This window comes from Trichomycterus rosablanca, chromosome 20 (assembly GCF_030014385.1).
Source record: "Trichomycterus rosablanca isolate fTriRos1 chromosome 20, fTriRos1.hap1, whole genome shotgun sequence".
Classification (NCBI taxonomy): Eukaryota; Metazoa; Chordata; class Actinopteri; order Siluriformes; family Trichomycteridae; genus Trichomycterus; species Trichomycterus rosablanca.
In genome coordinates, this window is record NC_086007.1 from 10,891,725 (window position 1) to 10,963,813 (window position 72,089).

A 72,089-nucleotide genomic window follows, 5' to 3' on the forward strand; every position below is an offset into this window, starting at 1 on the left:
TTCTTTCTAATCTAGTCATATCCAATCACCCTGATTGCATTACCCTTGCCCTCTACCGATCTTACCCTCCACTGCTGACTGAAGAGCATCGCAACTGACACGCCCCCTCCGACACGTGTGCAGTACCGACTGCATCTTTTCACCTGCATGAGGCGAGTTCATATGCGGATCGGTTTTGTGCACGGAGAGCCACACCGACTTGAAAGACTCCCGATTACAAGAGATCCAGTCGTGTAGTGTGAACTGTACAGCGACCCGACGACTTTGAAAGTCGTGTAGTGTGAACTTGGCATAAGTGTTCTTATAGTTGCTCGGTCTGCTGGAAAATTACAATTGTAAAACCCACTCAACAAATGCCCCACATTTAATCTGTGATTCGTTTATGCATTTTCTGCCGTTTTTCTCCCGACTTTAGCGTATCCAGTTACCCAATTGCATTATGCTTCCTCTCTACTGATGTTGATCTCCACTCTGGCTGAGGAGAGCCGTGACCATCACACGCCCCCTACAACACGTGCGCAGTAGCCGGCTGCATCTTTTCACCTGCACGAGGCGAGTTCATATTTCATATGCGGATGAGCTACGTGTACGGAGAGCCACACCCTGATCACGCATTATCCCTCGTCTCTGTGCAGGCGCCATCAATCAGCCAGCAGAGGTCGTAATTACAGAGTTATACAGAATCCAATCGTTGTTCATATAGGCGCCCAGCCTCAAAACGACGAGTTCGAAATGTCAGCTCTGGTGTGCTAGTGTGTTTTACATCGAACCACTTTTTATAGTTGAAGGTAAAAGAGGAAGAGGACAGCGAGCAAGAAGATGGATGGATACAATTAGAGGAACAATGAACAAGCCAGTAAAAAATCATGATGACATAATATTCTGGAGAAACACACAAAAATACATGTACTTGTACTCGGTTGGGAAAAAAAGGTATCGATGCATCCCTAGTTTATACTGTATAAGGCCGCTCTAAATTTAATAGCTGCAACAACTTACAAAAAAAGTTGGGACAGGCAGTGCTCATTTTATACACAATCATGACAGAATCACCTGCTTTAGATGTTTTCCCGGCCCCAATTTTTCTTCCTAATCTAGTCATATCCAATCACCCTGATTGCATTACCCTTCCCCTCTACCGATCTTACCCTCCACTGCTGACTGAGAAGCATCGCAACTGACACGCCCCCTCCGACACGTGTGCAGTACCGACTGCCCTTTTCACCTGCATGAGGCGAGTTCATATGCGGATCAGTTTTGTGCACGGAGAACGATGTGTTCTAGATTTTAGCTCTGGTGTGCTAGCGTGTTTTACCACTGCGCCACCTGAGCACTCCCTTTAGATGTTTAACATTTTCGATTATTTCTGGTCTTTATTTGCCTTTGTCCCAACTTTTTTGTGTGTGTGCAGGTACTTTATTTGGCACTTTACCAGGCAAGTTAGGAAGTTAGTGTTGATTTACAACCACAAATAAAATGGTAAAATATTATCTCTTCTTGTCTTGACAGTTTTCAAATCAGTGCTTTCTGTTTCTATTCACATTTTGGAGTTGGCTTTGTTTAGTAGAGACTGATTGTTGGGATTGATAATCATATAGTTTTATTTTCCTTGATATGTGAACGTTTTAATGTGAAATGTATTACACCTTTTGTAGTCTGGCTCTTTGTGACAGCTTGATTAATTAGATTGGTTAAAGTATGTCAAGTACAGCCAATGAAGTAAAATATTCTGCTTAATCCAGGTCAGTCTGGGACAGATTTCGAAATCCACTGTGGCCAAACAAATGTGAATTTTAAAGCCTGAAAGCTTTTGAGTGAACAGTAATAATAATCATTTAATGTTTTACCACCACTTAATCCTGGTCAGGGTCGCGGTAAGTGCAATGCAGCAACACACCCGGACACCCGGGCCTCGACCATTCCCCCAGACATAGCCAATCATTTCTGTATAGACTTCTGACCGGCCAGTAGCACTGCTGGGAATTTGAACCCTGAACCCTGCACTGGACATATCTGGTAAAAATGTTCTGAATTAATGTTTCTTTTAATGATTGCAAGCAATACAGCAGCAAACCATGATGCTACCTTCATCATGCTTTACAGTTGGGATATGTGTCCTCCTTTTGCCAACTGAGAGCTGTAGCAATGTTTTTTTATTTTTTATGTGTGGCCACTTACCTAACATGGTATCAACCTGGGAGTTCAGAGTCTCGGCGCTGATGTGCTAGCGACTTATTGCACTGCACCATCTGAGCGCGTAAAATGCACCCCCCCCCCCCCCCTTTTTTTTTTCCCAATTTAGCACATCCAATTTCTGCCCGTCAATCATCTTATCACTAATGCTGGTCCCTGCTCCTGATTAGGGAGGACGAGGCTGCTCCACGCCCCCTCCGACACGTGCAAAGCAATCGAACATCTTATCACCTACACTTGACGAGTGCAGTGCAGTACAGCGCTGTGTACGGAGAGCCACGTCCTTTACCGCACTCCTTTCCCATCTCCGTGCAGGCACCACCAACCAGCCAGCAGAGGTCGTAATCGCACTAGTCTGAGAGAGTCTCCATCCGGCTAAACCCCGCCCCTATCTGAACAACAGGCCAATCGTTGTTCATGTGGCCGCTCAGCCTCAGCCGGCAGGCAGAGCCGGGATTCGATACGATATATTCGAGATCTTAGCTCTGGTGAACAGCGTGTGTTTTGACACCTGAGCGGCTGTAATATGCATTTTTAATATAATTTATTTTAGTTTATTTTACACAATAGGCCTTGCCATATCCTTTCTTGGGGTGGTGGTAATGATTTGATTGATTAGTGTAATTTACATTTACAGCATTTAGCAGACACTTTTATCCAAAGCGACTTACAGTATACAGTCTAAGCAACTGAGGGTTAAGGTCCTTGCTCAGGGGCCCAACAGTGCCAACTTGGCAGTGGTGGGGTTTGAACCAGCGACCTTCTGCTTACTAGTCCAGTACCTTAACCACTAGGCTACAACTGCTCTCATTTACAGTTTAAGTGTTTTGATTTTCATTTTGCCAGTTTATCTGTTATTACAATAGGACCCCATTTCACTTACACTGATGTAGAAATGAGTCTAGGTGATTTCACAGGGTTGCCAAATGTTTTTTCTTTGCTGTACTTAATGATGAAATGTTGAAAAATGCAACTCTTGTCTCTGGTGACTCTGCACACATGTTTTTAATCACTTATGTAGTTCTCATGTGTAGGAATTTATGAAACGTGATACAGGTTGTTGAGCTTATGTTTGCAAAACTTATTAGAACCAGACAGATTTTATGCAGATTTTGGTTTCAAGCGCTCCCAGAGGATCTACACCCTACCACCTGTAATAATATCAAATACTGAGAAAAGCACACAAACCACGTGGTGGATGCTGGGTTTTGTGTCATTCTAAGCTCTCTCTCTCCTTTTGAAATTCAGTGTTAAATAGCTTGAAGCAAAAGCACTATATTTAATGCTCGTTTATTTCATGTTGTGGTTGTCCTAGTATATCAGGGTCCAGTTTTGTTTCAGGATAGTCTATAATACACACAATTGGATCAGAAATAGTCTCAGCTGGTTTACTGTGTCACTGAATCTAATGTTCTTCTCTAATCTCATGTCCAGGCTTAAGTGAGATCTGACACAACAACTTCCTAAGAACACAGTGACACAATCAAGTGTTAGCAAGTTATATTGTTAATACTGTTAATCATAAAGTAAACAGAAAAAAAAGTTATATAGCCAAAAGTATGTAGACAGCTGGACATAAGATGGAAGATGGACATCCCAACAAATTTTTACAAATTGAAGTGTGTCTGTAAACATCTGTGCTCAGTCAGCCAAAAGAGCATTTGTAAGATAATACACTGATGTTAAATGTGAAGACTTGGCTTACTTGGCGATCCGCTTTCATCCCAAAGGTGTTCAGCGGGGTTGAGGTCAGGGCTCAGTGCTGGCCAAGTTATTTAACACCAGATCCATTAAACCGAAGGGCTCTACTTTATTGCCACAATGTTGTAATTGCTGCCACAAAGTTTATTTAATATAACTGAAGAGCCATAAGAAGAGGAATGAATTCACACCAGAGCTGGGATTTCGAATACATTGTATCGAATCTCAGCTCTGCCATCCGGATGGGCTGGGCGCCTACATGAACCGGACTGGGTTCCTCATAACTGGTGCAATTACGACCTCTGCTGGCTGATTGATGGCGCCTGCACAGGGTTGAGGAATAATGCTGATCAGGGTGTGGCTGTCCGTGCACAAAGCTGATCCGCATATAAACTCGTCTCGTGCAGGTGAAAAGTCGGTACTGCACACGTGTCGGAGGGGGTGTGCGTCAGTTGCAAGGCTCCTCAGTCAGCAGAGGAGGGTTGTATCGGTAGAGGTGAAGCATAACGCAATCAGGGTAATTGGGATACCACTAGATTAGGGGAGAAAATGAGGGGAAAATTTTAAAGGAAAAAAAAAAAAGAGGAGAGTATACTTCATTGTATACAGGCGCTTATGGCACAGTGGTAAAGTAGTCTGGGAACCAGGGTTCCAAAAAAAATTTTACACTGCGCTCAGTGATTAAGGGGAAACTGGACCCACCACAACCTTGTCCAGAATAAAGCGGTGGTAAAACATGAAAATGAAATAACAAAAAATTGTACCTAAACACCTGAATAATAAGAAAAAGTGACCACATACTTATCCACATACTTACCTTATTTTGTGCCATTGTCATATTGTCTTTAATACATTTCCGGCAATCACTTACCCTTTGTGTCTACCAGGGTTACCAAATCAAAATTGTCCCAGTGGCATTAGATAAGACCAAAAATAGCTTATTACCAAGCGTTTAGTCATCAGACAGCAGTGGCTAATTAAGCTGTTGGATGTTTAGACAGTATCTGCCAAGTGGGAACAAACGTTAGCTATCGGATTGAAAACACCCCCCTGCACAGCTTTTAAAAACGTCACCACAAGAGAATAGAATGCCTTTATTTGTCATATATACATATACATGTTTACAGTACAACGAAGTCTTTCTGTGCATATCCCAGCTTGTTTGGAAGTTGGGGTCAGAGCGCAGGGTCAGCCATTGTACGGCACCTCTGGAGCAGAGAGGGTAAAGAGCCTTGCTGAAAGGGCCCAACAGTGGCTGCATGGCAGAGCTGGGATTCGAACTCTCAACCTTTCAGTTGATAGCCCAAAGCTCTACCCACTACGCTACCACTATCCCACAAACTGTTCTAAACAAAAGTTGACACTTTTTATTTATTAAGACTAAAATTTAATTGTGTGCCACTATAATTTATTAAATCTCTTATCTGGTTACACATCTCATTAAGCTAGAACAATGATAACATAACGTTTTATCAGTAAATTGATTTTTAGGTTTATAAAGTCTAAACTATTACACTGCTTATTTATTGTGTCTGTACATTTTATGTTATTAGAACATGTCCAACCAGGACTCCAAACTCATGATTTATTTGTTGTGTTGCTTTCTGACTAGTTAGTGGCTTAATGGTTTGAAATGTCTTTTGAGGTTTTTGTTTAAAAAAACTCAAACACAGGAAACCAACAGCAAGTCTATATGGTGCTTTTTGATTTATTTATATATGCAAAATGGGTACTGCAATTAAACATGTGTCTGGGGGCCTGGGTTTGTGGCTAACTTCCTGTTCATGTCTGTTTGCATTTTTGCATGTTTGAAATGTGTTACTGTGTTACTGTTTGAAATGTGTTACTTCAGTTTCCTTCCACCCCTAAAAAAACATGCAGAAGGTGGACTGGCAGCTCTAAACTGCCTCTATGTGTGAGTGAATTAATGAGTGAATTAATGAGTAAGGCCCTGCAATGGACTTGCTCTGTCCTATATGTAGTCCAGGTTTTCCATGTAATGTCAGACCTAACGGCAACTTTGCTATTGTTGATACTATATTAAGAGTGATCTATTTTAAATCATCTGTACAGCATAAAAATCCCTGATCTCATTAACACACATTAAATCTATTTACGGACACTTTTGAATGAACACTGATGTTGCAATACAATGCAATACAGTTTATTTATTTGTTAGGATTTTAACGTCATGTTTTACACACTTTGGTTACATTCATGACAGGACAGGTAGTTACTGGTTACACAAGATTCATCAGTTAACAAGTTTAATGTCAAACACGGTCATGGACAATTTGTATCTTTAATTAAACTGTCTGCATGGTCTTTGGACTGTGGGAGGAAACCAGAGCTCCTGCAGAAAACCCACACAGACACGGGGAGAACATGCAAACTCCACACAGAAAGGACCCAGACCGCCCCATCTGAGGACTGAACCCAGGAACCTATTGCTGTGAGGTGACAGTGCTACCCACTGAGCCACTGTGCCACCCCAATGCAATACAGACTTCTATGAGACACAGACTGTCATGGTTGTTGGTGACAATGCAAGCTTATACCAAACGGTGCACAAAAATAGCCAGTTCTAAATTTCATAAACTTGTTGTGTTTACTGTACTTCATTGCCATTACTAATCATGAAATCTAATTGAATGGATCACATTTGGAATGTAGTAGAGCAACAGATTTGCCATTGAATATGCAAATGTAGCAATTGTTGTTTGAGTCCATTTGTGCAACTAGACACATTGGGCAATAAACGTTTTCCATCGTTCTCAGTCCGCTGCGATGAGCTTGGCTTCCTCCCTTGTGATATTCAGCCACTTTAGAGCTTCTTTAAATGTAGCTCTCCAGGTTCTTACTGGTCTTCCACGTGTCCATTGTATTGCAGTAGATGCTGGTCTACTTAGATGTAGTGGTAGGATGTGACCAGCTAACTGGATGCGTTGCTGGGCCACCATGGTCTGTAGACTTGTAGAATTGCTTCACCATAAGACATCATTATTTGTAATGTGGACACGATAGCAATTATGTGATATAATACCAATGTGGACCAAACTTTAACATTTTGTTTTACCAATACCCTATAGAATCCATGCCACAAAGAATTGAGGCTGTATGAGAGCAAAGGTGGTTCCCATTCAGTATTAGTACAGTGTTCCTAATAAAGTGTCTAGTGAATGTATATCATATGAATATATTTATTACAATGCACACATTAATTTGAAAATGTCTGTATACAATCAAGTGTTGATGATTCCTGTTATAAAATATGATAAACAACAGTGTTTAAACAAGTATTGGTACTAGCAAGCAACATCATTTATCTTTTAAAACCTTTATTAAACAAACTTGGCAGACTGATTATACACGTTTAATTGGATTTTGGGAAATAGTCCAGTGTGTTCAGGAGTGTTCGATATCTTTGCTACAGTGATGCTGATTAGCCTCTGATCAATTTTAGGCTATTGTGTTTATTGATGCACAAAAGGTGAAGCTGGAATAGGTTCTTACGTGCTGTTTTACTGACACTCATTAATCTCCACACCCGACGTTTCATTTTATCACCTCGCTCTAGTGCACATAAGTCTGTGGGAGGATGATATAAACATCCAGTCATAAGCAAACAGAGAACTTGGTTTTACAGTATGTAGCTTTGTGACAAATCTGTACTTAAACAGCAACAGTACTTACAAAAAAATGTATTTGGTTATTCTGGGCTTTGCCCTGTGCTTTATAGTGTTAACACTGAAGATCGAAATTGTAAGAGAAAAAAGCTAGGCACTTTGCACTTTACAGGAAACTTCTATACCTTATAGAACTTTGTTACACATGCACAGGACAGTTAATCGCAGGGCCATTTCACTACACTTACTCACTTACACCAAGGGGTAATTTAGAACATCAAATTCAGATTCTGCACATTTGAAAGGTGTGCAAAACTGTAGTATGCAATAAAAATACTCCCCTTTTCCTAGATCTAGAACTATATACAATAGGCTGTTCATTTTATATCACACAAGGGTACTCGTGAATGTAGGAGGTCGCTGAAGGTGAGGCTGTGATGGCATCACCAGACGCTAAGAGTTAATACAGTATCAGCCGCAACAACAGGACTACAGTGGTACCTTGAAACTCACTGTCAGTTGGTTCTTGGAGTGGCGTTGAGTTTAAAAGGCGTTGAGTTTCAAGGTATTTTTTTCCCATAAGGATGTATGGAAAACCTGTTAATGTGCTCCATGGTCCTGTGGAACTGCATATATTTTTGGCTAATGTAAAATAATGGGGTCGTTTTTGACACTTATACACTGAAAATAACACAAATTTAATATAAAAAAACAAATACAATAGAAAACAGTTAAAAAATAAATAACTTGCACAAAGCTAAACGTGACTTATTGTACTAAAACGAGCGAGGAATTTCATTAATGGTGAGAACTTATGAGCAGTAATAATTAAGAGAGGTTTAGTGTTTCTATGTCATAATTTTAATACATTGAGTCACGTAAAGCTTTTTTTGATGATAAGCATTTTAGGCTCTCTCTCAAAAAAAAGCTGATTCTTACAATTTCTCAGAATGGCCACCATGCTGTAGCTCAGTTTCAGGGTGTTAGCAATCTTCTTATAGCCCAGGCCATCTTTGTGGAGAGCAACAATTCTATTTCTCACATCCTCAGAGAGTTCTTTGCCATGAGGTGCCATGTTGAATATCCAGTGGCCAGTATGAGAGAATTGTACCCAAAACACCAAATTTAACAGTCCTGCTCCCCATCGTTTACGAACAAGGGTGGGTCGAGGTTCAGCACTTAAAAACTGTGTAAATTGTCCAACAGTGTTTTTACCGTGAATAATATTAAATCAGAGAGTAAAAACATATAATATTCGATGTCTGTAATATTTGATCTATTAGACAACACTGCATAAAAAATCAACATGCTTCTGTTAAGAATAAAACCAAATGAGCTCTGGACTACTTCAGAACCCTTTGTCAGTAAACACGGTTTGTTGCTGCATTTACAAATGCAAGGAATGGCTCTGCTATTCAAAGTCGTAGCCTTGACTCAACAACATCCAGAAATGGTGCTGACTTTTCTGGGCTTAAGCTCATTTGAGATTGGTGCAAAGTGAATTGATGCTGTAGTCTGGTGAGTCCAACTTTTGAATAGATATTGTAAGTAATAATGGCATCTTGTGTTTCTACAAGCCAATAGGGAGAGAGTCACAGGTGTAACCGGCACAAAGTATAAAAGGCAGCGTCTGTCATGGTATGTGGGTGTGTTCGGCAAATGGCATATATGTGAACGCACCTTCATGCTGAGTGGGACAGTGGTAGCCTAGTGGGTAGAGCTTCGGGCTATCAACTGAAAGGTTGAGAGTTTTAATCCCAGCTCTGCCATACAGCCATTGTTGGGCCCTTGAGCAAGGTCCTTAACCCTCCCTGCTCCAGGGGCGCCATACAGTGGCTGACCCCTGCTTCCGATCTTGGACATTGCGAAGAAAGAATTTTGTTGTACTGTATGTCTGTATATGTACAAATAACAAATAAAGGCATTTTATTCTATTCTATACACATGCAATGATGAGTGCAGGCCACACCTTCAGCTGAAGAGAATTAAGAGTGATTGAGATTGTAAGGGAAGGGAGGGGAATGTTGGGAATGTTGGTCTGGAGTTTAGGGTGCTGGGCAGCCAAAATGTCAATTTTTGTGTATGTATTTAGAAAAATAAAAACATAAGAGCTGTGGAGAAAATGGGGAGGAGGTACGTGCGAGGATTCATGAAGAAGGGCAGAAGGGAATAATGGGTAAATAAATAGGTAGTCTATTAGGATTTAGAAGGAGTTTCAGCTATGTCCTTTTCTCCCTAATTTATTATAGAACTTTACTTTTGGAGCAGCTTATGTTATTATCTAGAGGACGACTTTATTTAGGGACATCCCTGCATGTTACAACAGTGTGGTCTTATTGTAGGAGTGCAGGTGCTAGACTCCACAGCTTGCAGCCTAGATCTTTCCCCCATGTGTTGCAGCCAGAATATTTAGAAAAAACACAAATGAGCCAAAACATTAGCAACACCAACCTAATATGCTGTCCAGCTCTGTCCAGAAAGCATTAACAACAGGGACAGTGGTCGTAAGTCTTTATGTCTGCCCATATCTGCTGCATTTAACAGGTATACTACAAATATCTACCATCAGCCCAACATTTAATATATCCCTGACATGCACATTTGTTAGGAAATAGCCATTGCCATACACATTTTTTGACTTTACATCTACAAGGTGGATCAACTAGGTAGGAGTGTCTAACAGAGTGGACAGTGAGTGGACACGGTATTTAAAAACTCCATCAGCGCTGCTGTGTCTGATCCACTCATACCAGCACAACACACACTAACACACCACCACCATGTCAGTGTCACTGCAGTGCTGAGAATGATCCACCACCCAAATGATACCTACTCTGTGGTGGTCCTGACCATTGAAGAACAGGGTGAAAGCAGGTTCAAAAGGTATGTAGAGAAACAGATGGACTACAGTCAGCAATTGTAGAACTTCAAAGTGCTTCTATATGATAAGTGGAGCTGATAAAATGGACAGTGAGTGTAGAAACAAGGAGGTGGTTTTAATGTTATGGCTGATCAGTGTGGCTAATTACTTGTCTGTTCTTATTTTTCTGCTGTCCCAAGTTTAAGAGTGTAAAACTTTTACATCAACTGTAAATGCTCTCACTGTGAAAATAAGGCAAAACATGAAAAGAGATTCTGGCAAGTCCTAATATTATCCAACAACTTTTGTTTTGCAGATGGACACAGCTGATGGGGCCAAAGAAAATAAATCACAGAGAAGTGTTTTCTAAAAGCAATGAAGGAACCCATGTTGTGAAGCCCAGCTGATCCACGAAAGGAGCAGGTTCTTCTCTTTTTAATCCACTAAGGCTCATTGCATGTTCTCGATGATGAGCAACACTTTCACTAGTGAGACTGTTGATTTTGTAAAAAATCATTTAGCGTTCGTCTCCTATGAAGGACCAGACATGCAGTGTGACAGAAATATGTGATGTCTTAAGCCCTCCATGCTTGTGCAGCATGGACATGGGCTATGTTTTATCTACTTAAAAACACCAACAGGACCAACAATCCATCCTGTAGAACTTCCTGGAGATATGGACTGTACAGTTTTTGGCAGATACAAGCAATTAAACATGCTGACTGACTTGGAACCTTAAAAGGCCAAGTTATTTCTTTATTTAATATAAGGTCCTAAAAGGTGAAAGGAGATCATGTGTAACATCACAGCTTCCTGTAATGTTGATTCAAACATTGACCAGTTTTTTCAGCCAGTGCTGTACATCATTGTCATCATCCTTGGCTTCCCTACAAACTGTATGGCCCTCTGGGCTGCCTATTTACAGGTGAGGCAAAAAAATGAGCTGGGTGTCTATTTAATCAACCTATCTGTGGCTGACCTTCTGTACATTGCTACGTTGCCCCTTTGGATTGATTATTTTCTTCAGCATGATAACTGGATCCATGGACCAGAGTCCTGCAAGCTGTTCGGATTCATCTTTTACACCAACATCTATGTCAGCATTGCCTTCCTCTGCTGTATTTCTGTGGACCGGTACTTAGCTGTGGCCTATCCGCTCAAGTTTGCCAAAGTACGTCGCGTCAAGACAGCCGTCTTGGTTAGCGTTGTAGTCTGGGTCATAGAAATTGTAGCTAACTCTGCTCCACTCTTCCACGATGAGCTGTTTGCAGATCGCTTTAACCACACCTTCTGCTTTGAAAAGTATCCAATGCAGGACTGGGTGGCGGGTATGAACCTGTACCGAATATTTCTGGGCTTTTTGACTCCTTGGTGCTGTATGTTAGCGGCATACAAGGGAATTCTAAAGGCCGTGCGTAGCAATGTCTCCACCGAGCAGCAGGAGAAAGCCAAGATCAAGAGACTAGCTCTGAGTCTAATCCTTATTGTGCTCTTGTGCTTTGCACCATACCATGTACTTCTGCTCTGGCGCAGTGCACTCTTTTTTAGCAACCCATGTGACTGTCGGGTAGAGGAAAACCTATTCGCTGCCTACCACGTTGCACTTGCACTAACCAGCCTCAACTGCGTGGCAGACCCAATACTGTACTGTTTCGTGAACGAAGGAGCCCGTAACGACGTGAGCCGTGCCCTGGCCACCTTGATCGCTGTCTTCCACAAGAAAAGAAACAAAGATTTCTTAATGGGGGGTTCAATTACAGTGGAGACGCCCCTGGCCAGCAAGAAGCCAGACAACTATGGAGAAGTCAGGACAGATTCCATTAAAGATGACTTAGAGATAATAAAAGATGAGTGCCTTCAGATGACCAAACTTAGTGTTAAAAATTGACACAACACTCTGCATACGCAGGGACAATTTGTCAAAGGAACTTCAGGGACTGTAAGCCTCCATTTTTTGCCATAAATTCTGTCCATAAATTCTGCCTTTGAATAAACTGTTGATGTAAATGCCAGCTCAATTTGAATGTTATGTCAGATGCCTTGTTTATTATCGTTTAGTATGAAGATGATCCAATTGTCTGTGGTAAATCATTTCTTGCTGTAAACATCTTTATTTATAGCTCAAGCCACCACAACGCTTAAAGCTTGGACCATCATGGTAGAACTGTACCCAAAATGTGTTGCAATGAATAAGAACTTTTTAAATGGGCAGTCACACATTTAAAACCATTTGTTACATTTTCTAGGTATTTTAAACTGCAAATACCATAATAAAAGCCATAGTTAAATTATCATTAAGATACACTTTTCGTAGGAACCATAACATTTTGTAATTATATGGTCAGATGACAAAGGAACTTCTGTAATTGTTTTTCTAAGATGTTCGGAAAGTGTCAGGTTAGTTTCAGTAGGCTGAATATTTTACTAAAGACTCTCTTCAAGTCCAAGGAACTTTTCTGGAAGGATACAAGATCAGTTCTCCAAAATAAATTCTCTTAAATGGTGTTTTGATGGTGGTGGTGCTGGAGAAGGCTGTTTGACCAAAATCTTCCATAGATGCTTCAATAGGTTGTGATCTGCTGATCAGTTACACCTCACGCTTTTTAAGGGACAGTATGACAAAGTAGTCATAACTTATTTGATTTTTGATTTGCACTTACACCGATCAGCCATAACATTAAAACCACCTCCTTGTTTCTACACTTACTGTCCATTTTATCAGCTCCACTTACCATATAAAAGCACTTTGTAGTTCTACAATTACTGACTGTAGTCCATCTGTTTCTCTGCATGCTTTGTTAGCCCCCTTTCATGCTGTTCTTCAATGGTCAGGTATTATTTGGGTGGTGGATCATTCTCAGTACTGCAGTGACACTGACATGGTGGTGGTGTGTTAGTGTGTGTTGTGCTGGTATGAGTGGATAAGACGCAGCAGCGCTGATGGAGTTTTTAAACACTTCACTGTCACTGCTGGACTGAGAATAGTCTATTATAATTATAATAATATTTCCAGCCAACAGCGCCCCGTGAGCAGCGTCCTGTGACCACTGATGAAGGTCTAGAAGATGACCAACTCAAACAGCAGCAATAGATGAGCGTCCGTCTCTGAATTTACATCTACAAGATCGGAGTGTCTAATAGACTGGACAGTGAGTGGACACGGTATTTAAAAACTCAAGCAGCGCTGCTGTGTCTGATCCACTCATACCAGCACACACTAACACACCACCACCATGTCAGTGTCACTGCAGTGCTGAGAATGATCCACCACCTAAATAATACCTACTCTGGTGGTCCTGTGGGGGTCCTGACCATTGAAGAACAGGGTGAAAGCAGTCTAAAAAGGTATGTAGAGAAACAGATGGACTACAGTCAGTAATTGTAAAACTAGTGCTTCTATATGGTAAGTGGAGCTGATAAAATGGACAGTGAGTGTAGAAACAAGGAGGTGGTTTTAATGTTATAGCTGATTAGTGTATACTTTCTTAAAGAGGACTAGTGCATCAGAACCAAGCCAGCAAAATGCCCCTAATAGCATAACATAACTGCCTGACTACCTTGTTGGGGTCAAGCATTTAGGGCTGTATCTTATGATCTAGGCAACAAAGTTTGCATATACCAAAGCACTTTTTTTTTTTTTTATGCATTCATCTGTGGCTCATTGTTGCAGTTTAAAATACATTATGACCAAAAGTATGTGGACTTATTTATTAAGTTTACATGTTTTGCCACACCCATTGCTAACAGATAAAAAAATAGTATGCAATTATGTTTCTAACTTTAGGGCAACAATTCTAGGAACACAATTTCTCATTTGTGCACCGAGCGAGGTCCATAAAGACATGGTTTGACTGGTATAGAGGAACTCCAGTGGTCTTCAATTCCCTTGAACGCATTTGGAATGAACATCAGTTGTAGACATTAAACATCGTTCCATGGGCGTTCAGGTGGGACAGTGATAAAACACACTAGCACACCTGAGCTGACATTTTCGAACTCCTCGGTTCGAAACTCAGCTCTGCCATCCGGCTGGGATGGACGATTGACTGTTGTTCATACAGGGTGGGAGCCAGATAGGGACTCCTCATATATAGGATAGGGATAATGTGTTGATCAGGGTGTGATCTCGCCCCGTGCAGGTGAAAAGATGCAGTCGGCTACTTCACACGTTTCGGAGGGGGCGTGTGTCAGTCTTGCTCTCCTCAATCAGGGCGGTGGTCGGCATTAATAGAGAGGAAGCATAATGCAATCGGGTAGTTGGATGTGCTAAAGTTGGGAGAAAATGCATAAACAGAAATAACAAAAAAACATGGTTCCATGACCTCACAAATTCTCTTTTGACTGAATAATTTTAGAATGGGATGACCTACAATCTCATGGTCATGTGTCTACGTACTTTTTGGCCATATAGTTTACACACACTACAATTGTAGCCTCAAGTAGCTATCAAGATACAGCATAACACTGAGTGTTTTCATTTTAAATAATTTAGTTTTTTTGAGTTGATTTGACTAATTTGTTATCCTTTCATTACCACTTTGTCAATGTCAGGGAATACACTCTATACAGGCACAACTCTATCACAGGGCTTGAAACCTCACTCATTCACACCAGTTCGTGTCTCTTTTTAGGCCAGAAGTAAATGTTGTTGGCTTAAAAAATATATTTTAATTAAAACAAGTGACTTATCTAGATTAATCACTGATTTGGAGTATTAACCTTGTTAATAGCAGTTTTACTGACCAAATTTTAATTATTTACAATATGAATTTAAATGCATAAATGTGAAACAATTAGGAAGCAGTTTAGTCCAACGCAATGTATGTTATTATTGTTATAATCCTGTTTTATTAAAATTGTATATCTTGAAAAAAGATTTTAATATGATAATTGAGGAATAAAACTAGGTGGCTTGTCTGTATTTTATTTAACATTAAATGTATATATCATAGTTTTTAATTTATTGTTAAACAATGGCAAAACAATACATCACATTTTTTGTTTGGTTGTTTTTTTGTTGTTGCTCTTTTGTAGCATTTTGGGGTTTGCAATAACTGTGTTAAGAATGTGACTGATCTGAGAAATGTTTTATGCACATGAGGAAATATATCAACAACTTGACTGTAAAGTTGGTGAAATTAGTGAGACCAATGTGTGTCCAACATTTGTTTCAGATGTGTGTTATTTATGTATGTTAAACTACCTGTCTTATTATGTCTAGTCAGTGGAAGCAGACACTCACAATGAAAATACATCCAAATAATAATTTGCACATGTTTACATTTGTGTCCGAATGCTTTATTGAAAGTCTCTACTGTTAATCTTGTGTGTCTTCTATCAACAGGTTTGCAGCACAGTAAGGATGGTTGCTATTGCAAAAGCTAATAAATTATGTTGGGTTAGTCGTTTTGTGGCAAAGCTTTTCAATTACAGCAGAAAGACAAAGGATGTGTTCGAAAACCTAGTGCACTCTCTACATAGACAGCATTTTGTCATCCTATGCGAGCTCCCGACAAGTAGGCTGTTCGAAATCCTAGATGCCTTAAAATGCTCACTAGTTAGATATCTTAAAAGTAAACTGTATTTTCAGTGAATAACGAGGGAGCATCCGATGCTTCCTTAGCGATGAAGGCAATCCCAGCATTCAGTGCGGCATGACTTCTCACAAAAAATAACAAATATGGCGGACGATGCAGGGAAAAGAATGGAGTTCATTTCAAATGTAAATACATTATTACTGAATTTCAATTTGTTAAACGTGTACAAGTGTTTTTATTTGCAAGTTCGGGCTTGTGACAATTTAACCGTTTTCGATACACAGAGGGAGATGTTAGTTGACATGTTAGTGCGTTGTGCCATTGGTTTGAATGGCATGCGGCTAACGGTGTTAGCTTAGTAAGCAAAAACTGATGGAATCTCTAAGTAGTGCGTTCGAATCATCTGAATTATAAATCGATGACTTATTAGAATCCTCTCTACTTAGGCAGCTTCCTATGTAGGCAGTAAGCGAGCAAGGTAGCTCACTAGGTTTTCGAACACACCCAAAGTGTATCACACAGCACTATACTGCTTTATAGTCAGTTGTCTATAGCTGAACAGTGGTCAGTTAGTGTAAGGTGCATATCAAAATAACTGGTGATGTATTAGGTTGTACAGTGTTTATATAGGTCCAGCTAAACATCTCTAAATACTGTAAGATTTAATACAAGTCATAACTATCTTGATTTGATTTTTGATTTGCACTTATTGTTTTCTTTAAGAGGACTAGTGCATTAGAACCATGCCAGCAAAATGCCCCTAACAGCATAACAAAGCTGCTTTTATAGTCAGTTGTCTATAACTGAACACTGGTCAGTTAGTGTAAGGTGCATATAAAAATAACTGCTGATGTATTAGGTCCTACAGTGTTTATATAGGTCCAGCTAAACATCTCTGAATACTGTAAGATTTAATTCAAGCATATAGAGTTTGGTGTGCACTATAGATTAAAGTGCTTATGGGAACATTATTTTTCTTTATCGCTCTTTAAAGCAAGGTTACACACAGGCAGCAGCACAGTAATTTATTCAGTCTTGATCGACAGTGTTCTTGAGGTGTCACCCAGTACAAATGTTAACTGATGATAGTGGAGGGCAATTTTCCTCATGAGGGCACCTTCTGCTCTTTCAATCTTTGCTATTCATAGCTTCCTAGCCAGTTTTGGGTTGCTAATCAATCCACACAGTGGGACTTCTGACCCATGTATCGTTGCACACAGTGAGTGCAAGGTTATTTTGAGTTTGTTTGCCCACAGGACTGAGTGGCATGATGGAATACATAGGATTCAAATTTGTGTGTACCCTTGATAAAGATGGTAAAAGTTCTATTTAATTTTTTTTATTGTAGATCATAAACTAATGTGACCTCTAATTGAATTACAATTATAATAAAATAAAATAATATATACACCGATCATGCATAACATTATGACCATCTTCCTAATATTGTGTTGGTCGCACTTAGCTGCCCCATACAAAACAAACTGTGATGCACAGTGTATTCTGACACCTTTCTATCAGAACCAGCCTTAATTTCTTCAGCAGTTTGAGCTACAGTAGCTCGTGGCCTTGGATGCCCATGACCCTGTCGCCGGTTTACCACTGTTCCTTCCTTGGACCACTTTTGATAGATACTGACCACTGCAGACCGGGAACACCCCACAAGAGCTGCAGTTCTGGAGATGCTCTGACCCAGTCGTCTAGCCATCACAATTTGGACCTTGTCAAACTCTCTCAAATCCTTACGCTCACCCAATTTTCCTTTTTCTAACACATCAACTTTGAGGAATAAATGTTCACTTGCTGCCTGATATATCTCACCTACTAACAGGTGCCGTGATGAAGAGATAATCAGTGTTATTCACTTCACCTGTCAGTGGTCATAATGTTATGCCTAGTCGGTGTATATATATATATAAAATAAGAAATCTTCCCTGCATTTTTCTTAGCTTGTCAACCCAGTGTCACTCTTTTTTCTATAAGTCTTCTACAATTACCATGATATAAAAAGGCTATACTGACAATCCCAATTTGTTTTTTAGTAACATTTAACCACATTAAAACTTGAAAACAGCTTATTACCTACTGGTTGTCACCATTGCTAAATGAGGTTTCTTAGTGACATGAGAAATAGCACCGAGCCCTTAATAAAAATAGTGGATTCCAAAGCTTTGCCTTCACAAATGTTTTTATGTTATTACACTGAGAAGAAAAATAATCAGAGACAGACTTTGGGTACTAGACAGGATGTGCTGTGTTAGTATTGATGATAACCACAAATAAATATTGTTATATCTTACCAGAGATATAAATCAGTGGTTTTTAAGGTCAAGTGTCAGTCAGAGAACATGGGTAAATGATGAAATGTAATAAATAAATGTTATATATAAAATAAATGTTAAAAACAATTGTATTATATTTGTCAGACTAAGGTCACAACTAAATCCTCAGGTAGCAAAAAAAGTATTTGAAAAATTATTGAGTAACAATGTCGAGTGGAACACAACAATGCTATTTAATTACTTCATTCATCATCTTTTACCACGGCCTTGTCCTGGTCAGGATCGCGTTCGGTGAAATTCACTGGACAAAAGGTAGGAAACACTGTGAACAGGTCTCCAGTCCATCACAGGGCAAACACACACATACATACACCCCTAGGGCAATTTTGTATAACCTGACTGAGACCAATACTAACTAATGAGCACAGTGCTTGATGGGAAACACAGTTCCTCTATAAATACGGTGCGCTAGTCAATGTTTACCTTTTGCCACTGCGGCAGTAGAAGCTGTTTGCATCGTTACACAGCTCTAATTTATTTGTTTAATGTAAAGGACTCTATAATTATCTTTGACCAGATATTAGTTGTTAGTCTGGGTTAGTAGTTTAGTGGTTTGGATTAAGAGCTGGTGGTCAGAAGAATTGATACTGTTGGGCTCAATAGCAAGATCTTTAAGCCTCAACTGCTTGCAATGTATTTGGTCACAATTGTAACGTATTTTAAATGAACATGTCTGAAAGGTCATTAATATGTGATATATCAGTAATGAACCACTCCAACCAGAATCCAAAACCAGCTTTAAACTACCCACTGATAAATGGTTGAAAATGAACATGTTCATGAAAATGGCTATAGTCTTACTGTTCGCCCACATTTTAACAAGGTTTGTTTAAGGAGGCCAGTAAGTTATTACTGCTGGATTTGATACACAATACCAGTACAACACTTAACCCATGCTGTCATTTTGTTAGTGTTATTGCAGTAATAAAAAGGTCCACCATTCAAATAATATGTGGTTTTTTACTGTTTTATAAATTTATACTAACTGGGAGCTTCATGGATTTTAGAAGTTTAAGTAAAACACCATCATTACCTTGTCTTTTATACACATGTATCATGATTCATGAGTTATCTCTATCAACGAAACAAATGTCAGTGTAAACTGAGATATAGCCACAATGGTTAATCATTAAAGACAATCACACCAACATCGACTATGGTTTTATTAACAAAGCCAGCTACATTTACGCATCATATATTTTATAAGTATGAAATTGAGTTGGCAACCATATAAAGCTATCACAGCCTGTACTTTTCTGGCAAGGCACATTTATTTAAAGTAGCATTGGTATAGCACTGATGTTGGCTTGCAGTCAGAGTTCTAATTAATCCCAAATGTGTTCATTGAGTTCAAGGTCAGGGCTCTGTACAGGGCACTGGGGTTCCTCCTCACAACTTATCAAACCATGTCTTTATGGACCTTCATTTGTGAAACATATCATTTATTTAATAAAATTGATTTTATACGCTTGTTGTTCACGTACTTTTTGCCATATTGTTGGGATTTTATTGATATTTGATTGACATTTTTGGAAACTGGACTAACATTTTGGCTTTGATGTTTTAAATAGAAGACATAAGTAAAAGAGATAAGTAAATCAAAACAATTAATTTGTCACTAATAATTTTTTATAATCTAGTTATAACAGGGTATTGTGTGTTTATTGCACTCTTCAGCAATTGCCTGAATGAGGTCAAAGGTTTGCAGATACCCATTCTAATTAGCAAATATGTGTGCAATGCTTGTAGCCACAAAGGACAATTAAGCACACATATCTACATATGCAGTAAAATGGGCCATGCAATAAAGGCTCACTAATTTAAATTCACTGCTTGGTGAACTGCAGGTGTTATTGTGAATTAGAAACATCTAGGAGCAGCAACCGCTCAGCTGCTTAGCAATAGGTCACACAAGCAAAACAGGGCCATGAACTTGTTGGACATCATTAAAAAAAATTTGCAATAATATAAAATAGGTCCCACCTGTTTTGTGTTATTAAACCATGCATGCCCTTACATACTTAACTTTGTGCACAAGGGAACTATCATGTTGGAACAGGTCTTTAAACTGTCTCCACAAGGTTGAAACCAATATAATTTGTTTTATAAAATTGATTGTATGTGCCTGCTAACTATGTGTGAAAACACCTGAACTCAATTATTAGGAGGGGTGTCGAATTATTTTGTCCATATAGGGCATCTTACAAAGCAAGGTCTGGAAAGAAACAGTTTGCCAAGTATAATGTGGAAGAACCTGAGAACTTAATGGAGTGCAGAGTACTGATATCAACCCCATCAGCACTAATGTTCTTGTAGATGAATAAAGTGAATTGCTATTTAGTCATGTCTCTAACTTTAGTTCCTTCCAGTAAGAGCAGTGGCTGTTAAATTTACAAAGGGGAATCAACTTAACTTTAAACCTTAATTTTTATGATTTAGGAGATAATGCTTAGCATACAGTATAATAGTGTATAATGATGAAGGGATTATTATTTGCAATGCTGTCCAATTGATCTTGATAGCAGACTATCCTGTGTTTTTTGGCAAAAGGGTCAGGCATGAAGGCATTTGATTGTTTAAGTGGGTAATATACTGTTAAAGAGAAATAAATAAATAATTTAGAGAATAAACTTCCTACTGATGTATTCCTATTATAAAAATAATACAGGTCATTTCCTGTTTACTCAGTGTGGCGCAGCAGATTGTTTGGTGCTGCACAGCTTTGTGTTTCATATGACCTGGTTTCAGTACTGCTGGCATGTTTTTTTGTCTTTCCCCCACATTCCAAATAACATATTGAAATAAATAAATTGGCCAATTTAAACCGCCCCTAGCTATAAGTTTGAGTTTGAAAAGTGTGTAATGCCTGGCTATGGAATTAATTCCTGACAATGGTAAATTAGTGTGTAGAATGTATTGCTGCCCTACACCTACACCCAGTGTTTTCAGCATATGCTTCTGACCCATCATGACCCTAACCATGACGTGGTTACTAAAGCATAAAGAAACAAATTAATGTATATATTTTGTGGTTATGGGTCATGTCCTATTCAGTGTCTTTATGCTAATGCTGTAATAAGAAGACACTGCCTCAATGTGATTTTTTTGTGTCCTGGTATGCTTCACCAGTCACAAACTAAAGCCATAATTAGTGTCAGTGCATGCTAAACCATGACTAAAGTGTTGTGCGTGCAGTCTCAAGATCATAATAATCTGTTTGACCGGAGGGGCACAGAGTCACAATTTTTTTTATAAATATTACTTCTTCCTGTCTTCTTTGTCAGTGCTTTGGCTTGCACACCTACTTTCATTTACATCAACTGCTTTATCTTGGTCAGGGTCATGGTGGGTCTGGCTTCACTAGTGGGCAAGGGTATTTTACTGCTCGTCTTGATAGCAGCACTTCTCTCTAAAATTGAAATACACCTTTACATCAGTGATACCTTCATGCATATGCATGTCACCAGTGCTGTGGACATTGATGCACCCTATACCATGACAATTGTTGATTTTTGCAGCTTTTGCTGGTGAGCTGAGATGAGCTTGGGCCCTGAAGACTTGGCAGTGTTTCTGTATAGAATTAATGTTTGGCTTTCTCTTTGTGTATTAATTTCAGCAGTGAAATGCGTTAAGAGACAACGGTTTTTCAAAGTACTCCCTGTAACAGTAGTAATAGTATGTCATTTTCTGTCATGTATATATTATATATTAGAGACATGCAGTGAAAACTGAAGAAAAAAAAAAACATTAAGTGGCTTAAACATCTTTAAGGAAACTTTTTTAGTTAGTACATTTGAAAAATTATACTTCTTTAATAATTTAATCTGTTACTAACCACCTCATTCTGGTGAGTGTTAAGGCAATACTGGCACCACCTGCAAATATTGTATGCAAGATGGCAACAAACCCTGGACAGGCTGTCAAATGGCATCAAACACTCATTCACTCACACCTAGGGACAATTTATAGTAGTCATTCACATTTGCAACGTTTTAGTACCCTGGAAACCCATGCTGACAGAAAGAACGTGCAAAACTTGTTACTGTCCACAGTCCTAGGTGTATGTGACGCACTATCCAAGGCATTCCTAGCTTGCACCCAGTGTTTTTCAGTGACACGGAACCAGCTGTGACCCTGACCTCGATAAAGGGGTTGATGAAAAGGAAATGAAATTTTTTTTAAAATATTTTTTAAATGTTAACAATTTTTTAAAAATTGTTTATGCATTTTCTCCCTTTTTTCCCCCCTTTTTAGCGAGTCCAACTGCCCGATTGCTTCATGCTTCCTCTCCACCAATGCCGATCCCTGCTCTGATCGAGGAGAACAAAGCTAACCCACTCCCCCTCCGACACGTGTTGCAGCATGCCGTATGCATCTTAACACCTACACTTTGACGAGTGCAGTGCAGCTCAGCATTGTGTATGGAGAGACACACCCTGAGAGCACTTTTTCCTCATCTCTGTGCAGGCGGCATCAATCAGCCAGCAGAGGCTGTAATTGCACCAGTCATGGGAGAGTCCCTATCCTGCTTAGTCCCGCCCATATCTGAACAACAGGCCAATCGTTGTTCATGTAGCTGGGATTCGATACGATGTATTTGAGATCCCAGCTCTGGTTCCAGTGTGTGTTTTTACCACTGCACCACCTGAGCGGCGGAAATGAACATTTTAATTTGAGTCCATATTTGAGTCTACATTCCATTGCAAATCTAAAATTGCATTTGCTTGAAACCTGTTTCTTTATCTTTTTCTTTGTTTTTCCATATTATTTTGAATCCGTGTGTATTACCTACAGATTACAATTCTTTTATCTATTTCCTCCCACAGTCCAAAGACATGCAAGTGAAGTGAATTGAAGATACAGAATTGTTCATGACTGTTTGTCAATAAAAGACTTGACCTGATGAATCTTGTGTAAGCAGTAACTACCTGTCCTGTCATGAATGTAACCAAAGTGTGTAAAACATGATTCAAATCCTAATAAATAATAATAATAATAAAATGGCCAATATTTTCTGCATGATAATTCTCTGCAGATACACGTTATACATAACCGGCACTTGTGCGCCACCATGTGGCACTATTACATTTATTATAAAACAGATTTATCAGAAATATGTGTTTGATAAATGTGAAAAAGCACGATCTTATAAAAATATATGCACCGTAAACATGTTAATTTGTGTGTTTGTTTAATTGTTTAATATTTATATAACGCAGAAAGACGTACGCAGTTTTAGAGAATAGAAGATTGTTGCCAGGTCCTTGTAAATCACACGAACACATATTTTGGTCCGCTTTTTTGGAAACACATGCAGAAAAAACTGTTGTGTTATACCAACACCGTAATAATAATTTATTCATACCAACACAGTAATTATTTATTTATTTATAACAACACAGTAGCTTTTTTCTGCATTGTGTTTCAAGGGACGCAGACCAAGAATATACAGTATATTCGTACGCAGGTTTATAGGATGGAAAATTGTTGCCAGGTCCTCGTAAATCCGACGTATACATATTTTGGTCTGCGTTTCTCGCAACACAAAGTAAGAAAGGGGAAAAAACTACTGTGTTGGTATAAATAAATTATTTAAACCAACACAGTAATAATATTTTTTTATACAAACACTAGTTTTTTCTGCATTATGTTTTCAGGGACGCAGACCAAGAACACATATTCGTACGTAGTTTTAGAGGATGGAAGATTGTTGCCAGGTCCTCGTAAATTCAGCGAATACATATTCCTGGTCTGCGTCCGTGGAAACAATGCAGAAAAAAACTACTGTGTTGGTATAAATAAACATAATGCATTAACTATGTATGTTGTATGTGCATCGTAGAGCCTGTAATTCAACGCTTCTCATATTTTATTTGTGACACGCTATGTAATAGCGGTTGTATTACTGCGTAATATTTGGTTTCGAAGTAGTTGTACAACGATTTTTGAAGTGGATCTGGCAACCTTGATAGAGCGTGAAGTAGTTCTGGGTCAGAGTTCGACGTGTACTCCACGTGTTTTCAAACTGCAGTGTTGTTAGTTTGGGATCAGATCAGTGTGGTTTAGGATTATATTTAGCTTTATTTTATACACAGTGATACTGCTGCTTCAGTATGTCGCATAACATCTCATCATCAGATTCAGAAGATGATGGTCATTCAGCAACACGAGGTAAATCACAGAAAGAGCCTGACAGAGGTGAGTCCCTGAGAACATCACACACAGTTCTGTGCAAGTTGTGGATGATTTTGCTACCAACGTTACAAAACATCTCAGTGTGTTATATTTATGTTGGTTGTAACAAACAGGTTTACTTTGTATTAATGTGTGATAGAAAAATTGCACTCTTATATTCGGTGTGTTGGTGCCAACATAACCAGCAATCTTTGTCCTGTGATCTTTTCTACTGCATGTTACTGTTCCAATTTGATGTCCACATTTTCATAACATACAGGGGTTTGGTTTGTAATAAACACTAGTTTAATTTACAACCCCAAATCAGAAAATGTTGGAAAATGCAAATAAACTAAGCAGTGTTTCTTATCCTTACTTTGACTTGTATTTCATTGCAGACAGTGTGAACCCAAGTTTTTATATTAGTTTTTATACCCCATATTTGTGGTTAGCTTTTTATGTCTTATACATTTATTTCTTCATTTTAGGCCTGCTACACATTCCAAAAAAGATTGGGACAATTTAGGACAGGGTTTGTCATGGTGTGGGGTTGTGTCAGTGCCCTTTGCAAATGTAATTTAAGCTTCTGTGCATTAATACAGAAAAGTACTTTAATATTTTATGCAGTGTCTTCAAGACAACATCTTGACGTTCTACAAGACAAGGGAAAATCATATGTTGCTGACATTACAAAGCATGGCTGTGAATGAAGGTATAAGTACTGGACTGGCTTGCCGGCAGTCCTGACCTGTCCCGAATAGAGAAAGTGTGGAGAATTTGTGTGGACAACCCTGTACTGTTGCTTAGGACATTAACTGTTGCCGGAAGAACAGGACAAAATAATAACACCTGAAACACTTAAACATTTTTTACGTGTTGTGAAAAGGAATAGCAACATAAAGTGGTAAATGCTTTACTGTCCCACCTTTTTTTTTTAAATGTGTTGCAGGCCTGAAATGCTGGAATGGATGTTTATTAATAAATGAAATGAAACTGATCAGACAAAACAATGAAATATCTCAATAAAAGTCAAAGTAAATGTAAGATACACTGTGCATTTTTTTTATTTGTATTATTTGTATTTTACATACTTTCTCAACCTTTTCTGGTCTGGAGTTGTAATTTATTGGGATGCTCTAAGCTTGAGGTTTAACAGAAACTGGCAAAATTTATTTCCCTCTACGACATAATGTAGTTTTTTACGTAAGAGTGCAGTCAAATTTAGATGTTTCCACTTATGTTAACTGCAGACGGTAACAGTGTTACACTTTATCAAGACAAAGTAAATATTATTTACTATCATACTGTAAATCATCATGATACAGTAGCAAATTGTTGCATTAACTGTGAGCTATTTACCTCTTTAGTGTTTTTGATCCTTCCATGAAGTAGTGCACTGCCCTTTGTCCAGAGTGTTTTGGACTGTTTTACAGACATTAAATTAGCATTTTGCATGTATTTTTTACAAGAAAAATTGATCATTTATATTATTCAATATCTCTTTGTTGTCTGTTTAAATTAAATACCTGTAGAAAACAAACAGTTGGCTGTTTTATTAAAAAGCATTTAGCATTAATCAGCATTCTGTACATTCACTCCTACTGGATTTAAATTTGAGCTGCCTTCCCTGAGTTGAATTCTTCCACTGACTCTCTTATTTACATGTTTTAATGCAGTTTGGAAATACGAGTGCCCTCCAGACTTTGTGCAGTATCAGTACAAATGTAGTGAAGGTGCAGAGCTGGAGAAAAAAAGGGAAAACACAGAGCTGTGGCTCATCAAAGCTCCAGCCCACTTTGACCACAACAGGTGAGAATAGCAGTCAACATAAAAATTCGTTCTTTTTTTCCCAAGCCATTGTTTGTGATTTACTCGTGTTTTGGATTACTGCCTTGTGGCACTATCCATCTTTACTTAAGCTTCTGGACCTCTGTCACACGCATCCTCTATGCATGCCAAAAGATGAACCCCACCAGAACAGAGAAATTGTACTCCAGAAATTGTACATCAGAAAATGTACATCAGAAATTGTGCAATACAAACAACAACAACAAGGAAATCAGACCCCACTGAAGAAAATATTGGACGTTTTGAATCACCTTAATTTAAAACAATACAATCACTGCAGTAATATAACCATTATATCTAAGACGTAAACTTAAATGCCAACATGGAAGTGGCCAATTGGCAATAAACCAAAAATAAACAAATGCTTCAGCCTTTAATTATGAACCATTATTAACATTCTCTTGTAAAATTAATTTTTCCCCCAAACCGTAACGTTCCCTTCACTATGCTTCACATCTGTGATGAAGATTTGTTACTGGTGCGCGGATATCTTCTTGCTGTAAACAAAGTTTTTAGAACATTGCTCTCTGCATTGTGGTGCATCTTGTTTGGAATCTGTGGTGTCCTTCCATAAACACATTTCTTGTTTGTCGTGGTCATGATCAGAAACATGCACAAGATTCCCAAGGATCTTTTTCTAATAGGCATTGCACTTTGTGCTTTAGTGTGTCCTTCGCTGGGAGAGTAGCAACAGTTTAAATTTGTCGACAGTTTGTGATGTGTGGCTTGATGAATATCCAGATGTTTAGAACTTATATATATATTTTTTAGCTTTTTTAGACCATGTTTGCTTTTCCCTACCCACACCTTCAGTCATATTACGATAATTAAAATACCTGATTTGTAATGAAGTAGTTAGACTAAAGGTTCCCATGTAGTATGTGTTTCAGTTTGGACTGTAATGTATTTATTTTGTATTTCTTAGACATGAAAATTGCAATTGTTTGTTAAATATAATGAATTGAATGTAGAGCTGATGTTAATCTGATGTATTTCCTGAATTTGTGCTGTTTTTTTATTAGCTTGGCAGATATGAAAGTGTCCTTATCAGGCCTGGAAATGATCCAATCTACTGGTGCCTCTTCCAAGATCTACAGTGTTCTGGCAAGTCGTTCTGGCCCTGCTGACCTTCATCTTCTAACCTCTGTTGGTAAGAATCAGGATGCATCTCTGTCTGCTTCAAGCTTTGCTGGAGTCCTCAGCATCAGTGAGAGTTACGGAGACTGCAGCGGCAATCAGAATCCCATGCCCGTCCCAGCAGCCCCTGCCCCCAGCATCCCAGCGGGGCTCAAGCAGCGCTTCCAGCCCTTTGGGAGCTCAACAGCCCCTCATTTAATTCAGAGCACCACCTCGACCTGTCACCTTTCTCCAAAGAAAGCGAAGCTGGAGTCAGAGGAGCCTGAAGGTCATAGACTGAAGAAGAAAAAGAAGAAAAAGGATAAGCACAGTGAGGAGGAAAGGATTGAAGTCCCCTATATCAAACAAGAGAACATAGCTTATGAGTTTGGTGAGTTAGAAGTCCCAAAGACAGTGGAGGAGGGAAAAGCTGAAAGAAAGAAAAAAAAGAAGGTAAAGAAAGAGAAGGAGGACATACAGGACAAGGTGGAAGTAGACACCAGTTTAATAACCAAAGAGGAACAAATGGACACTTCCTATGGTGACAATGATGGCTCTGTGAAAAAGAAAAAGAAGTCAAAGAAAAAGCAATATGAGTAGACTGATATTAAATGTGTATGTTAAACTGTGTTCATGTTTAGGGATGGATTAAGGATGCACTAATCCAGTGTTTACTGTTGTAGAAAATGTAAATGTACAATCTTAATGATCAATCCTGTTTTATTATTTTGAAATTGACACCAACATCAAAATCCAAAATTCTGGTCTGATTCAGTTGTCAGGAAGAATATTTAAGCCTTGAAGCTTATTATAATGTAAGCTAATAAGCATTATTGAAATTATATTCTTCCAACATTGCAGTAACAGTTTAAGGAAAGCCCATTTCCTTTTTTTCTTTTCCAGCAAGACTGTGCACCTGTGCACAAAGCAAAGTCTCATGTATATAAAGACACGAACACATGATAAATATAGACAGAAAGAGAGAGGTTTTGTATATTTAAATATAGCAATTGCATATGGTCTAAAGTATACATACACCTGTATGGGACCTGATTCATCTAAATGAATGAAAGTTGCTGTAACAATAAAAATATGAATTTTAATGTTTAAAAAATGGATTCTGGCTTTTTGTTTTGAATAATGACTAAATCCACGTTTACAAATATTGATGCATTGTTTTTTGTGCTGGGAATGGGAGGTGTACATTGTATGCTCAAAGTATATTTGTTTAAATGTCGAGCTTTGTGCTTACTTGGAATAGGGTCATCTCTTAAAATCCTGTAACAGTGTAAAGCTTGCCTGACTGTTGGCAGTTTCACCCATGTGCTTTCTTCCCAAGCTTGGAAAAGGCCACAAAAAAAAAAGCTAGGGAGCTTTCTACATAAACAGCATTTTACGTCATCCTGTGCGCGCTCACGAGAATGAGGCTGTTGGAAATCCTAGATGCCTTAATATCCTCAATACTAAGGCATCTTAACATTTCAATGTTATTTTGCCTCAAGAACGAGTGAGCATCGGAAGCGTCCTTAGTGATCAAGGCAATCCCAGCATTCACTGCGGCAGCTCTTCTCTCGCAGAAAAATAATAAAAACATGGCTGACGGGACGGAGAAACGAACAGAGTTATTTTCAAATGTAAATAAATTATTATTGATTTTTAACTTGTATAAACTTGCACGAGTGTTTTTATTTGCAAGTTCGGGCTTGTCAGCAAATGTAACCGTTTTCGGTACACGAAGGGAGCTAGGGAGACAAGAGTTAGTTGACATGCTAGCACATGCTGTGCCACCCCATCCCACTGGTTTGAATGACAAGATGCTAAATGCGAAACCCGATGGAATCGCTGTCTAAGTAGCGCGTTCGAATAACCTGACTTATAAGTCAATGAATTATTAGAATCCTCTCTACTGAGGCAGCTGCCTATGTAGGCAGTAAGACAGCAAGGCAGCTCCCTAGGTTTTCGAACACACCCAAAGAATTCTCAAGATAAAGTACATTATTAGTCCTAACTAGGAATTTCTTAAACTTTCTACACCACCAAATGAATAATCTTCATTTGCTGAAAATACAGTATATTGTTGACCAAACAAATTTGACATATTTTTTTAGAAAACTCAAATGCAAAGTTTAATCATTCAGTCACAGAATAAGAACAGTTGTGGAAACACCCCCTACAAGTTTATGTAAACTCTTCACCTAAATATCACCACCAAATCACATTGTCCAAAATTGTGAATCTTATTGGCTACACTTGTACAGTATGCTATGGTCAAAATATACCAAATGTGACAATTATTTTGACTTGGTCATTTAAACCACCAGAGTGGCTAAGTGGGTAGCACTGTTGCCTCACAGCTAGAAGGTCCTGGGTTCGATCCCCAGGTGGGGCGATCCGGGTCCTTTCTGTGTGGTGTTTGCATGTTGGACACCCCCACATGTTGTGTCCGCGTGGGTTTCCTCCGGGTGCTCTGGTTTCCTCCCACAGTCCAAAGACATGCACATGAGGTGAATTGGAGACACTAAATTGTCCAGGACTGTGTTCGATATAACCTTGTGAACTGATGAACCTTGTGTAACGAGTAACTACCGTTCCTGTCATGAATGTAACCAAAGTGTAAAACATGACGTTAAAATCCTAATAAACAAACGTTTGCTGACCTCATATACAATAAGACAGTTTTGTCGCCATCTAGTGATAATGCTGTAGCACTGCATGTTCTACACTTGGCTTGTGCCTCCGGTTTTCTGTAGTAGTGTGATTCTGCAGTAAATCCTGGGTTCAGTGCTAAATGTATGGATGATCCATGTTATATCAACCAACATCACAAGAATGTACTGCTTCATCAGATTAATACAGGATGCTTAATTGATAGGACGCTGATAGCCAATAATAATCATGTACTGACATCAATATTCAAGTTCACTCTTTGCAAGCCCCTGTTAAGATCTGGTTTGGGTTAATTAAACTTGCATATTCTTGCTAATAAAATATAAGATAAGATAATCCTTTATTAGTCCCACAGTGGGGAAATTCACAAACAAATATCAGTGGGGAAATTCACAAACAAATATCGATACAGCATTATTTTTTGTGCTGGGAATGGGAGGTGTACATTGTATGCTCAAAGTATATTTGTTTAAATGTCGAGATTTGTGCTTATTTGGAATAGGGTCATCTCTTAAAATCCTGTAACAGTGTACAGCTTACCTGACTGTTGGTAGTAGTCAATATAGTAGTCAATAAATTGGAAAATATGGCAAACTGTTCCACAACAGATCCAATGTGTCAACCCTCAATTTTTCTGTGCTCTCTGTGTCCTCTGCCGGTTACGTGACATGTTTAGTAAATGTAGAGAACCATGCTAATGTTCCTGTAATGCTCTTAGCTTTAACTAGACAGTAGGAACTACTTGCAGCATCAATTCTACCTATTGAGTGAAGAACCAGACTGCTGGGGCACTGGCAAGACTTAAACTGGGCAACTGGACCACTGGAGTGTCTCAAAGCTGTCTTAAAACCTGGATGCTGTCTTCAGAAATGAATATCTGGTCCAAATAAAAATGGTGTACTGTTTCTGGATTAGAGGCTTGCTAGAGTTGTAAAAGCAATCTGGTTGATCTTTTTGAAATATTGCTAGAGGAAGAATTTAAAGTATTAAAGTAAAGATATACAATTACACACTCAAAACGTATTATTGTTATTGTCTTCGTAAAGTTCGTCATTTTGCAGCCGCTCAGGTGGCGCAGCATGTCATTTGAGAGGCGTCCTCAGTCAGGGATGAAGGGTTGAATCAGTATAGAGGACGCAATTAGGGTAATTGGACATGACTAGACTGGGGGATAAAAATTGGGTGGAAAAGTTTGTCATTTTGCTAATTTTCATAAAGAATCCCTTTCACTTCCTGAAAAAACAAAAAACAAAAATCCCTCCAAACTGCCATTAGGTATGAATCATTGAATCATTAGTTAAATGAGTTGTTTGTAATGCCCAGTACTGGTCTAACATCCAGGTTTATTTCTGCTTAAACCTAGTGTTGCCAGGATAGTCTACAAGCAATTGGTGATAAAAAAAAAAAGGAAAAATGCTGTTAATAAGAACAAATATTTCTTATATTCCTTTTATCTATTATCAATCCATCTGGTTTGGAATGAGTTAGTCTGTGGAAACAAATCTGCACTGATGCCTTTCCTCAGACAAACACAGAATAAATCTTGTTTGTGGATTTGAGTATTTGGATTATGTGTGAAAACACTCAGATTTTTGTGCAGTCACTTGTAATCTCACGGCTGGACTACTGCAGCTCCCACCTGGCAGGTGCTCCTGTGTCCACTATTAAACCCCTTCAACTCATCCAAAATGCAGCTGCTCGCCTGGTTTTTAACCAACCTAATCACTGCCACATCACCCCCACTGCTGCGTTCCCTTCACTGGCTTCCTGTAGCTTCACACATTCAGTTTAAAACACTGATGCTCGCCTACAAAGCCAAAAATGGACCAGCTCCAAGCTACTTTCGAGGTCTAATCAAACCCCGCTCTGTACCACGCAACCTCCGAGCCACTAGTCTCGCTCGACTTGATCCTCCACCCAGGACTTGAGGAAGACAAGCATCAAGGCTCTTCTCTGTTCTAGCACCCAAGTGGTGGAACAAACTTCCTCTGTCTGTCCGAACATCTCTTGCTGTCTTCAGAAGACGATTAAAAACTCACCTCTTTACTAAGCACTTAAGCTGACGTGTTCTTAAGCTGTTGTTACTTAAACTAGAGTAAGGTAATGTTTACTATGGAAGCTCTTCTGTAAGTCTCTCTGGATAAGAGCGTCTGTTAAATGCACCCTACGTCTAGAAAACTCGTTATGTAGACCTGTGCAAACACTGGAACTGAAATAACCCAATTCATTGCACAGTTCATCCTCAATGGTCTTGGACCATCACATTCTGAAAACATGGATATGGTCGTTCTTTTGGATCACTGGTTGTATGTTAAAACTGCTGCTACTAATGGACATTTTAGGATTATTCCAGTTAGTGCTGCATCTGTGCAGTGTTCAGAGTGCACAGCTAGGTGGTGATGTGACCCGTACAGACAGCTTCCTTCACTACTGTAAAACACTACAGGTTTTCTGAGTTCTGCACAGGGGTATGGTCATGTTTTCTAATGAGCACCGAGAGTCTCAAACGCCTGCTGATACATTTGCTTTCAGCTTCTACTGACATACAGCACAGCACTCAAAAATTTTAGTGTAGATTTTGTGTCCATTGATGATAGTGAATTTATACATCTGCTAATGCAATAAAGGAAAATATTATTTTGGTAACAAATTGCACTTGGTGGTAGGAATGTCTCCAATAACATCTTGGTTCCAGAATTATCTCTGCCTTTTGTAAACTGTTATTCCTGTAATCTGTAATTACATTACATATGGCAAAATTTTTGTGTCCTCTACACCAGCTTATAACATTATACCACGTTATGCAGCTTTATATGTGCCTAATTGCAAATCTGCCTTATACTTTTATATAAATTAGTCATGTTTCTTAATTATTGGATATATTTTCTATCAAACACAAACAAACTTGTCATCAGTCATGCTTTACAAGGTGAGAACCAGACACCAAGGGAAATGCTACTATAGTGCTAGACTCAATCAATAATGAGATTTCATCCTTTTTTTCCTTTTTTATAGAGGGGGGTGCTTGAGGAATGGGGTGCTTCTGTACCATCAGCACTCCGAGATACTGGAACATTGCTTGCTGTCTGGCAAAGCAGATGAATAATTGAATACGGTCTGAAGTTTGGGAGAGACGTGCCTGGACTGCAGAAGAAACTCTGGGTCCTGTGCGCCTCATTTGATGGGAATGATAACATTCGGGAAGGAGGGGTGATAAATATCTCATTAATGCTGCGTACATCACTTGTATGTTCTCCCCCCATCCTCTCTTTCACTGCCGCAATCCTTCATATGCTGTAAACTCGGTCTTTCATTCCTCTCATTGCGGTATTAAGGGGGTGGGGAGGTGGATGGGGTGTTACCATGGCAACGCAGAATTGTCAAGGACCATGGAGCGCATGGCAGTGGAATTGTATTCAGCCATGTGAGCGTTCCCTTAGTGCATCATAAAAGAGCAACTTACAGATAAGCATTTTAATGACTTTTTACCCCTTTTTCCACTTTATTAGTGTTTATTGTGTTATAATTAGCTGCCTAAACCTAATAAGATATGAGATTAGATGAGTTTTGCTTTGAAATGGAAACATTGGAGAATTACTGGGCTATAGAAGTACTTTTTGTGTGATGCATTAGCATTTTAATTGCATAGCTTAATGTGGTGCTCTCCGTCTCCTTGTTTAAAATGCATCAGTAAGTATGAGCTGATGAAGAACATAGTGTTCACAGTTCTGGACAGGTCTGCTTTGTTCTTATGTAATTCCCATGTATTTATATTTCCCAAATATATATATATATATATTTACTTATTTTCGAAAGGTGTGTGTGTGTGAGAGATGATACTGTTGCTATGCGCTTACAGACAAGTCAATTCCAACATATGTTATGTAAACCGCCCCTTTTCAGCTAGTTTCCATGACAACTGCAATGCCATTTTTGCCCCATTGTTGCCTTGCGTACCTTTCTGTGAGTGTTGGAGGTTGAAGCTGCACAGGGGCTCTCATGTCTCACGTCTCTCATTCATCATCCTGCACTAATGCTTAAGAAACAATGTGCTAGTTTTGTATTTTCAAGGTTTAATTTTTTAATAGACTATATCATTACTGTCAAATATCTAAAGTACCTTAAATTTGTCATGAATAATTTTAAGAGCTTAAATTCAGTTGCAGTAAGAACTATTAAACCTCCCCCTTGCCCTAAATAGTATTATGGTAATGTATGTAGAACTAAATAAAAATGAACAGGTCCAGGTAGGCAAAGAAAAATATTAATTGATACATTCAAGCAATTTTGATGAAAGTTTAAATAAAAAAAAAATCTAAACCTCCTGACAAATGTCTGTGTGCACTATTATTTAAACCATGCTGTTTGCTGAGTGCTAACAAGCTTCTTACACCTCTCCTGTGGAATCTTTGCCCATTCTTCTCCTGCAAAAGCTTCCAGCTCATTGAGGTTTGATGGCTTTCATGCTGCAACTGCTTTCCTTTAATCCTACCAGCAATTTTCTATGGGATTTAAATCCGGAGATTGAGAAGGCCACTCCAAGAGATTCCAGGACTGATTCCTTAACCAGGCTTTGGTTGAATTGTTGGAAAGTCCAATCATCACCAAGTTTCAGTGTCATCACAGAAGGGAGAACAAAAAATGCCTTGTTTTTTTCTGTGATGTCATTCACATGATCAAAATCGGCAGTTCCCGCAGCAGAAAAACTTCCCCACGTCATGACTGACATCACCATCATTTTTTTTCTTTTTTTTTTGCTTCTTGCAGACTGTCCCAACTTTTTCCGATTTGGGGTTGGAAAATAACTTTCTTCATCTTGCAACTTGACAAATGTACCCCCCTCCGACACGTATGCAGTAGCCAACTGCATCTTTTCACATGCACGAGGCGAGTTCATAAGCGGATCAGCTTTGTGTACTAAGAGCCACACCCTGATTAACGCATTATTCCTCGACTCTGTGCAGGCGCCATCAACCAGCCAGCAGAGGTCGTAATTGCATCAGTTATGAGGTCTCTATCCGGCTCCCACCCTGTATGAACAACAGCCAATCGTTGTTAATGTAGCCGCCAAGCCCAGCCAGAGTTTCGAACCGACAAGTTCAAAATGTCAGCTCTGGTGTGCTAGAGTGTTTTACCGCCGAGCCACCTGAACAGTCCTAATTAAAGTTTTGCGTATAATAAGCACATTTAGTAAAATATTTATTCATTGAAACCTACATTTGCCTTTATGGCCCAGAAGCCTTTTGGGATTATGTTTTGTGGACGAATAAATTGAAAGGGACATTTCTGGACGATGTCCAATTACATATATCATGAAGTTAACACTTCACATTAAAAACTAAATACCAACAGTCATGTACTCTTTACATAGTATTACATTTGTATATTGAACTATATTTAGTGTGACAAGTCTGCAATTATAGAGAAAATCAAGAGGGTGCATATGATTTTTCATGGTTCTTATTATGCTCTTGAAGTATATCTTATAAACCCCCTCATGCACTTATGTACTTGTATGAAGAAGCGTTATTTAGGTCATAAACATTTGGGTCGATGTCTAAATACACAGTGCACACTGTGTCCAGAGCTGTTACATCATTAGGAGTCTAAGAGGTGTAAAAGCGATTTGCATCAGGTACTTTATATTAATCAAATTTAGCTGTAAATGAAATTGATAGTCACTGAACTTTTCAGTTCAACCAGTTGTACTGACAATGTTTGTATATAGAATTCTTGATATTCAAACCTGTTGGCAGTAAGTGTGGCTAAAATATAAGACCCACCAAAAAGAAGTGATACCCACATGGGCAATGTAGTGAATAACATAAAGGCATAGACAGTTTTGAATTATTCAGGATTATAAATAATTCATATTTACAACAAAATGTCATGGTCATTTAATCAACATGGCTGGTTTAAGGCCAACAGCTGGATTGATGGCCATCGTTGTCTTTGTGGTAAATGCATTGCTGCTAAACAAACACAATACAGTGCCATTTGGGATTTGGCCGTTGACATACATCATGTTCATCCTGTGCACCACACCACACACACACACACACACACACACACAAGGTAATATCTACAGATGTAATGAATTTAAGAATAAATCTATTACAAATGTAAGCATATTCTATTTATCTAATTATCAGACTGCTGTTTTATTTGTGCTTAGCTAAGGTATTTAGTATCATAAGGGCAGTTGTAGCCTGGTGATCGAAAGGTTGCCAGGTTGCCACTGTTGGGCCCTTGAGCAAACCCTTAACCCTCAATTGCTTAGACAATATACTGTCATAGTAATGTAAGTCGCTTTAGATTAAATTGTAATGTTATGTTAAAATGTAAATGTCATATCTGTGTTTATTGTTTGTTTCTGCTTTAAAGTAAAGCCTTCTATGAGAAGCTTGTCCTGTTTGAGACCAGTTCTGTAGGGTTAAACCGGGCTGCACTGACCCATAGATGTACATAAACTCTGACTGTGTCAGGCCTGCTGTGTGCCATCTGCACAAGGGTCACAGTCTGTCTGCTAGCTACACATACATATTCATCTCATCTCCACCCGATACTCACTGATGCTTGCACCGACATCCTAACCATGTCCTCCTTTGAACTAGATAATAATGGAAGTGCTTGCAGAAAGTGGGTCAAAGCTTTATATATCCTCCCTCTAACACTGTTGGATTTAACCTTCAGGTGTTAGCTGTTGCTAAAATTGTAATAAAAGGCGATGTAGGCTAATTGATGCACTGTTGCTACTTTTTATTTGAAAGTTCATTTAAATGTATTCTTTTTAAAAGAGAAATGGCTTTTATTGTCAGCCGGGTCTTTAGATCTTTCTAAGTAGGGAAGTAAATAAAAACACATTATGTGTTACATGGCCTGAAGACATCCTAAACATCATACACTTTATGAAAAGTATTGAGACACCCCTTCTAATTTTGAATTCATGTCTTTCAGCCACAACGAATGCTAACATGTAATAAATCGATTATTTAAAGGAAATTACTTGGTGTGAAGAAAATCCAGTGGCCTGCACAGTTCCCTGACCTCAGCCTTCTGGAACTGCCTTAGAATGAACTGCATCATCAGTCGAGACTTTTTCGACCAACATCAGTGCCCAGCCATACAAATGAATGGGCACATATTCCCACAGACATATTTCAAAACCTTGTAAAAAGACTTACACCTGAAAAGATCACACAGCGGTCACTCTATTTTAATATTATTTGTCTGTAAAATGGGATTTCCAACAAGTGCATGGTCAGGTGTCCAAATATTTTGGTCATATAGTGTATCAAGTTATGGCTGTTTCAAACTTACTGGCAATAACATAGACTTGGTTTTCTTTTTGCTGCCATAGGAGCCTCCAGAGGTTAAGGTCAGGGTGCTGTGCAGGCCAATAAAAACTTCTACAAACTATTTTAAAACAAATACATGTAAGGACCATGCCCAAAGTGTTTCAGGGAAAACATGTAAACCTAGAATTGGTTTGAGTTGTAGAGTCAAATTGTTAAGTTTTACCCAGTTTCCAGTTTGCATTGCACAACATGATAAGCTTGTTTTTAGTTGCTTTACCCAACAAAATCTATTAATCTATGTGGGGGAAAAGCCCTTAATTAAATACCTAAAAGACTGGATTGTGAGTCTCACACAGAGGCTCTGTGAATGTGATAACAATGATAATAATAAACATACTTATATACTGTTGTTGGTGACCCTGTAGGACAGTGGAAGATTCCAGTTAACATAGGAACTGGTCTAAATCAGCTAGAACTGGGTTTTAGACGCCATTCAATGCAATTGATGCATTTCTTACATACAGCATGTACACATTTAGTAGCATTCTATTGTATCAGTATTCTTGGAATATTAGAATATAACTACTGGATCTACGTACATTTTCTAAGTAGTAACTGATTATATTTGAAAATATGAACATTTTTCTCTCACATGTATTGCTCCTGAAAACCACTTCTTGTACACTTGCTTATGAAGGCATTTTGGAACTTAAATTGTGTGCTACATTTGAGCACAGATGGTTTTTACATGTATCATGTTTTTATGTTTTCTAATTGTGTAAGCCTGAGCTGTTGTTGCACCAAGGTAATTTGTTTAAAATAGCTCTTGCAGTGGACTAGGACAGTTTATTATGGTAGAATTGTAAAAAATAGGTTTATGTCTATGACAGTGGCATTTTGAAAGTTGATATGCTGTTTAGTATGACGTTTGCAAGTAGTCTATAGATGTTGCATGACTGTGTGCTTGACTTTAATTGAGTCTGTTGGCAGAGTGTGTTAAAAAGTCGGACCCAATAATCAAAAGTGGTGTCTACGTATTTGAGCCATATAGTAAATACCATAAAAATAAACAGATAAGCCAAAACTTTAGACCGCCTCTTGAACAAAATGAATGGCAATGCTTGTTTTGTAAAAACTGTGCATGTACAGTCAGGGATTTACAGTTCTGATTTCTTCTATTTATGCACAAAACTCAAAACTGGTTTTAAATGATTATTCTATTTATTGTAGATAAAGATTTATTTAAAACCTATATCACCCAAAAATAATTCTCCCCCCGTTGAGCTATTCCTGGCAGCAACTGCAATTAAACATCTGCAGTAACTTGCAATGAGACTTTCACATTGCTGTGGAGAAATACTGACCCTTGCAGAATTGTTTTAATTTAGCTACATTTTAGAAATTTCAAGCATGAACTGCCTGTTTAAAGTCTTTCCAAAGCATTTCATTGGGATTCAATTCAGGACTTTGACTCTTTTGAGCCATTCAGAGGGGTCTTACTTGCGTGCTTTGGATTATTTATTATCTTGCTGCATAATTCAACTGCACTTGAGCTTTAGATCACAGACTGACAAAATCTGAATTTATTATGACAAGAATTATGACAATTCTTTTAGGTTTTCAAATAGCTTGACCTTTGACTCATGTCCACAGCATGTTATCCTAAATTTCTTGGGACTTATCTAGACGATTTTTTGTTTGTTTGTTTTGGAAATAAGAGACAAATCTTTTTTTTTTTTTTTTATCAGCAAGCAGTTGTGCCTAGCAACATCCATCCATCCATCCATCCATCCATCCATCCATCCATCAACCCACCCACACACCCTTCTTTCTTTCTTTCTTTCTTTCTTTCTTTCTTTCTTTCTTTCTTTCTTTCTTTCTTTCTTTCTTTCTTTCTTTCTTCCTATGCTTTTGGCACTACAATATGCTAATTTACTGAAAGTTTATTTTAAATTATTAATACGTGATGTTGGCAATTAATTGTCACAATCATTCAGTCAACATGGCTAGTTTTGTGCTGCCTATTAGTGTGTTTAAAATACTCCTATTTCACAATTCGCTGCTTATCTCTGGGGTTTTCATTACATTAGCACCACACAAACTCTTCCTTCTATGGTCCTTCAGAAGTCATGCCCGACATTCCTTAGAAAGGTCACTACATGTTGACCCATCAGTAATAAAGTGGTCATCAGTTAGTCTCAGTGCAGCAGCTGGACAGACACTGGATGATCAGGAGTGGTATGTCTGACAACTTGAGAGTCTGAATAACCTCCCTGAGAGAACTGAATCCTTCTTGAGTGCTTATCTTCTATAGAAACTGGTCTGTTGCTGTTTTGTTTAGGTGTTTTAATAATACAAGGGGTTTAGAAGCTAAGCACAGCTTGTTTTCTGGAACAAGGCTAGCATTTGAGCTTCATTAAACATGATGCTTCCTATTCTGGTTTAATTTGATATTTGAAATTTTCCAACTGTGCCTTCAATGTATTCTGTAAAAAAAAAAAAAATTACTTATGTTGATATACATAAAAATTTTACATTTTATCTATTTACATACTTTTATATTTTTGTATGTCATTTATCTCTTATTTTTATTTGATAATAAAAGAATAATTGTTTTATTAATATTTAAAACGTTTTTTTTATTTACTTTTTTAATTTCTTAATTTGAGGAATCATAACATTTTAACAATTAATCATTTAATTATTTTCCTAGTGTGTTTATTTGTGCTAGAATAAAGTTATCAAATATATTCCACTTATAATAATGTATTTTAAATGTATAAATACTATTTTAATAATTGCACATTAATATTTATTTCTATTATAGTAATTTCTATTTTTTGTACATTTAACACATTTATTTGAATAAATTATTGTTGTATGATATTTATTTTGTATTAAAAACACAAATGTGTAACTAAATGTATTTTTTTTTTAAAGGATTAAAGGATTTAATATTATTTGCTAATTAGTGGCTTTGTTTTTGCAGTTTAATTATTATTTGAACATTGAATTTGAAGTAGTGTAGTTGTTGCTTTTTGTATGGAAATTGCCATTTTTAAAAGGTAATGAAACAATTACTAGTATTATTGGTTTCAATACTTCTATTATTTCTGGCACAAGGGTTTAGTCATAGTAATTTCCCTGCATGTTACAGGTAGTGTGATTCATTAATTTTTTTGGTAATTAGAATTTAATTTAGAATTTATAAATCAGTGTATCTGTATATCAGAGCCTAAACAGCAGGACTATTCTATACATTTATGCTTTTTGGAGTGAGGGTTCCCACCAGTGAGCCAAGTTTTCTGTAATAAAAGAGCAAAGACTCTCCAACACATACAGTCTACTTATTCAGATCTATCACTGATAATAATCCTCCCATGTACCATGTTCACAGCTCTGTAAAAAAGCAGTACATGGAGAATTATAGATGGTGTATTGCCTTTGTCACTGTAATTGTGATACACATGTCTACACATCCTCATAAATCACTGAAGTGGAAATGACACACCATTATAATTACCAAGAAGTTCTTACTGTCTGTCAGGATGCTGTAAAAATGTATTTATTAAAGCATATGCCCCAAAAAAACAAACAAACAAACAGAAAAAAACCCACTGCAGTAATGCAGAACATATTAGATGTACCATAAAATTGATAAAACAAACCACTGTACACGCTACAGTGTTCAGAATCACAATTTTGCATTGCAATTTTTAAATCCTCTTCATTTTCTTATTTACATACCATTAAATCTGTCTAAATTTTAAAAGTTGTTTTTCTCAGAATAAACACAGTTTGTAAGCTTTATTTGTTAGAAATATTACAACAGCAAAAACAGACAACATATAAAACCTTTAAAATCATTTTCAGTATTTACCGGCATCATTGATAAAATTGGAACGTTATTTTAGATTAATGAGGTTAATGATTGTTAATAAATAAGTTATTATAAATTTTGGTCAGTGAGAAAGATAGAAGTGAAAGATTTTTCAGCATTATGTTAAAACCTGTAATTATATAGAATCTAATGGCCTACGTACCATCGATTCTTCACAATTCAAAGCTTAGAATTATGAGTGGAAATGGTTCTAGCAAAATGTTTTGAAAATACAGCTCTGCCAAGCATCACCCACAGTCATACCAATGCAAAGCCAGTAAGTACATGTGGGGCTTTTGAGTTACCAGGCAACAATACTGACTGACAAGTGCAAATACTTTTTTTAATTGGTATGGATGTAGGTGGTCAGGTTGTATTTGTATTCATATAGAGATCATTTAACAGCTACCACAAAATATATGTTAACAATTTCGTATGACTTATGACTTATGACTTATTTTAGTAAAAATATACATTGGTTTTCTCAAAAATTCTGGGAATGAAGCATATAATTATGGAAGCACGGCCACCAGTTTTCTCTGATGATTCGTAGCATAATTTAAATATTAAATTCCATGTGTTAGAAAAAAAACATTCAATTGTTCTAGAAATATATAGAATAGCTCAGTAGTCAGTATGCTACAGTAGATTTCATCACAGTTTTATTGGTACAGCTTTACGAAGACATACTGGAATATATTGGAATATTGGAATATTATATTTAATAATTTTGCTGCATTGTAAAATATTTTATTGCTAATTAAGATATCAAGGCAATTTATACATTTACAGACCACAGACAGAATAAAACACTTGGTGACAGAATATGTCACTGATCTGAAAACCACTCACTATATAAAAATACTTCAGCATATAAAATGCTTGGAACGGAAAGTATTAATCTGCATGATAACCTTGTAGAATTTATTGGTCAGACAAGTTTAGCAATTAAAAGTTCACATTTTGGGATCAGCAAGGTAATGTGATTTAATATCAAGGGCTTTTGTTTGACTGACTGCTATAGCATTAAAGCCTCACATTTTGAATTGCACATACATAATTATAAGAAATAATAATGTAGTTAATGTAGTGAATAAAAAAGCAGAAAATGTCAAGAGGTACAACTATCCAGCCACATGTAGATAAAGTACATATATAATATTTTAAAAAAGTTTTATCTTGTTAAATTTAAAAAGTTTAAGATCATAATATTTCCATTTAATATAAAGAAGCTGACAGATCTGTAGCTTTAATGTATTAGGAAAATTATAAGTTTTGAATAAATAGCATCAGTGTTTCCAAATGTCATAGAAAGGATCTGCTCCATACAATCTTTCAACTTGAGTCACACAGGGTGCAGTGCTTGGACCTCTTTTCTTTTCACTATTATTATTATTATTATTATTATTATTATTGCCATTCATTCATTCATTGTTTTACCACAGCTTTATCCTGGTCAGGGTCGAAGGGACACCCTGGACTAGTCCATCACAAGGCACACCCACTCACACTTAGTGCAGTTTTACTAGCTCCAATTGCCATGACTGCTTGTCTTTGGACATGTGGGAGGAACGTGGAGCACTGGGAGGAAACCCATGTGGACACAGGGAGACCATGCAAACTCTACACAAAAAGGATGCTGGCCATCCGACTGGAGAATCAAACCCAGGTCCTTTTTTGCTGTGAGGCAACAGCACTACCCACTGCTCCACTGTGTCACCCAATTATTATTATAATTATTATTTTATAGTGTGGATTCATGTAACTATGTTGCTTTTTCTACTACTCCTACATATCAACAATCAAGACCTTTGTCTGTACAGGCACCCGTTACCTGGCTGTGTGAACAGCTTAGTCTCTTGCAGTCTTCAAACAAAGACTTAAGACTATATAAGACTATAATATGCTGCATTGGATAAGACTGTCTGCTAAAAGCTAGAAATAAAAATCTGGTTAGACCCTGGGTCTTAAAGTTTTTTAATTGTAATTAATTAATTAAATATAATAATTATTTGCTTAATTTGTAATCTAAATTATTTATTTATATTTAAAAAAATATAACTAGAGTTTAACAACATATAAATACACGTTTATATAAAATCTATATATGATTGCACATGTAGTTTTTTCTGAATAAAGTTTGAGTGCACCACCTGACATTTTCTTTGTAGTGAAGTGGAAACTTTGAAGTAAACTTCAATCCATTTAAAAAATTGCATTAATTTTAGTTTTTTAAGTACCTTTTAAAAAATTGCTCTGGTCATTGACATTAGTTCATTACCACCTTATTTTACCAACTAAACTCTACCTTAATAAGAGCAGTTAATAGATATCTGGATATTCTCTGACAGAGATGGAAAACATGCCTCTGTAAAAGTGCTTGGTTTAAGCTCTGCACTAGAGACTGCAGATCTTTGCACATGTTTCATAGGCCTGCTTTCCAGCTCTGGGGATTTATGAGAGCTAAGAGCGTAATCATGTCTCCTCTCACTCCCCCTCAGAGAGGAGGGTACGAGGAGAGCCAGGCACTCTTTGCAACAGCTGGGCCCAGATGAAGCAAAGACTTCTGAGGCTGAGATGAAAAATGAGAATGAAGGAAGGAGCCAAGTAGAAGAGGGAAATCGATGTGGCCCCAGGCTGAAAAAGGTGCACAATTAGTAAGATTGCCTACACAGAAAACAATGAAGCTCTAAACCGCCCCAGTTTTACTGTCTAATTGCTACAGATGTATGAACCTATTCAAATGCTTGATATGATCTGGTGAAACCAATGACATCACACAACTGCACATCTTACAATTTTAACTCATGCATCTGTAGACCTTGTAAAATTGACATTGTTACCAGATTGTACCATTTAAAATTGTTCCTTTATTAGCTGTACCACTTCATCCTGCCACCCAACCCTAAAACATCTGCAAGTATCAGGAATGCATACTAACTTCAGGAATGTTGATGACCAATGAGACTACTCCCACATATCATATCGGACAGTGTTTAGTTAAAGCTGTATCAAGCAGTCGAGGCCTTCTCTGAACAACTAATGTTCTTTTCTACTATGTTTAGCTTTGTGGGATTGCAGATGCAGTGTAAATGCAGATGTTTCATAGGTCAGAAAGTATTTAAGTGTTGGAAACCAATGCAAAAACAAATATAAGCTCACTGATCAATAGCTTAAACTACATGCTGGCTTGGAAGCTATATAGGACAAGTGAGGGTGGCTTTTGCAGACTGGATTGAATGGACTGGTGAACAAGAAGTGCTGTGAATGAAAAATGGTCAAGTGAGCCACTTACATGTATGCTATTACACAATATTTACCCTTCTATCAAGCCATTACAACTTACAACTGGGTCAAATATTGACACCTCATAGTACCAAAAAGTTAGTGAAGGTTTTATGTCACATTAAGTTCACATAAATCAAACCCCAGAGAATAGATAGTTAATATGGTGAAGTACCTGTTCATTGTTGAAATGTGTTTCTTATATTATTATTACTATTTGATATTTGTTTTTATAGAATATTAAGAACATATAAGGCTCATTTACTGTTGCTGCAAACATATTGACCCTGTTTACAAAATGCACAGTTTTAATGCAGTACTGTTTTGCATTTCTTCATTATTTATGCATTATTTTTTGTCTCAAAGTGCAAAATACTCAAGTATTCTCTCTATATGCAATTTATTTATTTATTTACTCATTTCATTTATTTATTTTTTAGGTCAGTGGTAGCTCAGCGCTTAAGGTATTGGACTAGTAATCAGAGGGTTGCTGGTTCAAGCCCCACTGTTTGACCACTGAATAAGACCCTTAATCCTCAATTGCTTGAATTGCATCCAGTCATAATTGTAAGTCACTTTGTATAAACACATCTGCTAAATCAGTGGTCCCGGTACCGGTCCGTGGGTCATTTATTACTGGCCGCACAGAAGGAATAAATAATTAGAGATGCTACATCAGCAATGAAAACACTACTTCCATTACAAACACACTGGTGTTTATCGTCTCATATCTCCCTCAGGTGGAAGAGTCTTGTTGCAGCGAAAAAAGTTAATTTGTGAGCAGTATAGTTATTCTATTTTAAATCCTCCCGCCCCCGCCGGTCCATGGAATTATATTTTATATGAAACCGGTCCGTGGTGCAAAAAAGGTTGGGGACCGCTGTGCTAAATGATGAGAATGTAAATCTACATTTATTCATTGATTTTATCCAACCACTATATTGTAAAATAGGTCACAATGGGTCTGACACTACCCAGAAACTCTGGGCAATAGAAGGGAGTACACCATGGACAGGGTGCCAGTCTACTGATGGATAACCCACACTCACACAAACCTTGGGGCAATTTAAAGTTGCCAGTCCACTACAGGCAAATTTTTTTGAGGTGGAAAGATACCACGTACCTGGACAAAACCCATGTAGAAGCTGGAATTTATTATAATAGTTCATAATAAGAGATGGTAATTACTGACTGTGCTGTGATTACATACTTAGAAGTTTGTAGTTATTTTGGTAATAGCTAATGCTCAGTCAAATTTTGTTGATATTAAAAAAAAAAAGGTTATTTAAACTTATGTCATGTAGAAAAATCGTTCTTATAGGACCTAGAACAATATCATTAATACATGGTTTTAAATATAGTCGTACAATTAAGCTATTGTTTATTGATGTATATAATTAATTGACTGTCAGCTACAATCTGACTGCTCACTAACCAGCAGGACTGATTACTGTCTACACCCCATAGTTCATTTTAGCTGTTACCTAGCTGCATTGCATTCTGTAACTTGAGTCCAGCTGCAGTTGTCTTTTCTATGACCAGCACAGGACAGTTGTTCTTAACCTCTTTATCTACCACAACAGTTGTCAAAGAAATCCCCACAGACATTAAATAAATAATACATCATTAGCAAATGATACACTGTCTACAGGTTTAGGATAATTAATTTAAGCTATGTGGCCTCTTTTACTTGCTCTGCTCATTACAACCATCTGTTAAAAAGTTCTAAAGTTCTAAAAGTGCTTAGCCTGATGTACATAATACCTGCTCAGATGTCTATAATATAACTTTACAAGCGAAAATGTGTATTAAATAAACTGTAATTTTATGTTTTCATTAGATTTAGCCCAGTTTGTCTCCATGTATTCCAGTTTACACCAGTTTATGGGTGAAGTACACTTCCTAAAAGAAGAAAAAACTTACCGTTCTTATAGACTTAGTACCAGACTTACAGTCCTTTTTGCAATCAATGTTAAAACTAATTTATCACTATAATCATTTCTCCCTGATACTATATTGTTTGGTACCTTTGTCTATATACAATTACTATATAAACACCTTTACAGTAGCATTGACATTTTTAAATAGCAAAATTTTAAATAGGTGACAAACACTGACATCAGTACATTTATCATTAGGGTTTAAATGTTGCTCTGAATTAACACTGTACTATAAAATCTAACCTATCAATGCAAAAACATGTTTTGTTTACATCACATTGCTTCATGTCATATAAGAATTTTGGAATTGATCATTAACAAATATAATAAAAACCCTACACATTTTATTCCAACTGTCTTGGTCTCAGTAAGATTGTAAACATTATGGTATTATTTATATCAAAGACTTAATAAGCAATCAAACAACATACTAGTCTTTGGGCTTTGTTAAAAAGCTAGAGTAAACTAGATTGTGATTCTGAAATCAAGCAAGGTAGATTAGGAAAACACCCTGAGATTGAGTACTATGTAATTTATGTTTATAGTTTAATCTTTTACAAACCCAAATCAGAAACAGTTGTGACAGTACGAACCCACAGGTTCACAGTATGAACCCAAGATATTTCATGTTTTGTCTGGTCAACTTAATTTGTTAATGTACATCCACTCCTGCATTTCAGACCTACACATCTTGGGAGCTGAGGATACCAAGTGATTAAGTGTTTCAGGTACCATTCTTCCTGCAAACATGCCTTAAGATGTGCAGCAGTACCACTCTCTACTGGGGACAGGTCAGATCTGCAAGCAGGTCAGTCCAGAACCTGTACCCTTGTCTTCTGCAGCCATGTTTTTGTAATGTGTGCAGCATTTGGTCTTGTTGAAAAAAATGCATGAACATCCCTGGAAAAGATGTCGTCTTGAAGGCAGCATATGTTGCTCTAAGATCCTAATGTACTTTTCTGCATTAATGTTGCCATAACAGATGTATAAATAACCTTTGTAAAGGGTGTTGACACAGCCCATACTATGACAGACCCTGACTTTTGGACTTGCTGCTGATAGCAGTCTGGATGGTTCACTTGGTCTTTGGTGTCCATTTTCTAAAAAAATATATCTGGAATACTAATTAATCTGACCACAGTATGCATTTCCACTGTGTGATGGTCCATCCCAGATGCCATTAAGCCTAGAGAGGTCAACGGCACTTCAAAATATGCATAACATAAGGCTTCTTTTTTGCACAGTAAAGTTTTAAGTGCCATTTGTGAATATAACTCTGTATTGTATTGGTTGACAAAGGTTTGCCGAAGTAACTCGTTGGTCATGTGGTTGTATCAGCTATTGATGAATGACGATTCTTGATGCAGTTCATTTCTCGATGAAATTCCTCCAGATTCCTTTAATAATTTGATGATATAACCTTAATGCTAGCCCAAAATTGCCCTTGTTCCAAGTTTTTTGGAATGTGTTGCAGGATCAATATGCAGGTATGGATGTGAAGTAACAGAAAAGAAGGTGACCTGTAGAAACATTAAATATATATGTGTATATAAGTGTAAAACACTGCATTTTTATTTACATTTTCCATACTGTCCCAACTTTTTCTGATTTGGGTTTGTACATTTTATTGTTCTTTTAAATTTTTTTTAGCATTACGTTTGGGTCTGGTGCGGTCAGTCGATAAAGGATGGTGGCAAATTATGAGGAGAAGGAGGTTGACTGGCAACCGCCTCGACTGGGGGCATGGAAACAGGTTAATGTGGATTTGATTTGGGTTATATGTTATCGATGAAAACATCACATGGTGTGTGGTGTGTGTGGCAGGGAATGACTTGGGGGGTGGGAAGAAGGTAGTGGGTGAAAAGTGGGCAGGAAACGGGAGGTTATGGACGATCAAAAAATCAACTAGGCTCACATAATGGGTTTCAGCTATAGCATCAGCAGGTTCCATTGGTAAATGGAAACCCAACAGATTGTAGCTTTCGTGAACAGAAGACAGAACAGACATCCACCCAGGCCTGTCAGAGATCGCTCATTCATCCTCACTCTCTCGTCACTCATACACACTCGCGCACAGTCATGCATCATGGTGCCTCCGAGGCCGAGCACATGGTTTCAGGCACAAACTTGCAATGTGTTATTGATGAGATTGAGTTGTAGTGGGAGGTGAAGAATAAGACAACAGAAGACAGGTGATGCTAAAATGAACATTTATAATGACTGTTGTTGCTGTCGGAAAAAAAAATATCTTAAAAAACGACTTAATATATATTTGCACTAAATTGCTGACTTCACTGGTAATCCACAAGTCAAGAAACACAAGTCACTATTTTTTACAAACACAATGCTACAATTACATTAAATATTCAATACTTTTTCTTTAAGTCAGTTAATGAATGGTGTTAAAGTAAAACACTAAAATACTAAAAAAAGCAAAACAGTAATTCATCTTTCCAGTCATTCCCCTTTTCTAGTTGTCGTTTATTAATAATGAATAGTAGTTTGAAAATAAATAAGTTCATGAAGGGTTATCAGAAGAGAAAGCTGGCAGCATAGAAACATTAGATGTGGAGCTTGAAGCTCAGTCATGATTTATGGAAATGGTCGTTTTTTGTTCCTCCAGGACAATGAACCAATGTTCCTATTGTTAAACACATTTAATACACACAGTTTACACTCAACACGTCAGATATGTACAATGATTTGTACAACTACGTTAATTCCCAAGTGGTCAATCTGTTAGTAGAACAACATGATGACTATGGGTTTCAAGGGCAAGAAATGTTTCTGATATGGACTGATGAACAGTACATGTTCTCGATAGATGATATTCCACAAACTTAGCTAGCACAGCAAAACGTTCAAGTGTTTTAAATCAAGTGAAAGTAAATGAAGTTTTCAAAGCAATGTATAATGACTTTACAGGGTTAATATTTGAACACGCATGCATTTTTTGTTTGAAAACTAATAAAGCCGCTCTAGCATGCTTTATTAACACCCAACTGAATGCTACAATGTCTCTAAATATCAATCCTAACTGCGTCTCGGAGCACCCCACACACCTGGTTTTTATGCTGCCAGCCCCATTCTGTTGAACACGCTTCTGGTTACAGTTCAACAAAATCTGACAAAGTATTTACAATGAGTCAAAAAATGAAGTTGTGGAGAAGCATTTAGATTTTTTTTAAAACAATTTTATGTTTTGTTTTGCTTTTATTCTTTATCTCTGAGAATTGTCCCCAATGAGAAGTTAAACAAAAAGCAAATCAATGAATCCAATCATATCAACTACAATTGCACAGTCTCAAAAAAGGTTTGGAGATGGAATGGAGATTTTAAGTCCAAACAGTTGATGAACACAGAAGGGAAGGAAGAAGGTCAATAAAGTTCATGAGGGGTGAATAGTTCAGAGTTCAGAAGACAGAAGATGGTTGCGCAGCTGACGCTCACACTCCTCAGCATTTTTGAGCATGTTTTTATGTTAAAAGAAAAAAAAGCTGTCATTGTAATGATTTTTTTTTTTTTATTATTATTTTTTTTATGTTAATGTTTCCCATCGAAAAACTCAAATGAAGAGACTTGAGGGTGAAGAGAGTGACAAGTGCTCCCAACATTATGGCACACAATCAGTGATGTCCTGGAGGTTGAAGAGATGGTAGAGAATAAGGAAAAGCAGTTTATGAGAGGTAGCCAGCCTTTTACCGTGATACTCCAGGTCTTTTTTTTTTACTGCTTGCTTTTGTTTTTGGGTAATGTTGAGGCGTCATGACTGACATCATGTTATGAAGGAACATGCTGGCTTCATGGGTGCGTCCGATGGATGTCCAACATACAAGAGAACTCAAAAAAGTTTGGAATGGTACTGTTGTCATTTGGCACTACTCAGGAGAAAGTCTGGGAGGGTGTGAGGGAGAGGTTCAGCAGAAGTGTGGGTAGTGGTTGGAAAAGGGTGGGGGGCAGTGAATAGTGGAAAAGGGAGAGTAAACAGGATACATATGAATGACATTTTTGTTAAACTTGGTCTAGGTTAGAGAGTGTCATACAAATAAAAACAGGTAATTAAAATAGAGAGAAAAGAACAGTGATATGACAAATGTTTTGTAACATTGCTGGTGCTTTAATGGATACAAGCTAAAAGGTGACTCCAGGGTTCCTCTAGAGGGACGAGCTGGGGTCAGATCGGGGGCTTGCGTGGCAATATGCTGTGACAAAATGCCAGCATTAAAAATGTACTTTTTCCACACTAAATAAACCATAAGTTTGCATTTATCTTCACTCTACTGCATGTGACAAAGCTGCCAAACTCAGCATCATGTGCAGGAGCACCAACAAAAAAAACTGAAACATATTAACATACAAAGCTGCTAAAGGTGTGGAAACACAAATCCTCTTTCTTATTCTTAATGTCAGAAATTTGCATGGATAAATGCAGTGCAATGACATAAATTCACTTGCATTAACCAAAAATTAAAAGTCTCCACTTTTTTTTAATGTAAATTGTATAAACTGTTGCCGGCCAGCTGAGATACTTGCAGTGGAGGAGTACTGGCTAAAATTGACATTTTATTTATGGCACCTAATGCAAATTCACTTGTAATTTACTAATAGTAATTGCTGTTAAACGTTTGTTCTTTTGAAAATTTACTCTTTCCAAAATTTTGTAAACAGCAGAAACAGAGAACTTAGTTCCACAGCTCGGTAACCGTCGAAATTTGGATGATCGTCGAAATTTCTAGGTGTGGAGAGGTGTATTATATAAAGTGTCTTACATAAAGCTTAATGTGGCAGGATAATTGAAAGCACACAGCATTATGTAGCTTAAATGATGTTAGTATTGGTGAACAATATACAAAAACATTCTCATGCTCCAACAGTCATGATCGAAAGAGTGATATGCAAACTTATGCAGTGGTGGGCACATTCAAGGACAATATCTCAATCTTAGTAATAAAAGAAAACAATAGTTTAAATTAAAACTAATTAAATTTACTTAGGTAGCTTTTGCTATCTTAAGAATTACAGTCATACCTAGATATGTTCCTTTAAAATATTATTATGCCTTAAATTTAACTAAAAATGCTGTTTTTATGATTATGTATGAATGTTTTTGTTCCTGCAAATGAACAGTGAAACTTCTTAATGCTTGTAGTGTTCTCATGCAAAGATTTGTCCTCAAAATGAATGCACGTTGCCTAACTTTTTTTGTATGATTTTTCTCTGTTAATGTATTTTTTAATCCACACTCCACTTTAATATCATGCAATATTAACGTGCAAAAAAGATAACATCTATGTTCACAAAATACATTTTTCAGAACTAGAAAAGGCTGTATAAGAATGCTGATAACGTATTAAAGTCATGCTAGCCTAAGTCTACGGCAGTCTTCTAGCCCCTGTGATTTAGCATTAATGGCCGTATGGCACTATATGCATCTGTTAGGTGAGCAAGATGATTCCTTCATCATACCTTCTCCCTTGTATTAGTTCTTAAAGGGGGCAGAAAACTTTCAACTTAATAGCACTAACATCTATTTTGCTCTGTCTGGTTTTAAAAATGGCCACGTTAAACTCTGCTATTTATATCATGATAACAGTGGCTTGTTTGGCACTTTCACATTTTTTAAAGTTTATAAAAGTAAGTCTGCTTGTAGCTAAGGTGTTTAAATCACACAGTTACAGTTGCTGTAGAGATTTATTTTGGCACGTTTATGTATTTTGTTTAATATAGCAATTATCAGGTTGTATTTATTACACCTCTAGCACATCTTGCTAAACAACTGACCGGATATGTTTATCTTAAATTTTTAGTACTTCACTTATTTAATAGCAGCATCTTCACAACTTAAAAAATATCAAATACGCAAACCTACTCGACATCTATGTGAATCGAAAGCTCCTACACGGACAGAATAAAAGACGAGACAGAACAACATGCTACTACGTATATTGCTTCCAGTACTGATCACATTTTATCTATTTACCCAGTAACTAACAACGTAAATGCAGATGCCCCTTGTAATATGTGTTCTAATACTGAAAAAAAGAAACCAAACCAAAACAGGAGGCTGCTCCTAGGCACACTATGTTGGCACCTGTTCTTAGTGTTCACATTGAAATTTCACAGTTAATGTCTTCCTCGTCCGTATGAAACGTATAAACAAATTTCTCTCTAAAAGTCTCTCTTATTTTTCCCCTCAAAAGAAAATGTCAGTGTGTAAGTGTACAAGTGTGTGTGTGTGTGTTGTGGGATGTTTATGGTAAGTGATGTGACTAATCCTAATTTTCCTAATTTTTGGTTCTGTGCACTGCATTAGTTCAAGAGTGGGACATAGATGCACTCTAAAATGCGGAGGCACTCCACTTTCGGTCATTTTCTCTTTATTATGCTTTGTTTCGCAGCTTTTTATTTGACATTATGGCAGTCACTGTAAAGCGCATCATCTACTATAAGACCTGTCATAATTAGTAACTGATAATGATGGTGGGTCTAATGTGATTCAGCCAGATGGTAATCTACACAACCTAAATCCACCATCCTCTTTTACTTCTATCAGAGGGGAACACGGTCCCAATTTAATTTGTCTATACAGCAACACCTTAGGACACATCTTCTCTTCTGGGCCAGTGTTAAGTGAAAGGGAAGTTAACATGCACTTCAGAACCAGACATTGCCACCCATGGAAAGATGTAAGAAAGGGGGTCTTTGGGTTGATGTGTCAAAATGGAGGTGCACAGAGGTAAAGAGGGGTTGAAAAGAGGTGAGGGAAGGTTGATGGTGTTAGATGGGAATAAAGAAGCCTCCTTACCAATTGGTTCTGATTTACTCTGCCTGCTGTTCCAAATTGGGAAAGGAAGACGACCACGTCTTTAGTCAGTGTTCCAGCAGTTGAAAGCCTGGTCATTTTAAAATGCTGAAAACTGTCCAGTTGTGGAATATCCTTTTGTGTTTATACTGTATTATATCAGATTGTCGGCTGTTTGAGCTGAATGAGGATTTCGTCCCCACACTTAACACTAAATGTGTGGGTATGAACGTTGAATGCTGGCAGATTGGTGGCTGGGTGGCACTGGCTTCTCTTGAAATATGAATTAGTACTCAGTAGCCAGCAAAAATAGATTTGACATAGACTAGTTGGCTTATTACAATGTCATTGGTCCACTTCATCTATACGTAGGGATACAATCGCCACTTGTTGTATATGAGTCAAGCTAGAAAAAGGCTAACATGCCAGTAGGATACCCAAGGAAACATTTATACCTGTTTTACTATGTATAGCAAAATATTCTGCCCTTCTCCTGACAACTCACTGTGCTTAACCCATAGTGTTTGTTGTCCATGTCAGATTTTCCAATCTCTAAGTCAATCCTCTGATTTGCATTTTCATTGCTTGTTCATCATGTAGAACCCTGATTTCTAGGCCTTTAAGCTTGACCTCCACACTTCACAGTGCACAAAGAGACAAAATTCAGTGTATTTTTATAACAAAAAATTGCAGGACTACCAGGCCTTATTAGCAGCACATGGGCCGCTCTGATGAGTACAGAGAATTTCGCCGAATAAATGGTACCTGACTAATAAGAAACTGCTACTGCTACCAATAAGCAGATTATATGGAAAACAAACAAAACTATATGTACTACTGTAATCAGACAGTGCCTTAACAAATAGTCTGTCTAGAAGGCCAGCCTCTCTGTGCTCATCAGAACTAAACGTTTGTTCATGTTTCTAGTTGTTCAGTAGTTTCTGTCTGCGAAGAGACATCTCCAAAAGGACATTTCTGTGTGAAAGGAAACATCTATGCAAATCCTCCATAGCCATCGATACGTGATTTGAGGAGATGTTGTCCATTTAGCTCAAAAGAAGTAACTAAAAAGTGCACCACAGTTTTGTTTTGTTTTGTTTTTTTCTTTAAATAAGGGCATTTTGAACATTCCATAAAGTCCATAACGGGCTTTGATCTAGTAAAAATAAAAGGTTTGTTCACTCCCTTGGACTTGTGCAAAAACCTACATTTTTTATACCTAGATATGTTTGTAATTTGTCAACTCTTACTGATTTGTCTACCCTCACTTCTGATACATGTGGTTCCCTTTTTATGTGTGAACGTGTGTGTGTGTGTGTTTGTGTTGTATGTATTAATGTACAGTACATTATAGCTCACAACTGCTTCTATTCTCTTCAATGGTGCCGATGGTACGGTTGTCACTGGACTTTAAATAAGACATATATTACAATGTGACACTATTCAATCCACTTAAATAAAAAAAATATTGTCTTTACATTCATGTCAACCTGAATTCACATATTAAAAATTAAAATACCTCAATCCTGATGGGTAAGATTATATTAATAAATAATAATGATGGTGATGATATTTTTGTAATAAGAGTACTACTACTAATAATAATGATCATTAAATTTAGAAACCAGATGCACTTCACAGAGAAATCACTACTTTCTCTAGGTGCCCTGGTACTAATTCAGATTCTTACCCAACAAGGTGCATTATGCGTGTCCCCGACCAGATCTACGAACTTCCCTTGTGTTAGTAAAATCTCGCAAAACACCTTGTTAATAGGAGCCTGTGTTTTAGTCTAGTGGCACAACGAGAAACTCTAATTAGCTTCTCACCACCCATCCCCAATCCAAGCCTTGTGGGACCAGGCTGGTTAGGAGTTAGGAGCCACTGACCCACACTGGGTAAATCTGCTTTAAGTCTAAAGCACTTGTCTGCTGTCACATCAGACCTGCATAATGGGACAGAAGTAACATGGGCAAGGGGAGTCTGTATTAAAAACTAAGAAGTCAAAAATGTACAAAAAAAATCTCGTCAGCTAGGAAGGGATGGAGATAGGTACAGGGCTGTTCCAGGTAGGTTAAGTCCAACCGCTCCACCCTGTTCTCCCTCAACCCCACCCACTTGCTGTGAGCTGCAGCAAGCATGCCAGTCTGAAATACTTCTCACCACTGTCCAGAAAAAAAAAAAAACACAAAAAAACTAAAAAAAAAAAAAAAAGAAAAAGCAAACCAAATATTTAACCAATAAAATTCCTGAAAGATCAAAAGAAATGAACCCATATATACATTTTACATGTTTTTTTCTCGGTTTTCTTATTTTTTACTCATTCCTTTCGGAGTGGACTAGGTTTCCATCTTTTTAATACTGAAAAAGCATGTAGCTTGTGGGTGATTTCTTTCAAAACTCGTGCCCTCCTTTTTCTTTCTCTGTATTTTTCCATCCATCCCCCACTCCTTCTCTCTTTTGTTTTAGCCCACCTTCTGTGGATTGGTGGCCCTCACACCTTGCTCATATGTTATTCGCTGGCTGATGAGATACTGGGCTGCCTGTGTGGCGGCAGGTGATCCTGTGATGGTGACTTTCCGGTTCCTGGTGCCTGGAACGAACTCTCCCTTTTTGGAAATCTGGATTCTGGCTCCCGTCAGTTCCTGGTACTCCACAAGTGTCTTGCCTCCCTTGCCCAAGATGGCTCCCACCAGGTTCTCAGGCACAGCAATCTCAACAACATCCTTGGCACCTTCAGCCAGCTTCTCTGTGGCCAGTAAGGAACTTGCTACTAGTGGGGATGCTGCGCTTAGGTAACCATTGGTAGCCCCAGTGGCAGCAGCCAGTGAGCCTAGCGTGAATCCTCCAAGGCCAGCGGCTGGGTGGCCAGTGCTGGTGGATGCATCGTTGGCGTAGGAAGCCAGGAGGTTAGCGGCTGCAGCAGCAGCAGGGTTGGCGCTGGCCGCAACAGCTGCCAGGACCCCTGAGGCAGCGGCTGGGTTGAGCCCGAGACCGAGGGAATTGGTGTTGTATCCATAGCTGGCCAATGTGTTAAGAGCTGATGTGATGGCCAGGAGGTCATTCCCTGAGAAGCTGGACATGGCAGCAGTGGGAAAGGCACCAACACCTGCCAGGCTGGCGTGCCCTAGAAGACTGGAGGCTGTTGCAGCGGCCGCAACTGCTGCAGCAGGCATTACCTCTGCCGAGTTAGCGTATGGTGAGCCTGTGGGATTGGAGTTGGCCACAGGGCCTGTAATATTAGAGTAGCTGATGTTAAGGCAGCTGCTGCTTTGTGGGTCCTCCTGGATTTTCTGGACAATTATTTCTACAGCCTTGCGGTTCTGCTCAGGCTCTCCGCTGATGGTGACCACACGTTCCTGTAGGTTGATACCCTCTGGCTTTTGTGAGAGCTGCACCCATGCGCCCGACTGCTCCATCACCGCTTTTACCGTGGCTCCACCTTTACCAATGATCAGTCCTGCTGTGCTGTTGGGCACAATAAGCTTGGCCTAGAGAAGACAAAAACAAAGAAAGGACAACGTTAACGCTCAATGTCAAACCATTTCTTCAGTGTTTCTTTTCCAGCTGAATTTTATTTAGTCATTGATTACACTTGGACCCTTTTGTCTGACTGAACACTATTTGGCTTAAATTCCTGGTGATGAATTGCCTCTTTAAAAACACAGCAATGAAGGGAGTATAAACACTGGTTGCCATGGTGTTCCAAGCTTGAAATGCCTTGTATAACGTTCATTCTGGTCTGCAAAGTTCTGCATATTGATCTTGTTAAAATGGGGTTTCATTCATTGTGCTAGGGAACAAACATGTTCAAGCACTGAGTAACTTAGGAGATGATGTCAGAAATTGGAAAACAGTTACGGCTGATGTTTGTATTCATGTTGGGTGGGCTAGAAAAGTGTCCTGTTATGTAGCACACATCCATGAGTTCGTTTTCTAATGTATTACAGCGTGTATGAGATGTAGCCAAGTCGGGTTAAACATGCATGTAGTCAGAAAGAGACCCGAGATACACTTTTTAATTCACAAAAAAAAGCCCATGTTCTGAGAAAAAGGGATTTTAAATAAAAATTCCTAAAACTAAAAGTGCATAAACGACAAAAACAAGAAGCGAGTGATTGAGGTAAGTAATGGAGTTTTTGTCCTTGTGCTTTCTGTGCTGTGAATCACTGCGTAAGAAAAAAAAAAAAAACGAGGCTCCTCGTGAAAAGCATCGACTCCCAGGGGTCAGCGTTTCCATGGCAACTAGACTCCAGCATTCAAGGGGCGACTGAAAGAGAGTAGGAATGGTGCATAGCAACCAGCCACTCTTAGAAACACACACCTGCGCGCACATGAATGCGCCTGTGCTTTTAAAAACGCCTTCCAGTTATTCTAAGTCTGTTGACACACTAGCATAAATGTTTGGGGGCTACGTCATAGTTCATGGTTTATTATCCTTTTTTCTTTTTGATGTTTTATATATTTATGTATATATTTTTTGTATATATATATATATATATATATATATATATAGATAGATAGATAGATAGATAGATAGATAGATAGATAGATAGATAGATAGATAGATAGATAGATAGATAGAAAGAAACACACACCCACACACTGTAAAAATTACAATTATGGAAAGTAGGGAATTATTCCAAAAAAATGGGAGGAACTGACAGAGCTAAGAGGGAGCTCGGGGTGCATTAGAGAGAAAGAGAGAGAGTGTGTATGTGTGTGTGTGTGTATATACAAAGAGAATAATAAGAAAGGAGTGGAGCAAGGGGTGGTGATTGGCTCAGTCTTGCACTTGTTTCTTTTGTTTCTTTGGCTTTTCACGTTGTGCCTGTAGGTCTGCAGACTTATCTTGCTGCCTTATAGACACTGTGTTTCGGGAGCAACAAAGCTCTGCCATGGAATAATCTACACTTAATTTGCATTTAAAAAGAAAGCATGAACTAAAACTCTTCTACATTCAGTTTCTCACCTTGAACAAGACATAATCAGGCACCTATTGAGATATTAGAGAATTTTTTTTTCTTATTGCAGTTGAATTGCCTTATTGCCTTGGTGGTTCAGGCATGAAGGACATGCTTTTCATTTAGTGCTGTTAAAATGTCATTTATTATCTTCCTTTATTAACATGGCCTTGGACTCCCAAGCTCCCACAAAAGCTGTATCCAACAGCATAATAAGGCCTGCTTTTTGGATGTAAGAAATGGCATTTTATATTTCTCCTATCAGTAGAGCTCAATGAAATGTATTTTTTATTTTTATTGTGATTACAATTTGGAACATCTATGCCATGTTTTTTATACTGTATTACAAAACTGTCAATACTTTGTGATCATTTTTACTTTTTTTTTTTTCTCTTTTTCTCCAATTTCCTGCCCAATTTTCTCCCCTAATCTAGTCGTATCCAATTACCCTGATTGCGTTATGCTTCACCACTACCGATACAACCATACACTGCTGACTGAGGAGCTTCACAACTGACACACACCCCCTCCAACACGTGTGCAGTAGCTGCATCTTTTCACCCACACGAGGCGAATTCATATGCGGATCAGCTTTGTGTACTAAGAGCCACACCCTGATCAACACATTATTCCTCAACTCTGTGCAGGCACAATCAATCAGCCAGCAGGGGTCACAACTGCATCAGTTCTGAGGTCCCTATCCTGCTCCCACCATGTATGAACAACAGCCAATTGTTGTTCATGTAGGCGCCCAGCCAGCCGGATGGCAGAGCTGAGATTCAAACCAACCCCTGCACCACTTGAGTGCCATACCATTTTATACTCTTTGAAAATTTTTCAAATATATTAACTTGGAACTCTTCCCTCCCTGTGCTTGTCTGTTTGAATATGTGTTGTAGGAGGCTGGCCTTATGTGCTAGCCCTCACCCCTCCAAATTGAATGGTGTCACTTAATAGTGGAGACTCAAATAGTGGGTGCAAATTGTCAGTAAATGTAAGAAAAAGAAAAATAAGGTTATAATTAAGTTATATAATTATGTTTTTTCATAAGCATGTTAGGTATTCACCCTTTTTTTTTTTTTTATTATAATGGTATTAGAGGTCTAAGTAGGAGCCAAACCATGATACTGATCTGAGATTGTGGGTTTTTTGTATTATAGTAATTGTAAAAGTTGTGTAAATGGTCTTGTCTATGAATATAATTTCCAGTTGTTTTCTTTAAGCTAATAATAAACCTAATTTAGAAAAATATGAAAACCTAAACTGTCATTTTAGCAATAAATATGTTCTGTATCTAAATGTTCATTTTATTTCAACAAACATAGAATTTATGGTGGATGTACCTTACAGCACCTTAGCCAGCCTTGGTTTATTCATAAAAGGACTTTAAAGGTTCATTTTCAAATATATTAGTCTTAAAGACACATTAACAAGAAACCAGTGGCGGTTCTAGGGGGGCAGCAGGGGCCAGTGCCCCTGTGACAACAAGGTTGGCCCCCCCATGGCCCCCCTAATGAGTGAGTCACCTCACTCTTGCGAACACACGGCGACAAAGCTGCTCACCAGAGTAACCCACATCTTCCAGTCGGACCGTTTTAAGGGGTTTTTAGACTGAAAACTGCATAAATAAAATGTTGAATTCTATTGAATATCGACTGTTTCCTCTTAATGCCCACAATGCACATTTGGGCAGAAAGTAATTGGCCCCTCTAACATAGCCTCTGGCCCCTGCCTGGCCCCCCCACCTCACATGGTCTAGAACCGCCACTGCAAGAAACACTTACGTTATATAAAACACAAGTGTTATAACAGTTTTATTCTCTACATTATTTAAAGGTCACATGTTGTAGGCAAAATTCTGATGAAACTGACAGTAGGGAGGGTGAAAGGAAAGAGTTACAGTTATACGAGCTGATTGTGCTGAATGCTTTGAGCACCAGGCTGTGAGGACCCTCCTGTTACAGAGCAGTGAGGGTGTGAAACACAGGGAAAGGTTATAGACAGTCTGAGATAGAAACACAGGAGGTGAAATGAGTGTGAGAAAAAGCTTAGGGTTTATGTGTATCTGTGTAAAAATGAGCTAGATCTGCTGCTGTGCCACCAGCCATATGGGATCACCATCCTTTGATAAACTTGTAGTAGTTTGCAGGGGGCTTTGAGTAACAGGCAATAAAACTCAGCTCAGCCGTGAAGGACCTTTGCACCCGCTGCAAAACTGCAGTTTTAAAAGTTTTCAAGCTGTACTTTGCTACATTAGAAAGCAAGCATAATGAGACTAGCCACTGATCCAAACACAAATTTATCAAAGGAGATGCCTGCTTGCTGCTGAAGCTGCAAATGAGCCCCCTTGAGCCTGTGCAATTCCAGATCCAAGTACATTCTCTAATAGGGCACATGACATATCCAGTACAAAGCCTCTGTAAACACTTCACACCAGTCTTCTTGTAAACATAGAACTGAAATGTGCATCTCCTCCCGGCAGCATCATGACTAAAACCGAATACCTTACTGAGCCCCCTCTGTGGCACAAGGAGGGACAATATGCTAAGTCCCTCAAGGGCCCTGCCCAGCTCTCCCAACAACAACAACTGTTTCCCCAGTACTACCCACACACCCAATATGTCTTTACCCCAGAGTGGTGCCTGATCCCAGAGCCGAAACTGTTTGCACTTTGAAGTCTTAAGCGCTCGACTTTAGGATAATCGCCTGTCTCCTGATCCTGGGCTTACTCGCCCATCTCGCTGCTGCATCTGTCTGCCATGACCATTGGCATTAACACCAAAAAAGAAGCCAACAGATCTCACGACTGGTTATAAATAAGAACTTGTCCTTTCTCTCACCTACCGCATCTGAAGGTTGGTCAAGGATGTTGTTTTCGAGACTTGGATTCACAGTCCTCAAGCGGCAATGCGAAAAAAGATGCAAATAGCATGCCAGCATGGACTGGAGGCAAACGCTGACTTTTTTTAAAATCGACGTTTTTCATCCGAATAAAAGGCTTTGCTGTAGCCTGAAGGGTTTACTTATGCTTGTCATTTCCATCCCTCTCTGTCACACTAAGCTTCTTGGTTAACCTTTGCCTCCTTTCACATCAACAAACCATCAAAATGAAGATATGACACAAGATAAGGAACTGTAAATCTTCAAGAAGATAATTGCAGAATATGACTATTGTTCATTATTTAGATCAAATATTTGAACCATAGAATACAATCATGAACTGAGATTCCACAAAGATTTCTGTCAAAGCTATCTACACTGTCTTTATCACACGCTTACACCAGATTGAGTTGTACCTTAAGTGACCCCCGGCAGAACTATAAGTGCTCATGGATCCAAAAATAGTTGGCCAATAATGGCTAATGCCCTTTCCAAATCCCATAGAGAACATAGAAAATCCTGCTTACTGCCGCACCTACAGTGGCTCACATACTACTCGGTAGGGGTGCGCCATTTGATCTAAAAACAATATTACTATATTAAATCTCTGAGATTAACACAACAGTATTAATAGCAAAAGATATACTGTGCGGAATGTACACATACAACAATGTTCACATTGAGCAAGTTTTAAAAATCATTCTTTTAATCTTCTGCCACAAGGTTTGCTGTAGATTTTTTTAATCTGCTGGGTCAATTAAGCAACTAATATTGTTGTTAAAATTGTTAATGTTAAATGTTATAACGGCATTAAACTGTATGTCACAGCCTACATATTCAGTTCATTGACTAATACTTCTAGTTTGACTGCACCTATTAAAAATAATATGGAACTGTGGTCACTTGCCAAGAAAACACAAATCTGTTTCCATGTAATTTAAAAACCATCAAAAAACAATGAGCTTGACATTGCAATGGCCTTAGGGTTGTTTCTACACCACTAAATGTCAAATGCCACTAAACTACTAAATTATAAATTATAAGTAAGTTTCTGTAGCCAATTTATTATTATTATTATTATTATTATTATTATTATTATTATTAAGCATTTTAATAATGCGATGGTGCTTAAATATTTTGTATATGTCGGTAATTTGCACTAATTAAAGAATTAAATATTATAACCCCATAAATGCTTGTACATAAATAATTTTAAGGTTTAGGTAACAGTTCTTTTGTTTGAGTTGCAGATTTTAGTTTATAACATCAAGAAAACAGTTTATTTTTTGTTGTTGTTTGTTTGTTTATTAGGATTTTAACGTCACATTTTACACTTTAGTTTCATTCATGACAGAAACGGTAGTTACTCGATATTCAAGATTTAACAGTTCACAAGTTCAATGTTAAACACAGTCATGGACAATTTTGTATCTCCAATTGATCTCACTTGCACGTCTTTGTATTGTGGGAGGAAACCAGAGCTCCCGAAAGAAACCCACGCAGACATGGGGAGAACATGCAACTCCACACAGAAAGGACCTGGACCGCTCCACCTGGGGTTCGAACCCAGGACCTTCTTGCTGTGAGGCGACAGTGCTACCCACTTCTTATTTGTAACTGTTCTTTATATTCCCTCACACAACTGTTTTCTTTTGCAGTAACGCAGCCAACAAATTAGAAAAGCTAATGCACTGTTTAATGTCAATGTTCAATTACTAATTTAAAAATAAAATGCACATCTTGACTGTGTATGTATAAAATAAGGATGTATTTATAACCATAAACAAATATGTTTTAATGTAATTGATATGGACTCTACACATTTCTACCATTAGTACTTTCTTGCAAGGCAGCTGTTAGCAATTACAGCTTTGTGACCTACAGAAAAATAAGAAAAAATGCTTTTTGCAGTGTTGTGGATTTATACCATTATACATGTGTTTTTGGGCTATTATAACCTATTAGACCTAATAAAATATTTGATAACAAAAATAAAAAGTGCAGCCAAGAAGTAAATAGGGTTTTATTTAAGATGTTGCAGTATGTAATCACACTTAGAGTTTGTCATGGCTGTATGTTATCATTTTCCAAAAATGTGTCAAAACCAAAGCTTTGAAAATATCTTTTTTTATTTTATTAGTTACAGACCTAGCTGAAAATATTGGCATCCCTGCATTTTATTAAAATTTGGACCTATTTTTTCCAAGCAAGACACAATAATTACAGACTGGACACTGTGAAAAGGCATGTTGACAAACCACAGTCCTCTTGGAAGAATAGTCTTTGGACAGATGAAACAAAATCAGATCTTTTTGATAAGTCATGCCAACTCTGTGTTTACAGGCCAAAAAAACAACCAAAGCCAGTAGGTCATGGTTTTTCCAGCAGCATAATGCCCTCATAACACACATCAAAAGCATCCACGAATGGAAGAGAAGAAAACACTGCACCATTGTGTAGTAGAGTCCGGGTTTTGAGCTGAACCTGCAGTTAAAAGAGCTTTCTAAAGAAAAACAGTAAATAATTCTAAACTTAATTAAGAGCAATTTTTTTAAAAGTAATAAGGTGCCAATATTTTATATTATAATTAGAATTATAACTGTTAAAGCATCCAGCACATCCATTTATTTAATAACAATTTATCTAGTGTTATTATTATTATTATTATTATTATTATTATTGTTATTATTATTACTATTATTATTAATACATTAATTAATTGGCATCAATTCTGACTCCTGGCAACCGAACTGATAGTGTTTTTCCAGAACATTCTGTCCTATGTTTAAATTTAGTAGGATAGTGTGTGGTTTGGGATGCTGCATTTTTTTCATGCAGCGTAAAGAGCGGTTTCTGGCATCATAGAGAAAACGGTCAAAATTAAATAGGTGTCTATAAATATTTATTAAAATAGAAGTGACAATTTGCTTTTGAAAATATAAGGATATTAGAGTAAAGGTTGACAAAAATATGTTAGCTCAGGTTAGCTAACTAACGTAGAGCACTGTGTCAAGCGGCCAGCTAGCTAGGAGCTAACAAGAGTGGATGCTGGGGGCATCGGGGGCATGGTTATGGGGGCATGCACCTCACCACCTGCTACAAACTGTAATTATGTAAGTAATTCAATGACTGTGAACGTGAATTGCGCTGGTAAATGCTTAAGAATAGTCTGTTTATGTATGTAATGATTGCCTGTTGTGTTAAGGTATGTGCATATGTGTTGAGTGACCGTTTACATGTAATCTTATCTTATTTTATTTTATCTTAATTGCTTTTGGTGGGCTGATCCTTGTGTTCGGTGTAATTTTAGTCTCGTAATTGACTCCTGCTCCATCTGTTCAATAAAAGCATAAAAAATAAATAAATAAAACATTTCTTGACCGAAGTAATTGTACTTTACTAGTGGATTGTTGACTATTTCCCCCCTAACTTTTAAATATAAAATTAAAAAAAGAATATATTTAATGTATTTAAAAGAAGATAGACAGCCATCAGTGTCATATTTTTATTTATAAACATATTTGATGCATAAGCATTAGGACCAAAATGAGATATAATGTAATAATATAATGAGACATGAGATAAAGAAAATGTAGATACAGTAGTACCTTGAAACTCAACGTCAGTTGGTCCTGGGAGTGGTGTTGAGTTTAAAAAGCGTTGAGTTTCAAGGTATTTTTTTTTATTATTATGGGAAAACCTGTAAATGCTTTTCATGGACCTGTGGAACTTCATATATTTTAGGCTAATGTAAAATAATGGGGTTGTTTTTGACACTTATACACTGAAAATAACACAAGTATAATATAAAAACACTAAAATCCAATTAAAAACAGTTAATAAAACCTGCTCTTTATCTTAACTTCTTTATTGTTTTCTTATGCTTCTTAATTAGTGGAGAGAATAAATAAACAGTAATAATTAAGAGCGATTTAGTGTTTCTAAGTCGTTCTTTTAATACATTGAGTTAAATTTTTTTTTAATGATAAGCGTTTTAGACTCTCAGAAAAGCTGATTCTTACAATTTCTCAGAACCCCGACAGTAACACAAGTTTAAAAGTGAAACAGTGAGGAAAATCCAGCTGAACACAGATACATGTGGAGCTTTCAGAGTAAATTTGACAGTTATTCCACACAAATGCAGACTCGTCTCATGAATGACGTTTTACCATACCGTTCAAGCCGAGCGCTGAGCAAAGCAGCAGTCGCACACACAATTATATATACTGTAATTCTATATAGATATTTTATATATTTTAGAGGGTTTGGTGTATTATTCTCTTTCCTTGCATTTAAGACAGCTCAAGGCCTGTATCAAAAAAGTTCACAACTTTAATCCCCAGGAGCCAGACTCGATCAGACAGTGTGTCCCCTGCAGAGAGGATGTAGTAAACACGGAGCTCTAGATGTGAGAGATCCTGGGGCTGTTTTTTTTGCAGACGCAAATGAACGATGGATATATAGGGTAATAAGGTCAAAGACTTCACATTTAGTAAGAATGTATCTGCCATCACTGTGTATCATCATAATGTGGTTTAATTTTTGACATTTATTATTTAATAATAATAATAATAATAATAATAAAATAAGCAATTAAAATATATTTAAAAAATCAAAACAGTAAAACCAAGGCATACTAAAATATAGAGCATTAAGTATATAATTTAATTAAGTGGAATAAGCACTTTTTAAACACAGACTTTAATTAATTTGGATGTTTGGGTATCTTGTTCTAGCATTTAAACTACAACTGCATTCCAGTCCAAACACACACACACACACACACACACATTCTCTCTCTCTCTCTCTCTCTCTCTCTCTCTCTCACACACACCCACACACACAGCCAATGTATCCTTCCTTGCTCCAAGAAGAGATCTGAGCTTGACATTTGGTGGATGCTCTTTTTGTCAGACAACCGATGTTCTGTAAGTCTTTCCCGCCGTCCCAATTGCTCTGCAAATTGGATCGATACTCGGCAGAGAAAGAGAATGACCTTTTTGCAGTCGGGTGATGGATTTGAAGGTTAAAAATGGCATACATTTTTTAGTCTGCCTTCAAACTCCCAAGAGACCAGGCAGAAGAAAAGGGATGGGTGGATAGCGTCAGGCATAAGGTGTTGCTCTTTTTTTTTTGTCATGGACCTTACAGCAATTTTCCTGATGTCACTTTTAATTTAGGTGATGAGCGCGCCACACTGCAGTTGTTTATTTGTGAGTGTGTGTGTGTGTGTGTGTGTGTTTCAGCATTGCATTACTGAGAAACATTATTACATTTGAAGGCACCAAATAATTAAATAGGCTTGAATCGGTTTACTCAAGAGAGAAATGTGTGATTTATATAGCAAACAGTGAAAGCACTGAGGGCTATCGCAATAATAAATTCAATAAAGATAATAAAGAACAAATCCATAGTTGTAAACTGAACAGTTCCTGTCACTAATGTACAGTCTTTTTTTATACAAAAAATAAAAAAACATGGTAATTGTGGAAACTGTTTTAACAATGAGTCAGTTGTGAGGTTTGTGTGCTAAAGTGAAATAATAAATTACTAAATGTACCTTTTATCCTTTTTGGCTGCTACCTGCTACAGACCTGACAGTTTTTACACTGGATGCCCTCCTGATGCATCCCTTCTATTTTAATCCGGGCTTGGGACTGGCATTGAGAGCGCACTGACAAGCGCACCTCTCAATGGCCAGGCCGTTTTAGCCATCCCCTCCCCCTCGGACATCAGCTAATCACGTCTGCGCAGACACTCAGCCATCTTAATTAAATTCTGTTAGACTTTTTAATTATTGTTCTTTTACATTTACATTTGCGGCATTTGGCAGACGCTTTTATCCATGCGACTTTCAATTATGACTCTACACAATTTGAAGGGCCTTGCTCAGGGGCCCAACAGTGGCAAGTTGGTGGTGGTAGGGCTTGAACCAGCAACCTTCTGATTACTAGTCCAGTACCTTCACTAATGAGCTACCACTGCTACCTCTGCTCATTTATTATTGTTAAATGTAGTAAGTGTGAGCGTAAAGCATCAGGATGACATTTCAGGTAGGAATTTAAGGAAGAGAGTATAGTAACTTAAAAGGAATTTTTATATGGCCTATGCAATACCTTACTTAATTTATTTAAAAAAAATTTAAAAGTGTAATTTATATTGTGCTAAACCTGTCAACCTGGACCTAAAAAGCCATCAATGAATTAAAAAAAATAAATAAATATATAAATTCTAGCAAAAGAAAACTACAAACCTTTTCACTGTACATTCTGGGAGCTCACAATAAACTATATCCTTATCTAAATCTCGCTGTCTATTGCTGTCTCAGGTATTGTACAGGAGAAATAGCAAACTGGGGTGGCACACAACATTCAAACCATCAGCACAAGAAGGCATTTTGCTTACTCATGTCTAAATGTATAATGTATTGTTTTAAATTTTGAATCATTGTTTCAGCCACAACATTTGCTAATAGGCTTAATAAATCCATTATATAAAGGAAAGTATATGCTTCCAACTTTCCTGTTCATGCATGCCTTTGCCCCTGTGCACAAAGCAAGGTCAATAAAGACATGAAGAAACACTTGAATTAATGAAACTCCAGTGGCCTGCACAGAGCCCTGACCTCAGCCCCACTGAACAGCTTTGAAATGAACTGAAACACCAATTGATGCCTTCTTGACCAGCATCAGTGCCCAACCATTTAAATGCTCTTTTGCTTTTGACTGAATGGGCTCAGATTCCCACAGATATACTTCAAAGTCATGTAAGAAGCATTTTAACAAGTGTGGCTGTTGTTATGGCTAAAAAGATCACATAGAGGTCATTGTAATAGAATTTTTTTTAGAAATGAGATCATGTAATCAGGTGTCCAAATACTTGGACCATATAGTGTATTTTGCATTGAGCATAGCTTTAGAGGGGACACCAAAGATGGTGCTTTTTCAAAAAACATTGACAATACAGTTTGTTGCTAGAGTGGATATTAAACATTAAACAACAACACAGTGGATGTAAGTACCAGCACGTGTAATTTCACTTCCATTCTAAATGCTTTTTATTTAAAATGCTCAAAAAAATCAAAAAGGAAAATGTATAGAAATCTTTCTTTTTTGTCATGTCACCAATGATGGAATCACAATATTCACTCCCACTATTTTGCTAAATGTCACAATACTAAAGAATCTTACAAACAAACTTACAACCAATCGGACAATATTTGATTTTCCTATTCTGTGAATGAGAAATGTTTTACAATCACTCTCACAATGAGTGGAATTAGAACTCTTTTCAAGCCACGAAGACTCCTGATTTCCTGTGCATTTATGAGCCCCTTCCTGTAGGCAAGGAGCAATAACAGGATGTGGGAAGCAGGTGGTGCTCTGGTGAGGAAGAGGTCAGAGGAAACTCAGCCTCGCCTAAGGAAGCCACCAGAGACAGAGAGTAAAAATGAGCTCTAAAGATGAGGCTGTGTTTAAATAGTCATGAGTGTCGCTTTTCCTTTTTCTTTTCATAGAATGTTTCCTTTAACTGCTTTAAGTTGTAGCCTGGCGGTTAAGGTACTGGACTAGTCATCTGAAAGTCACTTATTCAAGCCCCACCACTGCAAGGTTGCTGCTGATGGGCCTTTGAGCAAGGCTGTTAACCCTCAATTGCTCAGATTCTATACTGTCCCAGTACTGTAAGTCACTTTGGATAAAGGTGTCTGCTAAATGCTGAGAATGTAAATGTTAAGTTCATGGAGAATATAAGGGAGAGGTCACAAAGCATTTGGAGCTAACCCATTCTCATTCACTAACTTTAACTACTTACATTAATTTAGATATAAGGTTCCCAAACTCTGTTCACCAAAAAACGCTTCTAAACAATACAAAACAACACAAGTACCAACTATAAGTCCTTATACTTATACACACCTACATACCTACAGCACTTAACATTTCAATGAAAAGGAAGACTGTTCAGCATTGTGGTCTTAATTCAACTCTGTCTAGCACTGTCGCCTTACAGCAAGAAGGTCCTGGATTCGATTCCCAGGTGGGGCGGTTCAGGTCCTTTCTGTGTGGAGTTTGCATGTTCTAGCAGTGTCTGTGTGAGTTTTCTGCGGGTGCAGTCCAAAGACATGCAAGTGAGGTGAATTAGAGATACAAAATTGTCCAAGACTGTGTTTGAATCTTGTGTAACCAGTAACTACCGGTCCTGTCATGAATTCAACTGTGTAAAACATGACATTAAAATCCTAATTAATAAATAAATAAATTAATTAAACTCTGTTTTTCTATGTCATTTTTAAACTAAGATTAATGCTGTTGTTTTCCAACTCTTGCTTACTAGTGCTAGACCAGTGTAAAATCCTCTTCATTTTCAAGACTGTCTGATCTATCAGCGCTAGAGTCGTTCCTCCTGGTATATGTATTTTTCGCCATGGAATAATATACAGTACTTGATTTTTATTGGGTAGTATTTTTTTCTGGCTAGAAAGTCCTGGAAAGGTAAGTCATAGGAGTCTTGTGTTGTAAACATGAGGTATGGTTTTAGTGCAGTACAGCATCTGTGGATCCTATACAGGTTTTATATTAAACACTAAACACACTGTTTTACTCAAACAGAAATGTGATAAACATTTCTTATGCTTTCTAACAATTTACAGTATATAACAAGTGAATATTTTACACTACCATTTTAATAATAGTGCCTGGAGGTGCATCGCATAACATCTATGGTACCCATACCAGAGTTTGAGAAAGGTTAAGGTAGACTACCCAGTTCATCTAACAGTCTTTTACAGTGACCTTATAAACAAAGTCATTTCAAGGTCTGCAGCAAACTTCATGCCACTGAAGTTTCTTTAAACCAAGCTTTTCCTCATGTCTTTATAGACCTTGCTATGTGCACTGGGGTGCAGTCATGCTGGAACAGGAAAGGACCTTCCTTTAACAAAGTTGGAAGCACATAATTTCCTTTATATCATTGATTTATTACACCTGTTAGCAACTGTTGTGACTAAAATAGATGAATCTAATAATTAGAAGGATTGTCCCAATACTTTTGTCTATAAAGTGCAGCAAGGCACATGGGCATAATACTGTAAACCACACCCCTTCTGATTTATATGACAGGTAGGCTTGTTATACCATTTTAGCAATCTAGCTACATTATAAAAAATATTTTCCATTAATTATGAAACAAACCTTAAAGCTACTGCAAGTATACATTAAACTTTAGTAATAAAAATAATGTAAATAATGTAAAAATAATGTGCATAGGCTTTTTAGACACTACATGCTGCACAGTCCAGCTTCTGTAATACAGTTATAGCATTAGCAACTATTGCTAGTTACTATTAATGTATAAAATCTTCATTCTTTATAAAGCACCTTTAAAATCTTATAAAAAATGTATGGTTTTATAGATTATATTAAGCTAAACTAACCGAAGTCATGCATTACTTGACTTGTATTACTTAAAATAGCACACACTAGCATTAGCAACAACACATGCTGGTCTGTGAAAGCCATAAAAACATGTATACAATACAAGAAATGCTTTCTGTTGATCAAGGGAAAATAATTCTTACTGGCTACAACCCAGATCTAATTTTCTTTGCTTTGTTGTTCCTTAACGTTTCAGATTTGTGTAAAATCGCTGTAGTTAAGTAGATAATCTAGCCGGAACTGTTACATTGTTTCATGACCAGCTACTGTACATAAAGCATTGTTCACTACAAAGTAATCTAGCAGAACATCTGTACTGTCCAGTTTTAAAACAGCAATATGTAAATATTTGAGAAGGAACCTTAATATGCTGGTCTATGCTGTGGTTTTCTTCCTACAGGGGTGTTAGGTGGCTTGGTAGTCAAGTAGCCATTTAAGCCATTAGGTTTTAGCAACATTGCTGAATAACTGCTCAGACCATGTAGAAGGATTTTTACATTCAGTATGCTTTATGAAACCTCTTGTGGTAAAAAATGAATTAATACTTTATTAATTACTTAATTAATTAATTAAAAACTATTAAAAAATTAATAAAATTATTTTGTTGTTTCTTTTTTTCTTGCAAGAATATGCACACAATTGCACATAAAATGATGTTCCTTTTTATTTATCTAATCATATAAACCAATTGCAACAACATTTTGTGATTTTGTGTTAAATATACACATTAAAAAAACTGAATAGTGAAATAGGCCTACTGCTAGCCAGAAAAAGTAACCCGTTCCGCTTGTTTGTCATGCTGCATTACAAGCATAAAGTATGTGGACATTTTAACCTGCGTGTTCAGGAGAAAATTACGATAGACAAAAAGGCATATCGCTGTTTTAAATTATGCATAAGTGGTGACCTCCATCTCTTTAAACCTGACATAGATTTAATTAAAACCTGACAAATAAGCAATAGGAATCGATTGCTGAAACAATGCAATGTCCAGCCAAATCAATAAAGCATGATTGTGAAGTGACAACTACTAATAATCGCTTAAAGAGGCAGCTGGAACACAATCAATGATGTGTGCAATATAGACATCCCATCACAATCTTCATAAGGTTGTTTGTAATACAAGGATCAGAGAAGATACAGAGGAGTTTTGTTTAGAACAGATGGAGAACAGCGTTTACAGTGAGTTGATTCAATACAATTTTGCCCATTTTATCCAGTGAGATTCAGTGCTGTTTACAAGAATTTGGGTTTGTTAGAAAATGTTAGAGGACACGAGGTCATTCGGATGTTTAACTTCATAATCATAATAACTAAATAAATGTAGATTCTTTTTTATAATTAACTCTACAACACAAAGAGCACAAAAAAGTCAATGGGTCTGAATACTTTCTGAATCTACTCTATACTGTGGGGACAGATGTCTGGGAACACTAATAAAAATGCTTCCGTTTTGCTTTTTTAAAACCATATTTTCTATTTAAAATCATGTATCAGCATATTAAAATCAGCATAATAATGTAATAAAAAAAAAACAAAGAT

The 72,089-nt window shown here is 37.6% G+C and overlaps 3 protein-coding genes across 3 annotated transcripts in view; 2 read left to right on the forward strand and 1 right to left on the reverse strand.

The window, feature by feature from the left end:
- Window positions 1-11,173: 11,173 nt before the first annotated feature.
- Window positions 11,174-12,369, forward strand: gpr4 (G protein-coupled receptor 4). The gene has a single exon (XM_063017068.1). The coding sequence runs from the start codon at window positions 11,174-11,176 to the stop codon at window positions 12,266-12,268; it is 1,095 nt and encodes a 364-aa protein (XP_062873138.1). The 3' UTR covers window positions 12,269-12,369.
- An 11,946-nt stretch (window positions 12,370-24,315) lies between these two features.
- polr1g (RNA polymerase I subunit G) lies at window positions 24,316-28,511 on the forward strand. Its single transcript, XM_063016786.1, has 3 exons — window positions 24,316-24,457; window positions 26,110-26,242; window positions 27,304-28,511. The coding sequence occupies exons 1-3, from the start codon at window positions 24,373-24,375 to the stop codon at window positions 27,995-27,997; spliced, it is 912 nt and encodes a 303-aa protein (XP_062872856.1). The 5' UTR covers window positions 24,316-24,372; the 3' UTR covers window positions 27,998-28,511.
- Window positions 28,512-55,525: 27,014 nt separating this feature from the next.
- Window positions 55,526-72,089, reverse strand: part of nova2 (NOVA alternative splicing regulator 2) — a 67,659-nt gene continuing 51,095 nt past the window's right edge. The window contains exon 4 of the mRNA XM_063016353.1: window positions 55,526-56,760. Within this exon, the coding sequence (XP_062872423.1) occupies window positions 55,735-56,760 (1,026 nt within the window). The 3' untranslated portion in view covers window positions 55,526-55,734. The remainder of the gene's footprint in view (window positions 56,761-72,089) is intronic.

Bases quoted from the DNA above. Each gene is read 5' to 3' on its own strand.
- gpr4 (XM_063017068.1), top strand. From the start codon at position 11,174: ATGTGTAACATCACAGCTTCCTGTAATGTTGATTCAAACATTGACCAG.
- polr1g (XM_063016786.1), top strand. From the start codon at position 24,373: ATGTCGCATAACATCTCATCATCAGATTCAGAAGATGATGGTCATTCA. The intron at 24,458-26,109 runs GTGAGTCCCTGA...GTTTTAATGCAG, and splicing joins ACAGAAAGAGCCTGACAGAG to TTTGGAAATACGAGTGCCCT. The intron at 26,243-27,303 runs GTGAGAATAGCA...TTTTTTTATTAG, and splicing joins GCCCACTTTGACCACAACAG to CTTGGCAGATATGAAAGTGT.